The 72,089-nt window shown below is 39.3% G+C and overlaps 2 long non-coding RNA genes across 2 annotated transcripts; one reads left to right on the plus strand and one right to left on the minus strand.

Moving 5' to 3' along the window:
* Positions 1-6,849: 6,849 nt before the first annotated feature.
* On the minus strand, positions 6,850-25,477 carry LOC116451209. Its single transcript, XR_004243127.1, has 3 exons — positions 25,467-25,477; positions 19,054-19,063; positions 6,850-6,931 (listed from the first exon to the last, which is right to left on the minus strand). It is a non-coding gene; the product is annotated as an uncharacterized LOC116451209 (long non-coding RNA).
* LOC116451211 lies at positions 6,851-26,010 on the plus strand. The gene is made up of 4 exons (XR_004243128.1): positions 6,851-6,935; positions 9,747-9,753; positions 15,180-15,189; positions 26,000-26,010. It is a non-coding gene; the product is annotated as an uncharacterized LOC116451211 (long non-coding RNA).
* Positions 26,011-72,089: the final 46,079 nt, after the last annotated feature.

The following is a 72,089-nucleotide window of genomic DNA, read 5'->3' on the forward strand; positions in this document are numbered from 1 at the left end:
ATTTCTGTTTTCAAGCCTCTCCAGAGGAAAACGTAGTTGCAACTTTTAATGTCTTAGAGAATCCTTATTTCCATATGCCTGATTTCTGTGGAGCTGGGGGTCTTATGCAATGAGATAACTGGGATTGCTTCGGATTAGATCAACATTGCCAGTGGAAATGAGTAGAATTTACTCAGATGGAGGCCAGTACAAGGTTGTAAAAGGTGGAAACTATGGGGAGCACCTTGAGAAATAATCACAGAATTATAAAATCACAGGGATGGAATTACAGAGTGGTTGAGTTGGAAGGGACCTTAAAGATCATTTCATCCCCTGCCACGGGCAGGGACACCTTCCACTATCCCAGGCTGCTCCAAGCCCCATCCAACCTGGCCTTGGACATTTCCAGGGATCCAGGGGCAGCCACAGCTTCTCTGGGCACCCTGGGCCTACCACCCTCTCAGGGAAGAATTTCTTCCTAATATTTGGTTAAAACCTATCCTCTTTCAGTCTAAAGCCATTTGACTGGTATAAAATGAGAAAATGATGTTAAAAAGGGTGATTTAAGATCATATTTAAGTCCAGTCTTAGTTTTGGGATGCAGTAAGCAGTTTCAAATAATGGCAAACTTACTCTAACGGTTAGATATAATTACAGATCCCAAAAACCTTGGAGAACAAGGGTTGCTCATTCAGTTCTTCCCTTTAGCCTAAAGGAGCAGCGGAGAATAAATAGATAAATCCCTTAAAAGCAATGAAGAATTTAATGTATGCATGGAAAAGAGTCGGGAAACAATCCTCTAACTTCATTTGGCTGGTGCCTGTAAAACACCACTCAGATATTGTTAGTAGCAAATGATTCAAATTAGTACAAAGTCCTAAGCAAATTTCTGCTGCCTGGAATTATTTCTTTGGGGTTCTTTTGGGGGAAATAAGGTATTATGATCTCTAATGACGTCTTGCATCAATAAACTTAGTGTCAGGCCACTTTTAGGCTCATAAATCATCTATGGGGTTAAAAATGTACCAAGGCACACCTGTGTCTAGCTGTACATATGTATATAAGTGTACATTTTCTTGAGGAGATTTGAGACATGATTATAGCAACATTGCAATGTAAAACTTCCAGGGTTTACTTCTTCCAAAGCTGATCAGACTCATCAGAGCTCCACTGGCAAGTTGGCCAGAGAGCTGCAGCCTTGGCTGAGGGTCCTGTCAGCAGAGCAAGAACAGATGGAGCAGATGTAGCTGCAAAACCACTCCAAGTGTCTCTGCCAAGGTGCTCCTTGAACACAAGGTCTTGGTTCTAGGATGGCCAGGAAGGAGAACTTCTTCCCTTCCTTTCACTGGAGTGGTTTAAGTGATTTGTAAACTGGAGGAGAACAAATTTTTCAGACAGTACCAGGTGCAGTAGGCTTCGGGGAGAGTCAGCAGCAAATGGGAATGAGGGTAAAGAAGCTGGCAGACAAATCTTATTGATTTTAGCCTGCCAGAATGTATTTTGGATGAAGCTGGAGACCTGCTGACTCTGTCCTCTCCTAAAGACTGCTAAAACATTCAGACGAGGAGACCTGCGAAGCAGCAAAGTCAGAAAGCCAAGATTCCTCTCCACAAAGCAATTCTAATTTTAATTCACATTCACATATGCAGAGATTTTCATTTCTTAGAACCTAATAAGGGCCTAAGGTATTGTTGTTCATTTTGGATGCAGATTATTCTTGAAGCCACAGTTAAAATTATATTTTCTTTCCAATATACTGCCTGGGACTACAGTTTTTAATTTTATGTGACTATATATGTTCCATTAATTCAAATGGGAAAAGGACACATGTTTTCCATAGAGAATAGACTTCATTACTCTTGGTAGATTATTTTTCCCTGCTGTCAAGGAACAAGGTGAGTATTCTGGTCCAGATCTTTTATTTACTCTAGTCAACCAAAACACAACATTCTACTTTCTCAGGATTAATATTTTTCCATGACTGAAAAGATTCTGGATCATGAAATTTATAATTCTGTCGTGATTTGAGATTTATTGCAAATCTGGTCCCTGTATCTGAGAACACACAGAAAATTGCTCCCAAACTGGAGATTTTTTGGAGCAATTACACAAATGGGAACTTTTAATTATCCCATTTCTTTCATTCTGAGATATCCCAGTTTGTTATTCAGTTTAATTTCAGAAATTATTGTATTACACTAAAATTGTAAAACAATATGTGCTTCTTTAGCATTTCTTGAGGTTCTATCTACTAGGGCTGGAGTGAGAATGTGAAAGCTATCTAGGTTTTATTAGGTACCATTGTCTTCTGAATAAGTAAACTATTAGATTCCTGTTTATTCATCAGTATAATACATAAGGAATAACCAAGTGAATGACTTAGAACCATTATTTAATTCAAATAATGAGGGAAATTTTTTTCAGGAAGGTCCTGAACTGTGAAATTTTAAACATAATTCAGTCCCAAGTATTGCTACAGAAGTTGATACAGCACTAACATTGACCTCCATAGGAGCAGGGTGCCTGTGATTAATGGGATTAATAGGATTAATTCCTGCCTACTCTAGGGGTCCTAATTTTTTCTTACTTTTGTCCTAAATAATATGCACATTTCCTCTTTCACACTGTGTTTTTATCAGCCTTTGTAACATAACCTTAAATCGTCAGTCGTGTATGCTCCCATTCTGTTGGCAATTTCCCTCAGGTCAGGTGATGGAACATGTGTTTCCTTTTAGGAATAAAAGCTCTTTTGCCAGTTTAGGTGTTGCAGGTGAGAATTGTTTAAGCAGTTTCTGTCTGCGTGTTTCAGGGTGGTAGAGGAAGAGGAAGCCTGAGCTGCATGTTTGTGTCTGTTTTACACCACTAAGAACTGCTGGGTGATAAAAGGAACCTGCACGATATTCTGAAAGTGTTACAGGTATGATTGCACATATGATTCTTTCTTAATAACTGTGGATTTAGACTCAGTTTTAAACTCAGAAAGTGAGTTCTTTCTCACTATGCTACCATAGATTTAAAATTAAGTGCCACTAGTGTTCTCTTTGTAAAAGCTCTGTTTGTTTTTAAAGCTTTCAACAGTTTGTCATCTGAGTAAAATAGTTCAGCTTTCATGCTGATGTACCGAGGTGGTCTCTTGTCAGAAAACATTTTGTGTTGCCAAATGAAACCACTTGTTCTTCAGAACTCACCTCCTCATAGCAGACTCTGAATAGGCAACCAGGGCAGAAATGTTTCTCTTTAAGTCCCGAGTTTATTGCCCTACCTCCAAGGAATACAGAGTTGCCCCCACAATTAATAATTGCAGCATCTTCTTCTAAGAAAGGCCTCTCCTTCTCTGAGATGAAATTGTGCTGCAAATTGCAGTTGCATTATAGCTGAACCAGAAGCTGCTCCTGTTCCACTGCTTTAGTTTCAGTGGTATGTCTTAATCAAACCTCGGCTGCTGAAGCATAAATTAGTTCTAAATTGCATAGTATAAGTTTTGTTATCCTTTAATGAATAAGAAATTATGTACATCTGGGAATTTCAAAACATATTGCACTTTTCAATTTAGGTATAAATTACATGCAAATCTTATTTCTATTGCTGGACCTTTGTTGATGGCTGGGGTGTTTTTCCTAAGTATTGGGAGTGTTGTAATGAAACAAGTATTTCATCCTAGGTTCCACTGTGAACAGCTGTCTCCTCTCCTCTAACTCCCCTAAATAATTCCAAATTATCTGACTGCAGTTAAATCATCTTTCAAACTTGCATTTCTCCTTGGAGATGCCTGTCTAGTGTTTCGTGTCCTACACAGTAAATGGTAGCATTGCTATATTGGATGCACACTAGTACCCAACTCAGGGTATTCTATGATCTGAAAAAAATCATGGGTTTATTCTTTTTCTCTATAAAAGTTATTGCAGAGAATATTTCTGGGGTATACAGAAACCTGTACCTGCCTGAGGAAAAAAAAAAAAATAAATCTGAATGGAAGATAACAAAATGAGTATTTAATAACATCAGAATTGAATGGACAGGAGTTTAAAGCAGCTTTGCAAAGTCAGCGTGACTGCACTGTGATGGTGTGTCAGGTTCTGAAAACCACCTCAGACCAAGATTTGATGAGAATTGATTGTAGCCTTATCACTGTGAGTTTGTTATCAGATAGGAGCTAACTCGTGGCAGGTGTTTGTTTATCTGGGTTAGATAATGCTGCAGAGCCTCTGTCACCTGGCTGCAAAAATGAGAAGATTCCTTCATGGCCAGGAGTGTCAGGGGGGCAGGGGATGTGGCAGAGCTTGTTATAAGAGAAGTTAAAGTTGAATTTTGATGCATTTTGAGGAGGGGGAGAAAAAAAAGTTATTTGGAGCATCCCCATTGTTGGGTTTGGGTTTTTTATGTCTGTGCTTTCAACTTAAATAGGCTTAGTCCCAGTTTGCACACAGTGTGCATCCAATATAGGGATGCTGTTATATATTTCTGTGAATGACTAGCAAGTGAACTTGTGGAAGGGATTAATGTTTGTGCATTAATGTTATGCTGACAGTGGTAAAAACTCGTTAATAGAGTCAGAAAAATGGAAAGAGTTGAGGAAAAAGAGGATAATTAAAATGATAATTTTCCTGTGTATTTTTCTAACTTCTGTCTTAAAGGCTTTCATTCTTGTGTCCTTTTTGTCAGTGTGATCTAATGAGGAGAGGAATGGGAGATTATGAAACATTTTCAGCAGGGTGATGGAAGCCAACTTTCAAATCCAGTTTCTGGCACTGTAGATTGTTAGATTATAGCTGGAATTTGGTGCCCAAATGGCACAAAACCAGCGATTCTCACATGGGTAGTGTTATCTACCAGAATTTAAACAACTTTCTTTCAATAGGTAAAACCTAATTTTGGTAAGAGCTGCTCCTTAACTCCTTACTGATCACCACATTGCCTCAGAAGTCAAAATACAGTTTTATTTCAGGGAAAAATGTTATTTTCCCTTAAATAGTAACGCATTAAAAACTGAACCCATAAAAACCCAAAGATCTATTTAGATTATAAAGCTTCCATTACTTTGTGTTTTAAGAGCATAAATGAAGCCGTAGAGAGCTGTACTTTGTTCTGCGTGAATTGTAATGCTCACAGTTGTTCATTTAATAATCCCAGCCACTAGCCAGGGATGTCTTTAAAAAAAATAAAATCTGAGTATTTTAAGATATCCCAAGTGCTGTGTAAATGTAATTAAAGATAAAAAATTGTAAATTAGTTCTCTAAGAAGATTTATATATATATTTTTTTTTTTGCCTATGTTTATGAAGTATAGAGGCGTAGATTTGGTTAAATTTTATTTACAAATATATAAAAATATAGTGATGTGATTTCTGTAAACGTTTATATTTTCATAAAACACTTAATAAAGTAGAGGCTAAGCTGTTTCATTAATATTTGAGGCTAGAAAACTGATTCCCATCAGCCTACTCATTATTTTTCTGAGAAAACACCTTTTGTAAAATTTAACGATACTTGAACACACATTATTTGTAGAAGCACTGCCTACTCCTTCCTGCTTGCTCCTTCCCCTTCTTTCTCACACACATACAGAAAAAGTACTTTATTAATTAGACTACCACAACACATTTGTCTTCCTGTGTCAATCTCCTTTTCCAATCTCATTATATTCAGGTGCTGTGTGCTACTAGCTACAAACTCCTGACATTTCATTTTGTGTCCAGCCACCACCCATGGAGAGCAAAGGACAGCTTCTCTTGATCAATATCCCCCAAAAATAAAGCAGAAGCAGATTTGGTTAACCATATGTTACCCATAGGTGTTCTCAGGCAGTGTGTAAAGACAAGGTGTCAAGGAATGTGGGTTTGTTATCCTCTGAGAGCAATTGTACACAAATCTGGTGTAAGTGAGCCCATGGAATAAAGTGCTGGGATTCCTACAGAGTATCGGTTTGTGCCCTCTAGGAATACACCAGGAGAGTGTCTCAAACTGCAGTGACTTAGCAGAGCTCATAGGAAATAAAAGCAATGGGGACATTGAGCTGCAGGTTATGGTGGGAGCAACAGCTGAGGGCTCAGCACTGGTGGCCTTTGGAGTGTCCGGTTGATGCAAGAACTGAACTGGAGAAACCAAACTGTGCTGAAAACTGCCATAACCTGGATGGGTAAAACAGCACCCAGGTGGGTGGTGGGATTTTAAAGCAGTGGGGAGATGTCCCAAAGCTCTGTCCAGAGGCTGCAGAGCTGAGACAGAAGAGCTCTGCTTTGTTCACTGGTGTGTTTTCTGGTTTTGTCAGCCACAGTCTTTGTGAGCAAGTCAGGAACTTGGCAGAGGCTTTGGGTGGCGATGGTGCTGCCTCACTGAGCTGGATTATCTTGACAAGTCCTTCCAGCCTTGCTGTGGTGCTTTAACATAAAAACAAAATCAAAAACCCAGTTGTGTCTCCTCTCTTTGACAGCACAGCTCCAGCCACCTCCCTCCTGGGAGCAGAGGGACATCTTGTGCTTGCTTATTTTTCCCTGGTGATTTGCACTTCAGGATGCCCTGGCTTGGTGAGCCAGTGCTTTGTTTGTTGAGCAGAGATGAATGCTGTGGATGCTTTGTTTAGGAAGTTGAATTATTAATTCATCGTACACAGAGTAATATCCCAAACAAAGCCTGGAGCTCAAAGCTCCCTAGTTTTGAGGAGGTTTATAAACAGGTTCTGCTAATCTGAAAAGATTAGCTGCCTTGTTATTAGAGGTAAATAAATACTCAACTTCAGAATTATTCTTTCTCCTTTCTAATCCAGAGGAAGGTTATAATGACCTTTCTGACAAAGTTTTCTTCTGAGTATCTCCTCTATGTCTCTCTCCTGCCAGAGCTCCAGAAGTGTTTGCACAATGCTCTCAGACACATGGTGGAATTCTTGGGTTGTCCTGTGCAGGGCCAGGAGCTGGACTTTGAGGATCCCAGTGGGTCCCTCCCAATTCAGGATGTTCTCTGTGTTGTCCATTCACTTCCCACCAAGTTTGCTTTGTGTGCTTTCCTAGGCGGACTAAGAAAGTCAGGGCCCCAGTAAAGTCTGGATTTCCAGCAGCTGTAACTTGTGCCTCGGAGACACTTTTGGATAGCTCAAGCATCAGCAGGAAAAATCTCCCCTCATATCATCCATAGAGTGAAACATGAAAGTGTTTGCAAAGACTGAATTAGGGAATTTGCCTCTTTCTACAGTCAGCAGGGACTGAGAGTTTCACAGAGACAAAATCTCACCCCCAGTCATCCCAAAGGAGTTGATTCTGTGATAGCAGCAGGATGTCCCTTGAATTCATTGTGCTGGTTTTTTTCTCAGGTTTTCTATAACTAATGAATGTTATTCATTAAAGGAAACTTCCTCTGAGAACAGTAATAAAAGATAAACTGTGCTAGCAAACACAAAGATTTGTTTAGTCCCCAGGATCCTGTGTCCATCCGTGGTGACCAAGGAGGAGTGAGAACTTGTGGTGCATGTCTCACAACTTCTGTTCTTGTGCTTTCATGGTGAGTCAGAGAACTCCAATCCATGTCCTGTCCTGCAAGGTTGCAGGCCTCAGAGTTTGAATCCAGTAGGGTTTCATTTCCCTGTTTATCCATCATGGAAGTCCATGCTGCTACACCTGGATGGCTTTAAAAATCACAACAATTGCATGGGATCTCACCATACCGAGATATTTTCGCTGCTGAGTTTATTGTTTAGTTACTGATTCAAGATTTTGTGTATTTTTAGATCATTAAATCTGAGTAAGGCTTAAATGCAAAACCTAATGGCTGCCTAAATTGGCTGTAGGGTATTTGTGTCAATAAGGGACAAAATTATATCACAGAGCAGTATAAGTAGACTAAGACAGTTCAAATTGTCGATATGATGAAAATTATTCAAAGAAAGCAATTAAAACTCCAATCCATGCCTAAATTGCTATTGGTTGTAAGTCCAGTGAATCCATTTACACATTCTGTTGTAGGATACTACATGATCAGGGTACTGTAGCAGAATGCCTTGTCAATAGAGAATTATAAAAACAAATATATCATCATGTTGAAATAAAATGCAAATCCCAATAAGCATTCTTCCAAGCTGTTAAAAGGCCAGAAGAGATGGGAAGAAAGCTGAGATCTTTTGATTTCAGATGAACTGATCTTATAACCTGCAAGTTTGTGTACATTCCCGTGATGAAGACTAAAGATATAAATTTATATACTGTAGGTTTTGGTTACACCCTGCTGTAAGTAGAAGCATGAAAAAAAAAAAAAAAAAACAGAAGAGAATATTTGTGAGGAAATCTTACAAATATTAAAATTAGCTTAATATTTACTTAGCATTTGAGTTCTAGAGCCTTGCAGCAGGATGCTTATATTGTTTCATATAACTGCAATACTGATATACCTTTATTCATGTCATAAGGCCAAAAAATAATAGACTAAAATTACCATTTCTTACCTGACTTTTTTTTTTTTTTTAAGTGGATTTTGGCCCTGAGAGGCCCCATAGAGCAGAACTCTTTGACTGAGCCCCTGATCACCTCGGAATTTATTTATTTATTTTTCCTAATGAAAGTTTAGTAGTGTTCATGTTTTGATCACATCCATTAAAACACAGAGTATGAAAGGCTTGTACCTGCAGGAATTTCAAGCAGCATCCAAATAAATGATCTATGAATTTTGCATATCCCAATAAAGCTTGTATTAACATTTCTTTAAATTGGGGTGTTATAAGACGCTGGAAAATCCAGGACACGGGCTCTATGTGTAAGAACATGCACTTCTCATCAACTCCTCAGCTGTTTGAAAACTGTGTGCATCACTTTGGGTCTTATTATGTCAAGTTAAGAGTGGAGGAGAAAAATTCCAGCCCTGTGAAAATGGAGAGGGTGTTTTCAAACCAGAGACCAAAACGTGGGAATGTGTGTACTGTGAGCCTCTGGGGAAGGAGCTGCTGCTGATAAATTAGCAAAGCATATTTAGGAAACACAGATGCCTAATATTTTTGTTTGAACAGTAATGTGTTTTCTGAATCATTGCATTAATTTTAGAGTCTTGATTAAGATACTTCTACAGTAATGGAACAGATTATTTTCATTTTATGCCAAATAACTGATTATGCTTCCTTGTAATTTATGTGTTGTGAGGTAAAAACTCTTTTGGTATCTGAGAGCAGTCTAGATTATTTAGCCTGACTTGTTTGATTGTTTTTAGGTTGCATGGATCTGGAAATATGAGTAGAACTTTAGGCAATATTAAGGAACAGGAGCAGCAATAAACCTCAACCATGCCATTTGTCCACTGCACCAAGGAATTTTTGCTCTATTCTTCCTGCACTTCTGCACATCACTGGCAGAAAAATATAGAAAATTTACCCAGTCATGAAAAAAGAAAATTTTCTCTATGAAAGTAACAATAACAAAAAGTTGGACTTTGCTGGTTATTCTATTAAGAGAGAAAATGTAATCCTTCAAAACAGGGGTGGCTGTGGAAATTCAATATTTTTGAGTGGCTAATGCTTTCAGTTAATGGTGTTAACTTGAACTCTGACCTTTGTTAGAATGTTGTGTTTTAGCTTTCCTTCAAAAATTTGGTTCCCCCTCTGTTCTGGTTGCTCCTGCACTGTGACCAGTCTACATCGGGCTGCAAGAGGAGTTTCTGTTCAGAGTCACTGTGTTTAAATAAGGAATAATTCTGTACCTCTTAATTTGTTGGTTTATTATTATGTATGGGGAATATGCTGGCCATGGGGATTTATATTTATATTTGTTTGCCCAGCTGGTCATTCCAGAAATCAGGATTTCTGTCTTGCCTAGGTTGTGCCTGGATAACATTGGAGCAGTTTTGCAGGAGAGGGTTAAAACATTCCAGCCTGTCTGCTAGGAAAAAGAAGGAAGATATTTGGAATATTCCACTGAGTTGCATTTGGAATAATAATTGGGTGTATATTCCCTTATTTGTTTGAGATGCAAGAGTTTTGCATTCGAGTAGAATTATAGGAGAAAGCTAATTAACCTTTATAAACATAATTCATTAGGCTTGCAAGGCACAACAAACACTTAAGAAAAAACAAGCCTCTGGTAGCATGCGAAGGCTGGCACCTTCCTTTTTTGTGATCTGCAGAAGAAGACCAGCTTTAAAAGGTGTCCTTACAGCTGTGGCAACAGAATGAGTCCAAGCTTTATTTTGATTATGTCTGCCCATTTTTCATTATTTCTGTATAGGCTTTCTGAATCTTGATTTTCGGCTCTGAATTTGATTTTCCTCCAGTATGAAAGAGTTGATTTATTTCAGAACAAATTTATTTTCTGTTCACCTGGTTTGCACAATGAAATCTAGGCAAATTGGATTTCACTCATAGATCAGTCACAGAAACAAAATGATGTGCACCTCTCTTCATAATGGGTCATGACATCTATTTCCTCTACACCTTTTTTATGGTTTTCTCCTCATTACCTTGATTTCCTCAGTGAAGTCCAAAAAATAACATCAATAGGTTTTATATTGTGCCATATTCCAGGTTAAAATTGAACTCCACAGATGTGGATGACATAAGCAGGAATGTGGAACAGCATTTTGACTTCTGTGAATGAAGTCTCATTTTGGAGAACAGTTCCTTCTGTGTCTTTGTGATCCCGGTTCCTTCCCTGATCATCCTTCTGACTCATAAAATAATGGAGGCAGGGGTCCAGAGGATGCAGATGTTTTACCCGTTGTATGAATCTTGAAAGGAATTAATGCAGACTGAATCATCTGCAAGACTGAAATGCCAATTTTCTATTTCTTTAATGTGTTATTTCTCCTGGAATAATTTTTCTTGGCATTTAACTTTGCATCTGATGTTGCTGGAATTGAGTTTTTCTTTGTTTGCATCCCTTAACATGAATGTAAATATGTCATCCTGCAGGTTTAGCACAAAATGAGTGCATGTTTTCTGGGCATTTAGTGCTATTGGAGCTTTGTGTGCCAGGTGAGAAGCCTTTTTAAAAGCATTGAGAGCAATAAAAATAAAGAAAGGCTTTTTCAGAGTATTTATTTTATTTATTAATGAAAATAACAAGTCTCTTCTGTAGCTTTGTGTTTTGGCCTTTAACTTTTCATTAATTTCCTCTGTGAAACAAGCTTGTTCAAAGAATTAGTTCAAAACAGCCTGAAATTGCATTTAAAATTAATATCTTTTTACGTTTGATGTTTAGTGTACCACTGCTATCAAAACCTTGACCTGTGCCAGGGGCGTTATCAGACTGGCAGCTGTGTGATAATGAGGGGGGGTTTGGTGGGTGTACAAACAGTTTGGAGAGACAGTAACAAGATTACATTGCTGCCCTCTGGAGCCCTCCAGCCCAGTAAATATTTAGCTGGCAGTAGATGGCAAACTGAAGATTAAGAGAATTTGCTGCCCTAAATCTCCTGGTGAGTGCAGCCCCACAGTTCTGGTGGTGATCGGGAGCTGACCCAGCCAGAAATAGGAGGAGTTGTCATTGTTTGTCTGCCCAGTGATCTGTCTGGGGCTCAGATGAAAAATAATCCCAGCCTGTCCAAAAGGCCTTTTTGCCTCTTACTGAGCATGCACAACCACATTTAGGGGTTTACTCTTGCCAGCTGATTTTTATCATACAAGAGACTGCGGTGGCTGCTTGCCCTAAGGGGGCTTCCCTCAGAAGAGAGGCTTTGCTAAGCCCAATCAGCCAGGTTTGCATTCTCTCCTCTGTCTGCCATGCACAAAAACTTCTGTGTGACTGCATCACTTTGCCTCCCCTCCTGAATTTTTTTTTTATGAACTTCACTCCCCTGCTCCCACTTGAGAAATTTTACTTTTTCTTAAGTCAGAAGAAGGTATGCAGGCATGTGTGGCTCACACCCAGGATCCTTTCCAGTAGCACTGGGCTGGATTCCAAGGGGTGCCAGGGGGACTGTGGAAGGAGCCAGCAAACCTTTATAACTGAGGTTTGTGAGTGTTGTGTAGTGTCTGATACCCAAACCAGCAGCTGCCATCCCCTGCAGCAGAGCGTGGGGTCCCAAAGGTACCAGCTGGGAGAAAATGTGTGTCTGGCCACCATTCTGTGCCTGAGCTCTGCCTTCCCCCTTTTAGTTAATAGGAGATAAGCAAAAACTCTTCCTTGGGCTCTACATGATGACTTCTATGTTTTATCCCTAAGATATAAGGAAATAATCTAATTTTACAGATTAAAAATCACAGACAACCTGTGCAGCTGTACTGTTCCCCAGTGGTCAAAGCAGAAGGACAGTCCTCTTTTATGGCCATAAATAATTCAGCCTGGATTTAGTCTGGCCCACGCAATGTGTGATGGATTGGAGGGCACTTCTCTCCTATGCACCCTACAATCTCTTTTACATTGCGATAACTTTAAAAATTATGTTTGTTTTAATTTTGTATTCGTATAGGCTGTATTCTGGTTCAGCTTCTTAGAAATTGAGTACAGCCTCTTCAATTTCAGAGGGTATGGGGAGTTCTCAAAGCACTAAGCTGGTCTGATGTTGCACATTAGATTTTGGGGGGAGGGTGAGTGGGTAGATTGAAAAAAAAAAAAGTTGTCTTCTTTTTTTTCTTTTTTTCTATTTCTTTTTTTTGTTATTTTTCCATGTCACACTCTTTACTTCTAGATGCCCATGAACAAATAAAAGGAATTAAATCAAAGGCACAAGATGCCAAATTCATTTTAATCAGAGTTCACTGGAAGCCCGAAGGTGACAAACTTCAGGAAGTGTTAGGGAATATGTGCAAGCAAAAGGAAACTTGTGACTTCAGTAAAGAAATCTCAGCCATATGCCCTCTGAGGAATCTATAACAGCTTCTCCAAGGATTTATACCATCACATTTTTCCAGCAGGGCCGTGCCATGCACATGGAAGGGTATTTCTGCTTGTGCTCTGCCTGTGACCAGAGCGTGCAGTGTGCTGGGATCACAAGCAGCCCTCAAAGCAGATTTTTCCAGAGTGACCATTGTGTGGTTGTTGTGCTGGCACTGCAGCTGGTTCCAGCTGGGCATGGAGCAAGTGGAAATCCCATCCTGTAGTTCTGCTGGTGCTGGATTGCATGGAAAGAGAGGGATTTGGCATGTGCAGCTGTCAGCTCACCACATGGGCAACTTTCGTGCCCTGGTGCACATTGGATGAAGGTTAATATCAAAACTCTGAGCTGAATAGCAAAGCGTAGGTCTGGTGGAAAACCTATGAGCTTGTTGGTGTTTGATAAGGCTGATGTGGATGGAACAATGCTGAAAGCCTGCACTGGGGTGAGGGCTGAGGGTCATGGATGGTCCCTGTGAACAGCAAAGCCAGCCTGTGCCTGTCCCCCTGTGCCACCTGATAGAGGCAATCACTGAAATCACCCAGAAACACTTAGAGGAAAATAGCTGCAAACAAGAAACTGAGCACTCATGTCAAAGGAGTTTGTGTGTTACTAGGCATTCATCATAAAATGTATCTTATATTTTAAAAGGCTTGTTTGGTAAGCAAGAACATCAGGGCTACTCATAGATGATGTGTAATAACGGGGTTATACTCAGCCCCAAATGCTTTTATCTACTTCAGACCCAGCTCTGACTAAATGAAAGCCTTCACTTGCCTACTTTGCCTTCCATTTGAAAAACAGAATGTATCTATAATAAAAAAAAAAAGTCTCTATAACCTCTTATATCTAACCAAGGCTTTCAACAGATCAAATGTATTTCCCAAAATAAAGATAAAACAGAATGTTAGTTTGTGAATCATTCTGTATTTCAACCACTTAATGTACTTCAAACACACATACACAATCAGGACAAGAAAGCTGGCTCAGAAATTATAAGCAAATTGCAGCTCTTCAAGACATCCTATAAATTTTTTTCCCCAGCTGCATTTAAATAATAAGAGCTCTTCCTTGTTTTGGACATCCTTGTTTTCATATCTGTTTTGAAACCATTTATGCTAAATAAGGAATTGAATAGACAGATAATTAGCAGATTGCAAAGCAGTGTCTTAACTTTCCTGGTACTCCTTAGCTGCAGAAGAGTCTTTGCAAAGATCTTTTCTGCATAAAACCAGTTCACCAAGTTGGGCATGTGCCATCTAGTGATCCACACAGGAACTGGAACTTAAAATTAGATGTACACTCATGATATCCACTGAGTGAGTACTTCTGAAATAAGACATTTGGGCCATTAACATATATGTGCAACTTGAAACTTGAGATTTTGAGTTGTGAAATGAAATTTCTGTTAATTTTTCCTTCATTAATTATGAGCTGTGCAAAGACTTTTCAGGCAAATGTAATTTTTGGTGATTTATGAGCTTTCTGTAATGTAAGGGTCATGGAAAATTCTTAAAAGCTCAGTGGTCATTGTCTGTACTTGCACAAAATTTTGCCTGTTCCTCTCAAAGTGCTGATTGTGTTCTTTCGAAGGCAGTTCAAATTTTATGAGAGTAAAAGCAATAAAACAAGTAGTTTATGGAAAAAAAAAAGAGTAGGTTTTGACTGATGAAAACTCCTTAAACTCATTGAACCCCAATTATAAATCTGTGTTTCTTCTCTCAGACAACTTTTGGAAGTAGATTTTGGTAGTTTTGGTGCCAGGCACTGTGGGTCAATGTGCTCTGTGGTGCCAGAAATGGACATTACACAGCCAAGAAGGAAGGTGAGCCTGCTTTGGCTTTGCACCTTTTACTCCTGTGGCTTTCGGATCTCCTGGGTTCTTCTCTGCTGTCCTGCAAAATTGCTGTTCCTGTAATTAAGTTAGTTCTCAGCAATCCCTAAGGCCATTGTGGCAGTAGGAGAAACCTTTTCACTTTGAGTTTTTCTCCACTGCCCATCGCCAGCAACTCCTGCAACAACTTTTCACAGTGAAAAGATTTGTCTTGAAGGAAATTTCCAGGGGCAAATAAAGCTGGATCAATTCAAGGCTTTCCTTGGGCATTAGGTGGCACACCTGTAGCAACAGTACCTGTGCTCAGGAAAGATCATTTTAACTTGGCCAATACCTTGGCATTGAGAAGTTATTTTTAATTTTTATTTTAAAATATTTGAACATATATACTTGAAATATATACTCAGGTAGGACTATTCAGCTCGGAGACTTTCTGTAGCCTTGTGGTATAAAAGTAATTTACATGGAGAAGCTGTACAGCCTTTTTCTTCTGTACACTGTGAAATATTTAATTATACAACTGTGAATTCAGTGTGAGAAGTGTGAAAGGAGAGAATCATTACTTACTGCAGGAGGGTTTTATTAGGCAGGCTGCAGTTATGCTGCTGGACAAAGTGCAGTAGGTCCCTATTAACTATTTAACAGCTATCTACAACAGCAGACACCTTATAAATTAATAGATAGACTCAAAACACAAAGTGGCTGTAGAGGAAAAGCTCAGCAAAGGGTGTAGATGAGCATCCAATCCAGCAGCTACAGTTTAATGTTGGATATCACAGTTCTGGGTTTTTATAAGCAGCACAGAACCACGTTTCTGTGGGAAATGCTGGGGATGATGTGCTTCTAAGGTCCGTTTAGTAGCTCATTTCACTAAATGATGAGTTTCTATTACAAAACTCAGACGTAAATTATTCAAATGAAGAATCCATCGCTATTCTGCAGGGAAAGGTGCTGCTGCAGTGTGAGTGGATGCTGTAAGTGGCTGATGGATTTGGGGTGACCTGATTGAAAACACCTGTGCTGCAGCTGGCAGTGCTAAGGAAGAGATGACAGCCAGTGATTCCTGCCTGTTATTTAAGGTTAAAAGTGGAGACATTAAATTGTCAATAATTAATTACAGCTTTATTGAGGAGTTAATTATGATAGCCTTTCTGGGTTCAGGAGGCTGCATGTATCTTCCATACTGAGGTTTAGTAATTGAGATGCAGTTTAGCATTCCTGTCCTGACACAAAGCAGAGGGGAAGAAACTGCTTTATAAACAGATATGCTGATACCTTCTTGCATTAGAATAAATATCCTGCTCCGTTCCAGTGACTGTTTCCTCAGGGAAAGGAGTACTTTCATCAGGAAAAGTTGAAGTAGAGCAAAATACATTTCTGTCAGCACTAGCTGGAGTGGTTCTCAGTGCAAGAAAAAGATTAAAAGAATATGAATATTTGAGAAAACTGAGGAAATACTGAAATTTGGCCGTTTTGTATGGGTGACATCTCCAAAATATATCTGATCCCTTGTGAGAAAAGGACTGCCTGAGGGGAAAGTGGACCCAAGACACCCTATATTCTGAGAATTATTCTTCTACAATCCAAATACTCAATCACTTCTGCAAGGATGCTGCAGCATTAGGAAGGTCATGATTTAAAACATTAAAGCAAATTGCTGATTGTACATCTCCCATTTGAAGTAGAAAATAGTACAAAGATGCTACAGGGCCATGTGCTGGCTTGCCTGGAAGAGTTTAATTTGCATTTCTGTTCTTGAGCCACCAGAACCCACAGAGGTGATGGCACAGCCTGGCATCACTCATTGCCTACCATGAGTTGTACAGATTTCCAGTGTGGGGTTTCTCCCTAACTTTGTTACCAAGCTGGCATATCCATGACCTTATCACTCCACCAGCCCATCAATCACAACATTACCTGAGTTTCAAAAATCACGTAAATTAAAATCCCCTGTAGACTGCTGAAAAGGGTAAATATGCAAAGGCAAGGAAAGTTTGGAAGTTTTTCCTTTGGCTTAGTTTCACTGATTTTTCATACATTTTGATAAGGCACTTGACTATTTCTGAATTTAGAAGATGCTCTTAATATTTTGATTTCATGGAAATGATTGTGAGTGGCTAAGTCATAGAGATTGCTACTTTAGACTCCCACTTGAGCTCACTTATGTCCATAGAAAGACCTCTAATGACTCTATCATTCTGCCTAGGGTTTTCTTTTCCCTTTTCAGTTCAACTCTCAAGCTAGAATGTTCTAGCTATGACTCTTTTTAAAGCAGAATTTATTTATATAACATTTTAACTTGAAAGCAAATGTGCCCTTTTAAAGGATGTCACCATCATCCTGCCTTAGGAGACTGAACATCTGAGCCCTGAGAAAAGAAGCTATTGGACATAATTCATCAGGTGTTGGAATTTATTCTACAAAATAGAACAATCCTGGAAAATTTTTTCCTTTCTGAATGACAAAGGAAGCCCAAATAGACATTTGTCCATTCCAGTAGAATTCCAACAGAAAACTTGGTAAGTTAAATAAAAAGCTCTGTTTCAGAAGGAAAGCTAAAGTTCTGTTATAGTCAGTTTTCCTAAGGGAAAATCTGTCCTCTAAACACACTGAAGCACCTGCACTTGCTTGGAGACTAAAGCTGGTTTAGAGGTGCTAGACTAATTTAGCAGGGAAATGTAGCTAATTTTGTTTGTAGTGAAGCGTAAAATTAGATGAGACTAAGTACAAGCAAAGCCTGTTTGTTCCCTGTATCTTTTTGCCTTGATACTTCTTCCAACCTCTGAACAAAAGCACTTGGCTTTAGTAAAACCGATGAGTTTTATGACCACAGGATTCCAAAGAGGACAAAAATTCCCCTGGGATTGGCAAGGGAAAGCAGCAGCTTTCAATGCTGACCTAAAAACACAGTGATTTTGCTGATCTGCCCCCAAAACAAGGACTTGGGAGAAAGAAGTCACCAGACATTGGTCATGGGTGGACAGGAGGCAGGCGAGCCAAGAGCTCTGAAATAGCTCTGGGGCTGTTGTGAGGAACACTCTGAGAAATGTTTGCTGGCAGAAAGTTTGGGTGTGGAGTTTTAGTGAGTGTGTCACTTGCAGGTGGAGGTCATGCTGTCTAGACAGGAGGAAAATTCCAGCTGTCTATTCCTCTGCTCCTTATTATTTGAGTTTGATGTTTTAAGCTGATCATGAGATGCACGAAAGACGGAGTTGAGTCTGGCCAGATAGACACGGGGCAAAATCAGAGAATTAGATCAGCAGATCATAATTGTTGAGATTAAAGTTGAAATTATATTTATGAAGAAGATCATTGGAGACAAGATTTAGAGCAAAGGAATCAGGGAGCTGAGCCTGGAGCCAGCAGAGCCCCAACAAATGCAGTCATTCTGAGGGCCCTGAGGGTTCAATTAACCTTGACAGCCTGGAGTCTCTTAAAAGGAGCAGAGCTTACGAATGAAATGCAATGAAAAATTACTACTTTTAAACTATTGGCAGTTTAAAACCTTGTCTCGACAGCAAAACCTCCTCAACAGACACCTCTAAAATGCTGTGCGCTAAATGTGCTGTAAATTTATTCTTGTGGCAGGTTTATTTCTTCATTAAATATTAATGTTAGATGGGGTTTAGCATATGCATGACGTTGCTGTAAATTGAGTTAGAAATTTATCAGGTTAAGTCATGTTTGAGTCTTAAGGTCTCATTCTTGAATGTTCAGTCATGCAGCAAAGAGGAGGGGACCTACAAATAACAGTCCTCAAAGACAAATGTAATAAATTTGAAGAGGCTGCTCTATTTTTCAGTCAAATCATGTCGGTATCTCTTTGGGGACATTATTTTTTTATATATGTTTTTTTCAGTCTTCCCAGTTTCTATATGTTGTGCCTGATTGGGTAAAATTTTCTCACCATTTTATGGGAGATGATTTGTAAAAATTCTTACAGCTGAGTGATTTAGTACACAAAAAGAGAATCTAAATTTTTAGGACTGTCTCTCTTCTGGTCGGTGGTGAGGAAGGAGCTCTTAGCAAGTTGTTCATAAATAACTGTTTTCTTTTATGTTAAATGGAGAATTTTCCAGCATCTTGACAAATTAACTCTTTGGCTTTCTATGATATATAGAGAGAATTACCAAATATTGACCAGATAAGTGGTTCTCTGCCACTGAGAAGAGGTTTCCTTGCCATTGGATCTATTTCTGTGCCATACAGCTGCCATCAAATTGATGGTCCTGAGCCGCTTATATTTAATGATTGGAGGGAGAAATGGATCGAGGTCTGGGATAAGAAACAGGAGAAAGAGTGCAGGGCCAATTTTCAGACAGAGATCCCAGTAAACCTTTGGAATATACGAAAATCTCCTCTATGGATATGGATATTTGCCAGTAACAAGTGCCATGACCTCATGAGCCACAGCACAATTTATGTTTTCATTTGGGAAGGGGAGGGGGACATTCCCAAACCTGTGATTTGCTACTTGACCAGCTCTGGCTGACATTCTACTGAACAGACTTTGCAGCTGGGAAATGCCCTAAGGGATGTTTGCAGAGGGAAAGGATTTTGTAACATCTTCTAGAAATCCCATCTGTGTCTGATAATATTCTGGAACAACTTCAGTGGCGATCTTGAGATCCATATGGATCTTATTAAAGTCCTCTTGCTTGCTGTGGGACACTCTGGGACCCGAAGTGAGTTGTAAAAGATCATTAGCTAAACTCAATGTGATTAATTAAACCTTCAGATTTCTAGGTTTGTGTTTTAATGTATCTTTTTAATTAAAAGGGGAAAAAAAAGGTTATTTGGGTTCTCATAATTTTTTAAAGAAACGTGATCTTCATAAGTGGCAACGTTTTTTTTTCACTTTTTCCTGATATCCGGAGAAGAGGCAACTAGAACAAAATAATAAGGCATTTGTGTTTATTAATTTTGTTTTACATTTGCTTTAACAGAGCTTCTGCTTCTTATTTTCATTAAATATGGGGGTTGCTACTTATCAAATATAATTGCTGGCATTGCAGGAAGAAAAGCTCTGCCAGGGTTAGGTTTTTACCAAGGCGATTTCTACCTGCCTAGGATTTAGAAAATCAGTAATGTTAAGGATGAACCAAAGGACAAATGGGAGGAAATGGCTGTAGAGATAAAGGTTTTGTTTGAAATTATTATTTGTTGAAAGCTGTACACTTTGACTGCCTTAAAGTTGTTAGAATATAATTATTTGTATATAGAATAGAATTGAATGCAGTAACTCGCATTCTACTGCCATGCAAAATGTTCCTGTTATCTCCTAATCTCCCGGACTCAGCCTCTTCCCTGCTAGATCCCCCCAGTCTGTCAGAGTCCTGTGTGAGAGGAGAAGGAATGCAGGAATTATTATTGTGATGCTCACTGCAGCGATTCCTTTTCTGAAACCTCCAAACTCATTTTCTGATGAGTAACTTGATTTGTGGCATTTACAGTTACATGGAGGCTGAAAAGCTGAATGTGTGTCTTGACTTGTCTCTCTTGGGTTTTTTGTGTCATGGGAGATGTCAGAGCATTTATCAGCCAGCAGCTTTTAAGGGAAAAGGGACAAATGTTGTTAGACACTGGGCAATTTAAATGCATTGTTCCTTTTCTGGGTGTGCAGTTACCCCCACACAATGTGATTTCCACCCAAACACAGCCTTAATCTGCAGCTAGGAGGTGGAAGAGGGAGCAGCAATTACAGCCCCCATTTGCCAGAGTTCCTGGTGGAAATGGCACAGAGGATACCTCTTCCCACAGTTTATTAAAGCTTCTGTGCCTGTTTAGTCTACATTTAAATTTATACTGTTTAGCAACTATAAAATTCACCATTTGTTGCTGAACCAGAGGATGTCCACTGGAAAGGCTTCTAATTTTTAATTCCAACAATTTATGGGGTAAAGGCTCTAAGTCTGGATGTGTTGCACCAGTAAGAGCAGGAGAATGGCCCCAGTATTCTGCCTCTGACAGTGACCAGGGTATAAAGAGTATCTATGATACATCCCACAGAACCTTCACAGCTTAAACCTGTCTGAAGTTAGGCAATTCCTAAACCAAATGGGAATATTTTTGTATGTATGTACCCCAGGGGTTTTGTGTGATCCCCCCAGGCACTGTTCACCTCCTTGGTATTTAGATGTCTTAGCTCCTGTGTGAATCATGATAAATAACAGGTTCTGCTTTTGATGTTGGAAGATTTTCAGTCCTCAATTATTGAAAATCTTAATACTTTATCATCTGAAAAATGCTGCATTGCTCTTCCTTTTGTTATATAAAGCCAAGAAAAGCTTATTTGATTCTTGAGAAGATTAGGAGGATAGACAAAATCACAGATAGCAACAATTTTCCCAGACATAGAGCAGGGAGGAGGCACTTAGATGAGTCTTTTTTTTTTTTTTTTTTTGCAGAATGTTTGAAAAAGAGGAAGCAAGACTATGAGAAGAGTGAAATAATCACTGTTTTCATAACCTCTGTTGTAATTACACTCTGTATGTGGCTTGTGTAGAGTCCAAGTACCACCTGCATTTATACCTCATGTCTGGTGCATCACTCGCTCCACACCCTGTTTTTCACAAGTAGCCAGAGAACAATGGATATTGGAGCAATATAACAGGCCAGAAATGTCAAATTTGAAGAAAAGGAAGTAAGAAACAGATTACTAATAAAAAAAAAATCTTTCAGGTACTTAACATTTTGATAGTCTCCTCACAATGAGCATCCCAATTCTGTGAAGCAATCGTTTTCCAACTCATCTGAATCACAAGTGCTAACAATGGAAAACAAACATAATGATGATCTAAAATGTGCATCTGAGGAGGCCTTGCATGCCTTATTTGCTCCTAATTCCTGTTGAGAAGATACTTATTATTAGGATATCATGTCAATCATGTTTCTCCATTTACTCTAAACTGTTAGCATTAAATTGGCCCCATGCAGGAGGTGGGTGAGTGTGACACAAACCAAACCCACAGTCCTGGCTGGCATGAAAGCAAAGACAAAGATTTGTCTATGTGAATTCCTCCAAATAGACCCAGCATTTAAAAACCTCTGTCATTTCTCATGAGTGCTTTCCTTACAGCACGACTGACAAGAAGGGACACTGGGTGTCTTTCTGACAAGCTGATACTGAAGTCATGGCATTTATGATCTGCACATGCTCTGATTTCAGTCACTTTCTGCTTCTGGTGCCAGCAATGAGAGAGGGAAACTGGGCATAGTCCTACAAAGGAAACTCATAGAAATGTGTGTCTATTTTTTCTCACTTAAGTAGGAGTTTGAACACATCACAGAGAATCTGGGCCAGACACTGCGATTCCATAAACCATTGTTTAAATTTGCATCAGTAGAACACACTTGATTTTCCTGGTTTACACTTAGAGGAAATGACTGATAGGAAGACCTAACTTGATACGTGTACTAAATTCTTGGTGGCATAAGAAGGAATGTCCTGGTAGGCAGCGTGTCTTTGAGGGGGAGGGCACCAGAGGCTGATACTCTGTTTTGTACCAGTGATTTGCCATTCATTTAAGCTGTGACTACTTGATTTATCTCTATCTATTGCTGTGTTGCCATCTCATTTTTTTTGTGTCTTGCCTATCAAGCACAGCCTTTCAGCAGAAGTGTTGTTATTGGTACGTACCTGTTGGAAGGCAGCAGGTGACAAATGGAGCTCTGAGCTCACTTACACTCGCTGTTATTGTGCAGCCAAAACCATTACAAGAGGAAGGCACTGGATGAATGTTAGAGAATAGCATTTGCCACACACAATAGCTGTTATTCATCTCTTTCTCTCCTCAGTCTCTTCCTCCTGATGGAGGCACAGTGAATAAGTGTTTTCTGATTGAGTTTTTCCTCATCATGGTTATCTTTGCCATCCCTATGAAGTCGATTCACTTTCAGAAAGTCCTCTGCACCTCTCAGTGTCTGTCTGAGCAGCGTTGCTCCATTTGAAGACTATACTTAGAACTAGTTCATTGTATGAAACAGTCATGATAGTAATTCGTTCAGGGGAAATTGCTTTTCCAAAGGTGGAGAAGTTAATTAAGTGTGTAACAGGAGGAAGCTAAACCTTACTAATTAGCGAGAAGGGTAACGATTATGGGAGAGAACAGATGACACTTGGCTGAAGATGAACTCAAGAAATTGCTTTAGCCAAAAGCAAGTTAGAAGAGTGAATAGAAGATGAGCTTCAAGAAAGCAAAGACTGTCACTGTGTCCTGATAAATTGTACCTCATTTATAGTGTGTCTGCCAGGTATTAATCAATAATTTGTCAGGGTGATCCTTCACTGGGAGGCACAGACCCTGCTTTGTGTGATGGAGAATTTCATCAAATCCTTTAGGTGCTCCCCAGGAGGATGTGCTGAATAAAAGGGTGGCAGCTCTTACAGAAAACTGCAAGGCTGTTTATGGGGAATGTGGAGAGGAAACTGCAGCTCCATTGCTCTGCTCTCCACTTCTGGGCTGGTTCTCCTGGGTGTCCATCACTCTCTCCCTGTTTATTCACACCAGTCAGGAAGATTGTTTGAAGTGTTGGGTTTTGGTTTGGTCCAGAGTAAATTTTTTTCTTGTGGTGTGTGTAAAGAACCAGTCATCGCTCACACATCACTTTTAATAGGGTTGTTCTAGTTAGTATTTTTTGCTTATTGTAGCAGTAATGTAAATATTGGATGGGAAAATACTTTATTCAGTTGCCAGATTTCCAATGAAGTGATGTGCTCTACCTACAGCAAACTCAAACCAATCTCCAAGATTTTTAATATGTTCCAATAACAACTATTTTATAAAAATAATAACAATATGTTTGTTTTACTTCAGTATGATAAATGTTTTTCTGCATTTTCTTTCTGTCCTTTGCCCAAAGGAGCTCTATTGCAAAGCTCTGTCGCAAGGTCTGCATCCATACTGCATCCCAGTGCCTATTTGTATAACCAGATGAGACAATTATAATGTTGACCTACATTGTTATAATGATAAATCAAATTCAGACTGCTCACAAATAATATTTTATCTTGTCAGTGTGTAGCACCAAGGCTGTGCTGCAAGAAACTTGTGGCCTGATAGTTTTAGCCATGTGTCTTAAGCCTTCTCTAAGGCCAGAGCTCAAAATCCAGTGTACTGTAGGCAAATACCATCACATGTTTATGACCTTTTCTGGTTTCCTTCTGTAGCTAAGGACAAATAAGTGCAGTTCACCTTTGGTTTCAATATTTTTTGTTTCCTTTGAAGCAATAGGTCTGGCCTTTCATCAATCTAGTTACTGGTACCTGCATACTGCAACCAGTTCTTTGGTCTTTTATTTGGAATTAATTGATTGTCAGTGTTCTGGAATGAAACAAAATAGAGGGGAATGAGTCAAAATAGAAAGGAGAAAAGCTTGTTTTCTTTATTCAGTGTTTAGATTCTGATGGGAGACAGTAATATTACAGCACAAAAAAAGCAGATAAAATGTTTCAAACCATTAAATTTCAATCTTCTTTGTTCAGCAGGTGTTTTTAGCAAGTGCTCCTTTAAGGCATTGTCTGGTCTGGATTTAGTAAATTCTTCATCTCTTCTAGATAAATAGTTTTCTAAGAGAGTTAGCAATAAATGCTGAAGATGGCTCAGCCTTGCATAAGAGAAAGAACACCCTTAGAGTCCTCAGCATTTCAATTCCATCGCTGAGGTGGAAAAACTTTTAGGGCAAAGTTTTAATTTAAATCTAAACCAGGTTTTTTTTTTTTTTTTTTTTTTTTTTTTATTAGGAGAATTCCTAATGGAAGGTGTTGTAAAAAAAATGGAAAAAGTAATCAGAGTATATTAATCATTTAAACTTCTTTGGAGTCTGGGGCACTATAACTTTAATTAGTGATGCCAAATAATATAAAATAGGTCTTCTGTTGGGTAGGCATAAAGGATGAGGAAACTTCTGCATTCTGCCAAACATTACATATTGTCCACATGATGCTTACTATGCCAAAGCAAGGAGCTCAACGTGGCATATTTGGTGCCAACAAATAAGTTATTATAAAAAATGAGAATTGAAAGAGATTTTTAAGCAGAGCAGGTTATGTAAGTTTTTGTTTTTCACTGAGTGTTCATGACAATTTGCATTTATTCACATTAGCTTGTGTGGGCTGCTATTTATTTGCACTTCTCTAGTGCCTAAGAGTTCTCTGACTGTATAGACCATTTATTTTGTGCTAGATGGTTTATAAATGATGATTGTATATAGAGGCAAGGACTGAGTGTATATTAGTGTGCATTTACACGTTTATCTGGCACATATCTGCCGTTGGTGAAGACTTGTGTGGATCTGAAGTAGGTGGGTAATGGGATCATTTGTGTTACTCCAGTCCTGCACTTTGCTTTAGAAAGTTCCTCAGACAGTTTTGCCTGAAGTGTTAAACAATAAACACGTTTGATAAAAGGGTTTGATGAGATAAAAAGTGCTTTAGATACAAAACACTGTTGGTAAAAGTCCATGGGAGACCACCTCTAATTAGCCTTATCAGATTTAGGAAAGGAGCCCATGGCAAGAGGTGCAAATATAGAAAGGATCCTAGAAAGAGTCACCTGGAGAAATGGACAGAGGTGTCTTTTGTCTTAAGGAAAACTTGAGATTGATTGAGGTTCATCTGTGTTCCAGATGGAGGGGAAACAGAAGCAAAATTCCAGATATGCTTGAAATGAAAGTCGAAAATATATTCCTTCTGATTTGCCACAAGCCTTTAAAAGCCTTGTCACAAAGCCTGGTGTAGGATAAGAGTTTAAAATATAAAACTGATACCTGTTCCTCTATGCATACATGGAATTAATACTTAGAGAGTTGCACACTATTTTAAAATCCTTTGCATTCATGTCCATCAAGAAAATAGGATCTAAAATGTTTCTACTGCATGATGCAATAAGGAACAGTAAAACTGATTATTTTTGAATTTATTTGGGGGGGAAAAAGGCAGAGGTAGGAATGAGATTAATAAAATAGCCTAAATTCATCTGCAGATAATAGGATTGCACCAGGGATAAATTTGTCCCCATTTGTTTCCCAAGCTTTTTATATCTGAAGCTTGAGGTCAGATCAATAGAGGAAGATACAAGATGCCCATAAGTGAGTTATAGGAGTTTGCAATGCTGAATGAACAATATTTAGATTTTTTAAAATTTTGGGATGGTGTCATAATGTGAAACATCCTCTCAGAGTATTTCATGTCTCTATTTCCACTCTTCTGCCTTATCACAAAACATTTTGAAACTTGTAGTGCTCTATTCAGAATTTGTGTTTTCAAGAGAATTCTTTCAGGGCAGGACCAACGGTTCATGTCTGGCCAGTTCCTGGAACAGTGACCTGGAATGGTGAGGGAAAAGGCCATAAACACTCTTGGCTGCTCTGTCCCATTTCCTGCCTGCTGGAACATCCCCAGAGGAGGCAATGCAGCTTCTTGTGAGCTGCAGGGAGTCAGTCACAGCTCTGACTGATCTTAAATTGTGCCTGTGAATGTTACACACCCCTCTCATTCTCTGCCTTTGTCCTCAGATCCTCCAGGAGGCAGAGGAGGAAGTATTGAGATGACAGAATATAAAATAAACACATCTTTCTTTTGAACTATTCAAAATTTCTCAGTGAGTTTTGGTCTTGGTAATGTTAACTCTCCTGCATTTTAATTCTGTTCAAACAAGTTCTTCCATCCAGCAATGATGAGGCAGAGTTTCACCGTTCATTCATTTAAAAAACCCCAACCAAACAAGCTGGTAAATGTCTAACACTTTGTTTCATGTTTACAACATTTGCTTTTTTCTCTGGTTGCATTTATGCAAAAATTAATTTGCCAACATTGCTAAAAGTAGTTCCTAATACTCTGGGGACTTGCTTGATCTCAGGAGGTTTTCTGCTTGTAATTTGAAGGCTTCAGAGTCACCTTTGAAGTGAAACTGAGTATTTGGTTGTTTTGTTTAGGATGGGTTATTTCATTTCATCAAGTGTTGCAATCTACAACTATTTGTCTGCAGAGAAAAGAATTTTGTTTATTTTTCTTTTTCTTCCCCCTCTCCTAAACATATTCAGGAACTTTATTCTGGGCTAATGGAACATCTTTGTCTAACGTGTCAGATCTTTAGCAGTGCTGGAGGAACCTGAGTTAATGGAAGGGATGGATTTGTTCTCATGGCACCTTTTCCTTTCAAACTCTGATATCCTCAGAGTGGTTGGAGCTGTTCGGCAGAGCCTCTCAGAGGATTCCTTCCAGCAACTCCCTGATTAAACACACTCCTGCCACCCCCAGAAATGGGGTGGAGTAGTTATGAAGAGCCCAACAAAGGGGCAGGTACTTTTCCTGGAAAACAGATACAAATATCCTCAAACACAAGATTTCCTCCATCATTCACGTGGTTTTTCCGGCTGCCTTCTGAGACCTTTAGGAAAGGTAATCACAGCAGCTCTTTCAACTATTTTGAAAGCATCTGGCCATTTTTTTTTACATGAGAATATGACTGAACAAATATTTTGTCTCCCAAACCCTTGCCAACCTTTCTATGAGAAGAAGGCAGCTTTCAGGTGTGAAGTTCATTAATTAGACAGAGTAATGTGGGTAAATTTACCCCAGTCCTGGCTTCTGTTCATGAGGCCACAAGGTTCAGAAGTTCAAAGCTGTGTCTTGCTGGAGCTTCTTCTGTTCCATAAGCCTGTACATCTCATTTACAAGTGTTATGTTTGCCTACTGAAAAGAAAGCAATGGTAAATAAGAGAGAAAAATGGAAAAAGAATGACCTTTTCAAGGGGGAGATGTAAAAGACATGCTCAGAGCTTTTGAAGGTTATAGACATTGCTTTCAGTAAAGCTGTAGGACATAATGGAAGCTTTCTTCACTGCATCACACAAGTTCTCTATGCTGGCCAGATAAATCCCTCTTTACTTGAAGCATTAGAGACATGCTGCTGTAACTACAAAACTCAGAAGTTTGAATTAAAAGGTATGTCCTATAACTGTAGCTGTTTTCATGTTGGTTTTTTAAAATACCGTTTATCAGCAGAGAACTTGACAGCCCGTCATTTTTATTTGAAAAAGTATTTTTACATTTAAATAATCAGTACAATCACTGATGTTGTAATGACTTAAAAGCAGCCATATTTCCTTAGGAAATTTGTCTAGAAAATAAAGCATTGATGCTTTAGACACAGAGAAACAGATTAAATAACATGTCTGGGTTCTTCAGTTGTTGGTATTTATATCCTCGGGGAGAAATCTGGAGTCCTTTGGCAACTGGCCAGTGAAAAGTCATGCTACAGAACGATAGTCAAAACATCCAGTGCAGGGAAAGGTATTTGAAGACACCTGTGTCCACTTAGTATCTGGAGATCAGAACTTTTTCCTGAGAAAATGCAGTAATATAATTTCTGTGAAATGATTCGGTGAGGTTTAGTGCTGTCCTCTGAGCTGCAGCCACAAAGGACAGTGAAAAAGGTGTCACTGCCCACTCTTCTTTAGTGACCAGGACCTGCAAACCCCGTGATAATCCTTACTCTGCCTGCAGGGGCTGACATTTTCTACTGGCAGCTTCTAAAATTATCCCACAAAAACTGTGTTCAAGGATTCACTGCACAGGAGAGTTAAAAATCCCAGGCCAGTTTTGCTGCTTCCTGCTCTGTCCTGCAGCCTGAAGGCAAAGAAACTCCCTTAATAGGAGTCCTGGCTCCTCCCTTCAGACTTTGGATTAGCTGGATTATGTAGATTGCAGAAAAATACCACAGAGCTTGGTAGGTGAGGAGTTGGATATTATATCTTATTGCACACTTTATGCTTTCAAATACACTTCTTCCAAAATGGTTGAGTGGTTTGGAAGAATTTTACCTCCCATAGCTAATCCTCAGACTCCGAGCACATTTGATTCCTTCGACTCTTTTAAAATCCATTGTGATACTCCCATTGTCTTCTTGCAGCTCAGACTGAGGTCCTGGTTGAACTGATGTGATGCTGTGTCTGAAAGGGCATAAAAAAACAGGCAAGGAACAACTTTTCAGCTTACTTTGATGATCCTGTGTCATGTTTAATCAGGGAAGATTGAACCAGTCACCTTGAGATTCTGAGAGCATTGTTCAATACCATTTAAAACATTGATTTTCTGTAACTATGAATCCTCTCAACTAGTCATTAGACAGGAAGAAAGTTACCTGGGGGGTTTTTAATACCAAAAATGTTAGGAAGAGAGAAATCTAGCCTGGAGGAGGCAAGCTGCAAGCTGAGGAGCAGTTTGTCAGAGCTGAAGCAAAGGTATCGCCCAGGACTGGCAGGGCTGATGGTGCTCAATTGATTCTCAGAAAGAGCTAGAACAACTTTCTGACCTTACCTCACCTGACAGCAATACTTTTTAGACGACAAAAAATGGAAAGAGTGGTTAAAGAAAAATAAAAATCTTGGTAGATATGAAGAAGACTTGGATCCATGGATCTCTTTTTGAGAGCTGGCATTTGTTGTGGATGTTTACTGCCAACAGATGTTTCAGCATTAAGGCAACTACCTGAAAACATTGCCCAAGACTATGTGAACTTTTACTTCAGCAAAAAGTTATTTTCCCTAATCTCTCTTGGTGCCTGAAATTGCTGAGCTGAAAAAGAATGGTTGCTACAGGTGTTTACTGTCTTCACCTATCCTGTGGGTAAGAATGATACAGAGCACAGGCAACAGAGCTCTCAGACGGTTTTTAAATTAAAACAGAGACCCAGAAAAGCAGCCATTCATGCAAAAATATCAGCAGCAATGCAAAAGAACCCCATGTGTATTTCTCTTTGCTAATGTAACTTGTATTAGCTGTCTGCTCCTGACAAGCACTATCTGCCTAAATTGCAGCAGCACCAGAACTTGCTGGAACCCTGCTAATCTGAGAAAAGCCCCTAAATGAAATGGTCTGCTGCTAGAATGAGAAATAATTTATAGGGCTATCCACATACATAGAGCTAAGGTATTGGGATTTTATATTGATCTCATCCCTGTGGTGTGAGTGTGGTCTGAATTTGTTGTTCTGAAGTACAGAGTCATTGACAGGAGCTACCACGGGCTGGCAGGTTGTGCTGCACCATGGAAAAAACGATGGTAGTTACTAAAATACTGCAGGGCTGCACAATGAAAGGCTGGGTTTGGAGGCTGTGTTTGGATGTGCTTGAACTTTGTCTTTCACACCAAAGATGCCCAGGTCTGAAACTTGTTTTGCCATTGTTTTAGAGACCAAGGAAAGTGAACAGTTTGAGAAGCAGCAGTTCAGCTTCTATTTGTCCTGTCTGGCTGTGGAAATATGATGCTGTGTGGACCTTTCTGTGAGACTGGGCTGGAAGAACAGTTCTGGTGAATACCCTCACACAACCATGGACTCCTAGGATGCTTTGGGTTGGAAGGGACCTTAAAAACCACCTTGTTCCAATGCCTGCCATGGGCAGGGACATCTCCCACCAGCCCAGGCTTCTCAAAGCTCCTTCCAGCCTGGCCTTGAACCTGTGGGTATTTTGTGGGTGTCTCAGCAGGGATTTCCTAAGCAGAATTAGCATAAACTGTGTACTAACGGATTTGAACATTTCTGTCTCTGCAGCCAATGCTAAAATATTTCATATTACTGCACTATAGAAATGTAGCAAACAGAACCAGTTTATCAGTGTTTCTTATGTAACACTTGTCTTTTTTTTTTTTTTTTTTTTTTTTTTCCCCCTGTCCTGCTTACTCCCCTGTAAAATCTACAGACCTTAGTAAAGATTGTGCATCATAATTGAGTTCTGGATCGTTGCAAATGGCATAAATTAACCTCAAGCAATTAATTTGTTAAAGTTTCCAAATAATTATTTCACTTATCCAACATGGTTCTGGTGGCTTTACATTTATCTTTGAGAAGATGCTTTTGTGCTGCATCTTATGTTTTAGTGTGGCAGAACATATTTGGCAAAAAAAAAGGATTGAAAAGTAATTTTAATTACTTTAGTTAATTTAGACAACTTTGGCAATACAAACAGGTTTTTGAGGTATATTGAGATATGACAGTGGACAAGCAAGTGTGGATATTGTCTAATTGCCCCTCTCTGATTAAGAAGCTTGAAAAGGAACTTTACAGAAGCTATTGGTGGTGCAGGGTCTTTGCTTGTTGTGTGCACTGATTCCTCTGGCACGGGTGGGAGATGTTTATTTCAACATCACTTTATCTGACAATAACCCTCCCTACGTACCTGCTTGAGAACATGCTAGAAAACTCTCTGCAGCAACTATAACTGACCTCAGCAGTGACTAATTGCTTCATTAGGAAAAAAAAAACGGAGTACAAAAAATAAGTGTGAAAGAGTGCTGCAATTAAAATTGACAGCCTTTAAAAAAAAATTCTGTTGCAGTCTGATGGGAACTTTGGCATTGGAAAAAAGGGGCAAGTTGAAAAATGGAAATAGTCTATTTAGAAAATATTAGAATGAAAGGCACTGCATGTTCTTTCCATCAAAATGAACAGCTTGGTGACAGTTGCATGATTTCATATAAACATTTCAGTTTTGTCACAGCCTTAGCTTAAACAGACATATTACAAGAAAATTGTACTCCACTATAAGATGTCAATCTGATTTATTTTTCCCCTTGTCACAGCAGGCCTTCGATTTTTATTTACTTTGGACAGGGATCAATTTTTTTTTTTTTTCCCCCTTGTCTTTTTTACCTACTTTGATATATCTCACCTTGGTTGCTGTTTGAGAGTTGCTTTGCTGGAACAGCAACTCAATAGCTCATTTTGAGCAGCTGGGAATGAAGGGCCACTCATTTTTCACCTGTAAATGTATCTTAGAGAGCACATGATTAATTTATCATTAACTTTGATCAGCTGCTCGCAGAGGTACGGATATGCAGAAACCCAGAAGAGGCTCCACAAATTTCTCCATGAAGCACAAGTTTATTTGTCTTTTCTTCTGGAATGCTTTTGAGGCAACCATAAAGCATGTCTTCTTATTTTGAATAATGTTCATGGAACACAGCTGAAGTTTAGGTGATGAAATCCACATGTCTGGCATCTGGCTCAGTGCTTATTTTCTTGTGGTTTGCCCCCTTGTATCCATGAATAATATCAACATATCTCTTGTTCTCTACCAAATAAACCTTGATCTAATCTATAAAAAAGGTATTAACCATGTATGATTCAAAAGTTGCTTGTATCTTAACAAAAATCAGAAATCCATCAGTTGCTAATACTTTGAAATATTTATTGTGAAATGAAATATTCATTGGAACTTAGAAGTATGCACACAGCGTGAGCTTTCCATTTCTCCTGTGTTATTCCTGGTTATTTTTTCAAATGACCCACATGGAATGCCTGTGGCTGTTCAATTCATGCATTGTTTTTGTGCCCTGACACCTCGTTGGGTGATTCTGGTCTCATCATCAGGGTAGCCTGTAGTGAATCAGGGTGTCCAGACTGCATTGCTGGATGGAAGGTGGGTGTGGGGAGAATGTGTGGATCAGGTAACACTTCAACCCTTCTTTCCCAATACACATCTACTTTTTGTTTGTTGCATAAAGCTGGCTAAAGGTTCCATAATCATATTAAATAACTCTTGTGGTTCAGGGTTGCTACAGAAATAAGCTCATTCTCAAAGTAAACTTATTTATGTTAGGGAGAGGTGGCAAACTCTGTCCCAGATAGGATGTAAGACTGGTACTCCTTGAAGATACAAATGGTTGTGTCCCAAATATTAATTGGAGGTAAAATTATATATTATAATAAAATAAACTGTGCACGTTGTTCTGTGAAAGCACAGAAGTTTTAGCCATATCATGCACATATTGCTATGTCATCAGCTGTTCAACTGTTTCAAGTATAAAGGTAATTAATAAACTTAAAGACAGCTAATTCTACCCAAGATTGTTTTTAAAAAATGTGCATTTAGCACTCAGCTGTAGCTGTGGCAGACACTATAGGAGAGTCCCAGAGCTATTCAACTACTTAATAATTTTTATCCGCCAATTGTTTAATTTTTTCATTATTATTTGAATCCGTAGCAAACGACTCTACTGAGTTGCCGTGCTGTATCTGCCACACTGTGAGTCACTGGAAAAGCAAAGAGAATCAGTTTGGTTCTGCTTCATTTCCTGCAGGGTTTGTAAGTCCATTTCCAAGCAGGCTCTAAAATGTTGTGACATTAAGTGGCTCCCAGCTTCCAAGCTGTGCTAAAGACAGAGCTGAACAATCCATGGATTCCAAATGATGGACGTCAGTGCCCAGGCTTAGCATACCCAAATATGAGGGTGCACCTTCAGTTCACCCTCAAATGTGGACAAGGCTGGGGGGAAAGTAGTCCCAGGACTCTGACCTGGAGGAGGAGGCTGCTGGCACAGGAAGAAGCTGTGGTTGCAGACTAGAGAAGCTGTGGCTGCCCCTGGAAGTGTCCAAGGCCAGACTGGACAGGACTTGGAGCAGCCTGGGACAGTGGAAGGTGTCCCTGCCCATGGCAGGGATGGCACTGGATGGGCTTTAAGGTCCTTCCAACCCAAACCCTTCTGTGATTCCCTAGTTTTGCTGGTGATACGAAAGGGCTACGAACCAATCCATTCCTTTAATGCCACGTGTTTGGCCGTCTTTGGAGCCAGGTGTGCATTATGAACAGTCCTTGGTGCAGCTGTGCCCTGTGCTGGCAGGGTGCTCTGACACAGCTCCAACCACGCTCAGATAAGGGTGGCTCCCTCGGGCACTGCTCATCCCTGCCCACGGGGCACAGGAGCAGCAGGAACACCGTGCTTCCTCTGTGCCTGTCTACCCAAAGAGCACCGGCACTTTGGTCACAAACCACACTTCATTACACAGCTCTGCCAGGGCTTTTTAGTGTAGAACTTGCCTGGGGCACAAAGTCTCCCAAAGCTATTTCTGGGCTGCTGCAGTTTACACAGTGTCTTTTGTTCAAGGCTGCACCTAAAACCACAGTGCAGCCCTTGCTTCTAAACAAGCCAACACCTCCTTTCTTTTTTTAACATTTCCACTTTCAGCTCTGACATTAGTACATTTTGTGGCTTCTCGGAATTAATATTTAAGTTTTAATGTTGTTAATAGCTCAGCCTTTAATTTACCTGTGTTGCTAGAAGCAATTAATAATACCTTACTGATTCTCCATGAATAGCATAAAATATTGATGTAAGAGCAGAAGGACTATTTATACTCCTGGAATTATATCCCCTCATTTCACTTGTCTATAACAGACAACTTTAATAAGGCTGTAGGAGGAGAATTATGTTGGCTTCTCATATACTCTCAGCCATCTCTACTAGAGTATTTGGTTTTATTCTGGAACGTTTTATCTTTAGCTATTTGATATGTTTTAGTCACAGAAGATACACTGGGTTTACAAGGAACAATTGGGTAATATTTTTTTTACCCATGTTCTATAGCAGGTGACACGAGATGATCCTAACATCTCTTGTCCTTAACATCCACAGGCAGACAGTGAAGCAGGACAACCGCCTGACTTTCAGTTTGGTGGCCAAGCTGAAATTTCTGTAGGAGAAATGGTTCTAAGTGGTGTTGGAACAGAATTTTGAGGGGGAAATTGTCAAACACTGTAAATCTGGAGATTAAATACAACGTTTTTCCATAGAATAAAGTTCATTTCTGTCAGAGCTTTGCAGGTAAAGACTAATTGAGAATGAGAAGAGGTGGGGCACCCATTCTGCCAGCACTGCTGCTGAATAATAAATGCCCATTTGACAAGCAGTGCTCACAGATCATCCTGCAGAACAGAATGTGACTGTGGTACGAATATTACTCGGGAAGGGAGAAGACAGATCACCCCATCATGCTGAATAAGTTATCAGAGAGGGCAAGCGGAAAGGATTACATCCCGAAGGTTTGTCCCTACTGTTCCATGGCAATGAGAAAACTTGTTTTGTGTGATTCTGAGTTTGAAAAGCCCTAAGAGCCTGTACTTCTGTTCCACAAGTATTTGTCACTAATTCTGATTTCTTCAAATTTCCTTGGTGAATATATTTGCTACTAATACCTTTCCATATGTATATGTACATTCATTTCCCCCATTCCTGTCTAAATTACAACTGGAGTCAAACCCAGTGTTACTCTGTACTACGAATATTTTGGATATGAATCTGGAGCTCAGCTAAAACTGGGGAGCTGAGAAGACACATTTAAGTCATAAAGAGGAAACAAGGCCCTATTGTAATGTCTGTTTGCTAAAATACTGAGGCATAATTACATCTCCCAAACACCAATGAACAAGTGAGAGCTGTTCAAACACTTTATTACAGTCCTCAAAATACTGCTATACTGTGAAATTAATTCAAATAAAAATATCCAAAGGAATAAGAAATAGGACTATGGAGCAGTCCTAATTCATATTCTTTCATGCCAGTCTTGCATAAGAACTCTGAAAAGCCAACAGTACATTTTGAAGTATATTTCAAAATTTCATAATCTCAGTGGCAGGTCTGTGAGAAAGGGTGGTCAGCAGGGGTGGAACCAACCTGAGGCTTGTGCTTTCCTCTTCTGCACCTTCTCTAGGAAACCATTTTGCGTGTGAAATTGGAAAGTGAATTATTCTCCTCATCCCTCAGTCCTCTGTGTGGGAATGGGGTTAAGAGAGTTCTTGTGTCTCACAGAGAAGTTAAATTATAAATGACTTTATAAGGTGCTGAGATTCTCCAGTAAATGTGTGTGAAGTGTGAAATACGCCCAGGCAGGGAGAGTTAATGTTATTTTAATAATATCAAATCAGGAACCTTCCCTATCAGAGCAGGCTGAAGGTGCATATAATAATGGTACTGATGTGTCATTGATTGCTACTGCTGTAATTATCTAGTACTTACATTGCCAACACTCTTAAAAGAGTTTGATTTTGCCAGAAGAACAGTTCTATTGAATTATGGCAGGCTGGGTTGCTCATGATTTTTGTAAACATTAAACATTTTGTAACATTAAATGTTTCTTTGCTCTTTGAGCTTAAGGACAATGGAAAAGAACACCATTTTTATACGAATATATATATATATATATACACACATATAAAATATTGTGACATTTGAAGCAATAGAGAAAGGTTTCTCAATAAAACCTTTCTAAGGAGCTCCAGGGATCCAGGAATTACATGTTATCCTATTGAATGGTGCAGGTCTTACATACATTGTTCAAAATGGAATTTCCTTCCTCTACCTCCCTCAGGAGCAGATGGCTTCAGTGTTTTCTTTGTTTTCTTGTGGATTTATGATTATTTCACTCACTTGCCAAGACTTGTGTAAAGATTGGAACTTGACCTTTTCTTTTAATCAGGCTTTTTTTTGTTGTTTAAAAGGCAGGAACGTACCAAACTAAACGTGACCTCGGAAAAACACTCATTTTTTAACAGAGAATTATAGAGTTTATTCTCCTATGAATTCTACAAACCAAAAATTGCATGCTACAGTGCCCAGCTCCCAGCATCCATGGGCTAAAATCAGGAAGCCAGGCAGAAGTGGGAGGAGGGCACGCAGAAGAAACTGTGAAAGTGTAAATGGCAGAGAGAAGCACGATTCCCTTGGCAAGTGATTTCCATATCTCACCCGATATCTTTCATTCTTCAGTCCCCTGTTTCAGGGAGTTAATAGGACAAAGCCCTGTGAACAACAGAACTCCAGTGGGAGGGGAGGGTGGCACATCCCACGGATGTGGGAGTTTTATCCCTTGCTTTTGTTGTATCAAAGCTTTAGTTTTTGCTCTCAGGGTGGCAAATCTGTTCCCTCTGCAGTGGTGTTTCAGCAGTGTCTGAGGAGGGTGGAGGGCTGGGGATGATCCCTCCTGAAGGCACCTTGGGTGGGTTTGACATCTGAAGAGTTGGGATCCCCTTCTCCTTATAAATTCATCAGAGGAAAACTCAGTGCAACAACATTTGGAAGCCACCACAAACATTTGTGTGAAAAACAAGGCCTGATGTTAGAAAAATTGCTGCCCTCTGACATCCATCTGGTCTTTTCCTTCTCACACACGTGGCAACCTCGTACCACTCTAAAATTCCCTACAAAATATTATATATGATACTTGAGTCAAGTACCAGGGGACACTTGGTGGTTCCAAAGCCCAGTAAATTAATTCACCTTGTCATGCCTCTTGGGCAGAAATGCAAGAAGTGATATTTAAGTAGATTTGAAAATAGCAGCAGTATTTTTCTTCCTATTGTTGCCTAACACTGTGTGTCAGATGTGATAAAGAGAGGAACATGTTGTCTGTTTGGGAGTGTGGCAGTATCTTTGAACAAATCCAGATAGCTTCCGAGCTGACAAATAAAACAGACAAGTGTCAAACCTTAATACACATTAGACCAGCAGGCGAATGTCATCTTCTGCTCATTTCCACATCACAGGTTTTGCTCTGTGCTTAGTTATTAGGAAAAAACCAGGTATATTTTGGGGGTTTTGACAGAAAAGTTTAGAACAGATGGATGGATTAAATTTGTCAAGGGAAATACTCCCATTTTAATTTGCTGCTGTTCAGCCTTGGAGAAGGGCAAGGTGAATTTATTTTGATTTTTCTATGAGGAAGAAAATGAAAGGCTAAGACAAAGGTTATTTATTAGCTGCATAACTCTTAGCAGTAAAACAAATGCTAAACAAGATAACACCAAAAAGGTGCTATGTCTTGAGAATAACCCAAAGGAAAAATCCACATTTTTAAAGGTTTGAAAATATATAACAACATCTATTGAAAGTAATGTGGCTACTTTATAGCCTAGTTAGAAAGGCAACACCATAATATTTATAAAACAAATAAAAATGCTTATAAAAGTAGTGTATTTATAGTCACAAAGCAGTGTAGATTTCAACCCAGGAATATTCTTAATTGTGTTTAGTCTTTGATTTTTCCGGATCAGCCAGAGGCTCTGTCAGGTCACCTCTTCCCAAACCTCTATGACAGTTTCCAATTTTCAGCTGCCTTCAGTTCATATTCATGTATATCCAAAGCAAAAAAATAATTAGTTCTTGAAACACAGAGAATAGCTTTGTAACAAAATTCTGGAGTTCTCTTTTAGGTTTATGAGACAGCTTTGTAACGGAGCATGCAAATCACACAAATGTATTCTGCATTTTTTATGAAAAATATTTCTCTTGTCCTGGAAAAACAGACTAAGCTTTCAGTCAAAAATATGAGTGTTTTCTATCAAATTCAGTTCCTCCTTGAAAGGGGGATAGATTTTCACACTGATATGATCACAATTGCACGCTTAAGTTCCAAGCAGATGTTTTCCTGAATTCGTGAATTTTGAAGTAGTCAATTATTTTCCGTGATTGTTTAAAGCAATTTGTTAAAATCACACCAGAACAGGATGGTAACACTTCATCGACCTATTTGCCAACAGAATATGCTTTGCATTTTGCAGCATTGCACACGTGAAGCTTTTAAAAGACTCTGGCTTAGTTTTGATTGTGAAATGGCTTTTTTTCATTAGTACCCACTTATGTAACCTGTGTAATGTAAAATGGATTTCACAAGCAAAATGAAATAAATTAAAGGGAACAGCTCAGAGTTTTATTAGTTCATATACAGTTTGAACAGCATTTGCTTGATAAATCCTCAGCTGCAGATTGAATGTTTGTTTCTTTATGGATTACCATTTAGTTTGAAAGCCTTATAATTTAAATTAAATTTCATGACCCAGTCATCTGTATTCACAAGGAAGATCTGCAAGCCAGACTAAGAATACCAGGCCAGAGTATTTTGTGCTAGGACTGACAAAGAAACCACTTAACAGAGCCACTCTTGCAAAGCACATCCAGAGTGTGCTCAGAGATTTCCCCAAGGTTATCCCTGTTTGCAGGCGTCGGAAAACAACACAGCCCTTTAAAAAAATACACTTATGATTACTTTTATTGCAAAATTAAAGATGATGGATTGGAAAGAGAAGTATTAGGTGTGTTATAGATTACAAGAGACCCCCTCATTTCCCTTGAGCCATTAGGGGGGTGCAGAGAAGCATTCGGTTACATTAAAGCCTAATAAAAGTCATAAAATACGGAACTTTTCATGACTTATTGGAAACCTTTCATTGAGGAAAACACCATAACTGCATATGTAAAACAGATCTCAGAAAGCAAATTAGGTGATTACTTGTGAAACAAACGCCTGTGGGAAGCTCTCTTATCCATTTTTTTCCTATGGATTTGAATTTACTTTCCATCGTGTCCTGTGTTCTTCTCTAATCTCCCCTTGCCACTCCTTGTGCTGTCACTGTGCTCCTGATGGATGCACCTGCATCCTGTACAAGATCTGGAAATGCCCTTGGATTTCAGGAACAGCTGAAGGGCAGAAAGACAAACTGGGCCAGTTTGGGATGACATTAGACATGGCTCTGCTCATGGACAAGGCTTGCCAGAATATTCTCACAAAGGCTGTCCCTAATCTGAAGTGCATGAACAGGAGAACTTGAAGGCTTTGAGGAATTCCTGTTGCCATGAGCATGTCTGGATTAAGGCTGCTCTGTGCTCTTACCCATCCAAATTTGTTGCTGCACATCTCAGTGAGCTGTAACTGCAGGGGGAACAACCAGCCAGAGATTGGTTTGGGCTGATCAGGCTAAGGGGAAAAAATGTGTGAGGAAAACAACTGGAGTTGTTTTTCTTGTGGAAATGTGTCTGCTTGAGGGAGCTCTGGCCAGTAGCACATTTGTGATCAGAGTGGGACATGGATGGAGTCCCTGTGGCCCCAGAGGAGGAGGCCAATGCTCAGACTGTGGCCACATCAGAGGAGCAGGGTCAGGGTTTAGGAGGTCACCGAGGTGTCCCCAAAGAGCCACTTCAGCTTTCAACTGTGTGAGAGAGACCAGCTCTGTGAGTGAAGGCAAAGTCTGGGGGACAAGACAACTTGTAGTGCTCACTTCAAACAGGCAGAGCAGAGATTTAAGTGCACACACTGCAGGTGAATACTCTCACTGCTGAGCCCTGGGGCTGCTTCTAATGAGCTCCCCTCTTTCTGCAACAACAATCTAAGGTTCATTCTGACCACATCTAAAAACTTTCTTTTTGGTCTTATGATGGAATTTTTGTTTTGCAGCCCAAATACTTTTAGTTTAATAGGATTATCTGAATTTGAAAGCAACGGTGAGACTTTGAACCCATCTCTGATACAGTTCCATGGATACCAGAGGACTAACATTTGAAGGGAGCTGGAGCAATGTTTATATTTTCAGTCCAAGAAGAAATCTATATCAGCTTCTCTCTGGGATTTTCATTGCTTGTTTTTTTTGCACTGGAGGGAATAAGCACATTGCTCATCCCTGCAGAGAAACACCCAGTTTGAAATGAGACTGGAGTGTGCTCACCAGGATGTGCAGTAACTGTTAATGGACCTCAAAACCACATCACAATTAATTGGAATAAATTAACTCCAGCATGTATTATTGAGGCATTTCAACACTTGTTGCATCACAGTACAGATATATCCTGAACTGACTACATTCCTGCCCCCTGTAGTGCAAGAGCATTTTGAAGTCCCGGGAAGGATATAGACAGTTACAATGATGATTTGTTACATAAGAATATGGTTCTGAGAAATCACCCTCCAAAATCTGAAATATGAAATTTTACCTGGAAAAGGTCAATGTTCTTTGTGACCCACTGCAGTACACTGCAATACTTGTAAGATTGTATAATGGCACGTGCTCCAAGTGCAATGGGTAAATATAAATGTTGTGTATTTGTTAAGGATGTGGTGAATCCACTTGTGCCTGGGCTTTCAGACTTAAATGTCAGTAGGAAGAGAGACATTCTTTGATGTCGGACCATCAGCAGTGGATGGGTTCATGCAGAGCACCTCTAATATTAAATAGTTCTCCTTTTCTGTTGTGTTATTATGGAGTTTTCCTTCTGTTGCACCATGAGGAAGAATTTTTGAGGCACCTCAGAAGGTTCCCCAGTCTGAATAGAAAATTGCTGCCCAGTGTATTTGGCACTGGTAGATTTGAGAGGAGGTAAAAGGTTTCAAAGGAATGACAGCAGATTGCCTGGCCTGGGTGCTGGAGACACAGCAAAAAGGTGCAAATTCATATAAATTTCCTGCTTATTTTGTTGGTCACTTCTGCAATATAGAGCAGATAGAAGGAAGGTTGGAAGCATAAATTGGTAAGTGACAGCTCTTTAACCACGTTGTGCAGTAAACCAAGCAGGCATTGGTTCTTGGGACTGGTTTGCAATAGATTTCCTCTCTGACTAAAAGCTATTTTCTATTTCAATGTTTTTCCATTACTGACTTCTCAATTTTATTTCCCACAGAACTTCTAGAAAAGATTTTTTTTTTTTTTGAAGTGAGCAATAAAGTACTTAAAGCACCTCAAAATTGTTACTGGCAGGGAAATAGATGAACACCAGGTTGTTTTAGGATACAGAGAATGTGTTTCAATTCCTTCCTTTCCATAAGAGGTTGGATCTTGTGGAGTGCTCTCAGACAGATGGACTGGGGAAGGATATTCTGTTGTTGTGTTGGATTCCTCCCAGCGTACTCTGCCTGTTTTGAAGAACTTTGATGTATTTGTGAGAACACCATGAGAAAGAGCAAGGATGCTTTTACCTTGTGTCTTCCTCAGAGAAAGTTTCAAGGGAAAACTTAAAGGATTGGTTAGCAGAAAAAAAAAAAAAAATTGAGGGGACTGGTAGAGTCTACCTGTAAATTTAAAATTTCACTATTTGCCAGATAGACTATGTTTCTCACCTTTGTCTGTAAAAAGTAAAAGCTAGTTTTTCAGGCAATTATATTGTCATCTTCATTCTCACCTACTGACCTTAGTCCATCTGAGAAACTGAAGAGGGTCTTCCCTTTTAAGGAAAAGTGAGAGCTCATATCAATGTCATATTTTTGCCCTGAACTTTGAAACCCTTGGATTATTTCCATTTGCAACACTTAGCCATCTTCCTACTCTTACAATTGGAAAAATAATTTGAAGACTATATAGGGGTTTATGATTTTAGCCTCATTCTTGCCACAGCGGAACTTAAACTCCTGTTGTGAGAATTTATTCCCCAAGAACCATTTTAGTGAGGTCGCTTCCCTCTTTGTATCCTGGGATAGCAGCTGTAATGTTTTGGTCACATTTTACTGCATGTACGAGTTATATAGCTGTTTAATTATAAAAAAAGGATGAATTAATTTGAGTTTTCGTCTTCAGAGGTGATATTAAAATCTTGCAAGCCTTCTAATGAAATTCTGGTGAAGTAGGTCAGAAACCTTTTTGAAAGCATCTATTCTTGTGCAAGCCCAGTGCTCTTTAGATCTTATCTGCAGTTTCAGTTTCATCCATTAATGTTGTGCATGGTTTTATATTGATTACACACTTCAGAACACTTATGGCTCTGTTTAAGGTCTGTTTGGAGATGAAAAAGGCAAAAATGCAACTGGATACCTTCTCTGTATTTCCATTTCCGAAAGTAACTTGGCTCCAATCTATTGAAATCCAAATTGTGTGAGTAGCTGCTGGTTTGTACAACATCTGAGCTCCCCCAGGATGAGAAATAGAGGAGATTAAATCGTGAGCTGCTTGTATTCTTAATGACAGCACGTGTGTGGCTCTCACCAAAGATCACCAAGATGGAGGAATGGTCACAGAATTTCATAAAGGTCATTTTTAAGTTTGAGTCCCATCTTGTTACTACAGAGTAAGGCTTTCTGTGGTTGGTTGGTTGGTTGGTTGGTTGGTTTTGTATTTAAAGAGAGAAACAGATTTTACCATTAGCCTTTCCATCTTTGGCTGAAAATTTCAATTGAAATTAAGTTGATGTTTCCACCTTGACCACCACTTCTAAATAACTCAGTATTTTTAAACAACTCTATACCAGTTTTTAAAGGCAGAAAATTCTGTTCCTTAGTGAATTTTGATGGGTTGGCTTTTTTTCTAAATTAGAGGGGCTAATTTAGATTTTGGTCACATTTTGGTATTGATTCTTTTTAACAAAGAAAGAAGACTTCCTGTGAGTGCCTCAGGAAGGCAAAGGATTACTTGTCTATTGCAACTGTGCCAGTGTGTAATGTAGTATTTTTAAAGTTAAAATGAGGAGTGCTAATCCCTTCCAGAGATTCCTTAATCTGCTCGAGAGGCAGGGCTTTCCCCTTAGAATTCTCTGAAACATAACTGTGTGGAGCACTGGTTTGAGCCTGTGTTAAATTCTTGTCACATCCTTGCCCAAGGACATCATTTTGAGAGAGTTACTGGAGAGTCAACAGAAATTTAAGTTGGAATTGTACTGAAAAATGTAACTAGTCTGTCCGAGGCAGAGGGCAGGAAGATCTATTCTATCCAAATAATTGCTGAAAGCTGTCAATATGCTGTTTGGCAGAAAAATGTGGTAGTTTTGGTGGTGTTTTTCTATGTAACTTAGTCCAAGGCTTACCAACCCTCAAAATCTGAGAGGTTTCCCCAACACCTAACCCTGGTGCAAATAAAGCTGGTTATGTGTCGTCTTAATAAGGTTGATATATGGGACAATCAGTCACAGACCTGTTACTGGGGGCATTTTAAATTCTGGAAGGTTGTTTTTATGCTTATGTGTTCTTGATCAAAGAGACTGGAGTCCTTTCAACATTTTCATGGTGGCTATATGCTTATGTGTTCTTGATCAAAGAGACTGGAGTCCTTTCAACATTTTCATGGTGGCTATAGCTCAAACTTTTCCATTGTTCTGTTTGTCCTTCTTAAACTTTGGTTTGGTGATAGTGAGGGTTTATCTAAGAATATAAACACCTTTATCTACAGATAAACACAAAATAGTGAACAGATGCTATTTTTTTCCCTGTTAAAACCTTGCCAAGGTGTGTTCAAAGTGCTTAATAGATTATTGTGGTAACTTCCCAGATGAGTTCTGTGGGTTGGATTGCAGTTTCCTGATTCCCTTCTGCCCTCTCACTCGATACCAGGTTCGACCTTCTCCTGTAACCAGATTTCCTTTCCCTGCCCTGAGAGACATCGATCTGCTCTGTACAACCTGGACACCTCCTTCTGTCTGATGGACTTGCTCACTTCTTAAGAACTTGTTTATGGTTGATTCTGAGTGTATTCAGTGACTTGGCTTCATCTGCCTCATTAAAAATCATCCCATGATATTGTTTGGAATAACATCTATGTTCAGCTGAGTCCCAAGTACCACTAATAGTGAGTCTGCAGTAATATTGTGTATCAGAAAAACGTGAATCTGCTTTTTTGGCACGGAGGAGAGCAAGGTTTAACGCTGCCTCATTACAGAAATCCCAGGCTCCATAATGCTTTTGTCAACCTGCTTTATAAAATAGATAGGGCAGTTGCCAGCACAGCAGATCAAAGGATTAAATATTTAATCTTTTAGAGGCTTTGCTCCTTAGGATCTACTATCAAACAATAAAGTCACTTACTTTTGCTTTGAATGGTGAGTTCCTTAATGGTGAATGTCAGGAGATGGAGTCTAGAGAAGAGATGAGAAGGAGCAGCTAGGAATAAAGCAAGGACAGGCTTAATATATGGAAGCTTGACGAAGGTAGCGCACAGAAACAAGGCAGGGGACTGCTTTGCTTCTCTCTGTGATACACAAAAATGAAATTAAAATGCACTTATATGCAAGGGTAAAAACAAAATTCTGTACATTCTCTTGATGTCTGTGCTTTCCTGACAAAACTCAGGTTTGTCATTCCTAATTCCCACTGATTTGGTAATAAAAGCAGGTCCCAAAAGGCTACTTAGTGCCTGTTCTACAGCCTTTGCATTTTTGTGTGTGGATGTTGTGTATGGCTGAACACACAAGAGATGAACATTTTTATTGTTAATGTTTGCATAACAAGCTGGTCAGTCCCCCTGTTCTTCCTGGGGAAGCACACTTGTTTGGACAGAGAGGAAAACAGAGTGAAAGAAAGCAGCACCAGGTATCACAATTCACATCCCAAAATGCTCATGAATCCCTTGATGAAGCCCTTGTGGGACAGGAATCATATCTGGGCAGGAAAGGGCAGGAGGGCCTAAGCAGGGTAAGTGCAATGTGGGGGTTGTTTCGTGTGTCTCATAGTGGGAGATAATACCAAAAAAAGTGAAATAAATTCCTCCTGTCAGGCTAAGAGGGGTAGAAGAGAGATCCCAGTCTCTGGTGAAGGGATCCTGTTTACAACTGGGATGTAATGGATCCATGGACTCACTGCTTCATTCCTCCAGGGAGATAACACCGATAAAAAACACCTGACCCTGTGATGTTCCTGACAGCTAATTTGCCTGAGGAAAGAAGATCTGGTCAGTAAACAGAGCTATTCCTTAGCATTTAGCTAACCAAGTTAATTTATTAAGGGGAGGAGCACGTGTGTGTGGAACACAAAAGCAGAGTTAATTTAATGACATCTCTCCTAGCATCGAGTGTTTCCAGCCTGCACATGGGCAGATGTTATGAGAGTCTACCAAAGCACTGCTGAGAATCAGTTCAGTTCCTGAAAATTTCCATCTCATTAAATTTCTATGTATGCAAAGCAATTTCTTCACCGTAGATAATAATTTTATTAACACAGCTATTAGCACAAGGAACCCAGAGTGTTAAAGGACATTTCCTAAAAATAAGCAAATTTACATATGTTATAATAAACTCGTGACTAACCCTTCTTAAACATTAGAGAAACGAAAAAGATCTCCAAATTACAAAAAATCAAACTGAAATAAAGAAATAAGAGATCCAACTAGAAAAAGCCCAAGCTTATAGATGGCAATAAGATTTTCATGCAACTATTTTGGCAGAAAACTGTAGATAAATGTGGAACAGTAAAGATTGGTGAGAGCAGATTTTAAGCAGACTGGGTGACGTATATATAATAAATACTAGTGAGCAATGATTTCAAAGGGAAAGCTTGAGGGGACAAAATTCCAGAGTTAAAACAGTGAAAGAAAATCAAATGACCCTATTAGTGTCAACGCAGGGAGAGCAGGAAAGTCTTGATCTATTGAATTACTCATATTTATTCTCTGCCCCACCCCTGTCAGGGGTTTCAAATATAGGACCAGCCAAGCAAGCCAGATGTTGTCACTATGACCTAGGACTTGCACACATATTTTTATTTGTGGAGGAATTGCTTTCAAATGTGTGCCTTTACATTTTCAATGCAGGGTGAATGTTTCTTCTACTTTAAAACTCCCGTGAGCCTCTGTTCCCTGCTCCTGCATGTACTGCCAAGTAAAAAAAGTGCAGTTAGCAAATGCATTTCCCATTTAGTCTCACATGCTGAACACTTTGTAGCAGAGCATTTTAAAGCTACAAAACAATGGTCAAGGTGTTGACATCTGTTGTTATTAAAACTGAAGAGCTCCACAAACAAGCAGCACAGAGTAGGGACAGCAAGAGGACACAGAAGCTGAAAAAACAAGCATAATGTGTTTCTTTTCCAATTCTGACCAAAATGCACAATGCCTTTTCTTTTTGTCTGAGAAATTTTAGGAACTAAAAGCCGGTTGCTCAGAAAGTATTCTTTCTGATGTGTGAGAAATACAGGGAAATGACTCTGTGTGTTTGTTTATACCTATATATACACACATATGCACACACACACAAACACAGAGACTCCCAAATATGTATTCACATGGTGCTAACAACCTAGACTAAATAAAAAGCAAGGAAATACAAAATTCAAGCTGTTTGCTTTGCCTTATCTATTTCCATTATGCATGGTAAATATTGCAGATCATATGGTCTATAAAATCACACGCTGTTTGGAGACTCCTTCAGAGCTCTGCCACAACAGGGGACTCTGAGGATAGATGCAGTAGCAGCTCTGAGTTTTCTAGACTGTTTTTATTTGGTTGGACTTTTCATGATATCTGAATTTATTTTTTGCATGTGAAGTTCCTTTATTTCCTGGGGTTTTCAATTTACCAAAAAAAAGCCCCAAACAACAAACACAAACTGAAAACATGTTGAGGGAGGGCAGGCAGCATATGGGAGCCTTGAAGTTTTTCTTTTAGGATGTCTGAGTTTTGAAGGAAATAGAATGCAGCAGTGAATAATAGTGGATGATTAGATAAAGAGGTTTGATATTGCTCTTGCTGGGAACTGCTGCCTGCTCAGAGTCTGGGTCCCACTGTGAGCATTTTACCTCCCTCGAGCCCCAGGTCAGCTCAAGTCCAGGGGCAGCTCGAGGTTTTCCTCACTCAGGCATTTAGGCTTCAACTGATCATCCAAAATTTCACAAGAGAACTGTCTTGTAAAAGGAAAAATAAATTTTAGGAAAGTCAAACATATAAAACTGTTCCCTGAAACTCTGCTTGCGGGTTTGCTGAATAGGTGGACAGCCATGTGTGAGGTAGGAGTAAGACCTTTCTTTTGCTGAGTGTTTATTTAACACTCCCAAACCAGCACCACCAGTCACTTTCTCTGCCCAAGATGAAATTTTTGTCTCTATGCCTAGAGAAATGTTGGTGTACTTGTAGAGGATCTATGCACAGGCTTTTCAAATGATTTTACGGTCAAGTTTTGATTTAAAGCCAGAAGTTATTGTAAATGGTGATGAATTAATGCCAGCATTTATCCACGGGAGAGGAGAACTGTTAAAAAGGTGAGTTCATTTGCTGTGTTAGACATGTTAGCGTTAGCTCTATCTGATAACAGGTCATAATATTTTTAGGCAGAGTTAATAATATTATTATGCAAAAGTAGGAATCTCCTTTGGTTGGTTAATTACCTTCTGCTATTATTTTAATTTTATTATCCTAAATGCAGATTAAAATTAGCACTGAACATTACAGCAAGATATTAGAGGATATTTTCTTGAGGTTCTACGTGAATGGGATGAGTGCCTCTGCACCCATAGCAGAGACCATAATTCTGTGGGCAACCAGATCAACTCTTCTGGCTGCAGCTTGGGGTTAGATAAGAAATCCTGTCCTCAGCTGGTTCCCACAGTCTGCTCTGAGTCCTGGTGATTTTACTGCTTATTTGACCACTCCCTGACTCATCTTAAACTGGCCCAGTTTGCAAAGCCACCTCTGAGGGTAAATTGACATTTTCCCTGTGGTTCATCTGCTCAATCAGGCCGGCACCTGTTGAGATCTGAAATTCAACCTGCAGCACTGAGACTCCATCTCTGCGGCACCAGGAGGGTTCAGCTCATGAGTGCATTCTATTTTAGATGGTGTTGATGGTTGCTAAATAAACCTGAGGTTTTGACTTTGCATTTTGTTCCTACAGATCTGTTCAAAAAGCTGAATTTGATACTTTGTTTGCAGCCTGCAGCTGTGAGTTTGGCCAGAGGACAGTTCATTTTCAGATGAACCCATGCCAGATAGACACCTAACGTGTAAAAAGTTCCTCTCTTCGTGCTTGTTGTTTGTTGAACATTCATTTTTCATAAAATATAAATATTTAGCATGTTACTGTGCTATGTTCAACAGAAGTGAAAAAAAACTATTAAAATTATGCCTACATAATTTTAAAGAAATAAAAGAAAAAAGATATCATAGCCTTAGAGAACAGTGAAATTCAAAAGAGTTCTCAATATATTTGACTAAGGCTGGCAATCTCAAGAGAGGGTTTTTTAATTAAAATAATTCTGTTTTATTTTAATGAATTAATACTAAAGGTTTCCACAATTACATTTAATGTTATGGATCACAGGAGAAGGAGACATCTATTTTCTATGGCTGAATTCAGCTTATCATTACCACACACCTTTTTAAAATTCTTGTGGTTCCTCCTCAATCTATAAGGCTCCCTTCTATTAGTTATAAAAATACAGAAACTCCTATACATAAATTAGGAAATAGTTTCATTTTTTCTGTCTTATGAGAACATTCTCTCCTTTTACTAGTAAAAATATCTGCATATTCAATTTTCTTCTGAACTCTCCAACATTTCTCAGGCGAACCCAACAAAGGGATTTTTCACCGTGTTAGTTTCAGTGACTTCAAAAGCTTTATGTCAAATATGCACTGAGTCCTTTACAAACAGCTAAGCACAGAAAACCTTTATTTCAGGGCTGCTTTGAGGCTGAAAGTAATGAGTTCTGTTCCTCCTGCAGCAGTCCCTGCTGCTGATGAGGTGGTGAGAATGGCACTGGCTGCACACTCAGCTGCTGGAGAGAGGGAGCACTGCCACAGTGCCAGGACAGGAGAGAGTTCTGCAAGAATCTGAAACGGAGCAGAGCTGGTTTTGCAATGTCCTGTGTGCTCTGTTTACATTGCCTTTGCAACCAGCTTCCTGGGGGCTGAGGAATGGCTAGGAAGTATTGGAATTCATTTTCCAGATTTCATCTGGTTCAAGAGCTGAAGTGGCCTTCCTGTAATTTTAGTACTTCAAATATTTCAAGAGCAGCCCTGCTGAGAAGGACTTGGGGGACTTTTTCCCCATCATTATTAATATGTTCTCACTGCTCCTAGAACAGAGAGGAGAGTGCTGCTCATGTATCATGGCTGCTATAATGATGATGACAGACACTTTCAAAAGAAAAGCTATTTTTCCTACTAATACATGGATTTTTCTGGGGTGAACAAATTGTGGCAGCAGTTTCATTCCACCTGGAGCTCCCCTGCAGTCTGTCACATCATTCAAAGGCAACATTATTTGTTTATACTTGGCTAAACAATGCTCCAGGCAAGATCCAAACCTGGGCCAGGTGTGCCCAGCGAGCGTCGATTCCGTCTCGCCCTCCCAGAAGTGCAATTCATGTTTCTTGTTTATGTACAAACCCTCACGGATACTCCACGGTGGAAATTGTTTCCTCTACATCAGAAAGTGCCTCTTTCTGGTCTTTTGGCTGCTGGTTTGGTGCTGTCCCAGTTAAGGAGCTGGCTCCAGCTGCTGGAGGGGCAGCAGGGTGTGGCAGGGAGAGGGGAGCAGGCGGAGCCCTTGATCTTGGTGACTCCTGATGCTCATGAGCACCTTCCTCCTGCCTGAGTGGGCCATCCGAGGGGATTAAACAATCAGCACTGTCACCCTGAGGAACATCAATCCCTGGAGCAGCCACTCAGAACTCGGCTCTGGAGCAGAGCAGGCGGCACTGCCTGTCCCACCTACAGAGGAAACACTAATGAATCCTTGCTCCCTGTGTGGGCTGATGCCTTTCAAGCTTTTGCTTGTTTGTCTCAATTACTGTTTAATCATAAAATGCTTGTTTTCCTTTTGTCTTGAATGAAACTGACACAGCAGTGGATCTTAAGATGGGTTATTGCATATTCCCTGGTTTAGGGGGGAAAATGGATTGACAGGTCCCCTAGCAGAGGTGGGTTTATTGGTATGTTTAGCATCTCCCTTTAACATTTACCCAGTGTGTCTTAAAATTTTAGACTATTTTTAAAAATTCATCAGGCAGAACCCCAAATCTAAAATGTAAATAGATTTTGGACAGGCATGGATCAAACTGCTTTTATCATCAACATACTGGGCAATAGGTTTATAATAATATAAACACATTATTTTTCATATGTTTCTTTATGTACACCATAATAATATAAACACATTATTTTTCATATGTTTCTTTATGTACACTATAATAATATAAACACATTATTTTTTATATGTTTCTTTATGTACACCCACATTGGTGACACCTCCTCCAATATTATTGATTACAAACCACAGACAGTCTTGGACTGACTTGCTGATGTTCTTAGCACTCTTTGCTGATGTTCTTGAGAGCAGAAACTGCAGCTTACTTGTACAGTGAGATAATATAGAAATCACAGTTATATCTTCTCAAAAATACACAATCCAGTTTAATTTAGAAAGAAAAATTAACTCTTTTACTTTGCATTTCCTAGCTGCTCAAAGCTGTAAGTCTCAAACTGCCAATATGAAAATCCATTTTTAAAAGGAGGGAAAATATTTATGGAGAATTAATTAGCTCAGGAAAAGAAAAAGAGGGTTACAATTTATTTACAACTTCATATTGTTTTATACAAATTTCATTTTAAAGAGATTTTTAAAGTACATACAATACACAGTCAGTGAAGGCATGGAATTTTCTCTACTTGTATAGTCTAAACTATGGCATAAAATTAGCAAAGACAGAAGAAAGTCGAGTTTTCATCTTGAAATTATTGTCCCATCTGAGTGTTTTTAGAAAAACACAGAATGAAGATTAAAGGTCCTTGGAGATGTGTTTAAGTTATGGCTGAGCCCCAGGGCTGCTGTACAAACAGCATCCTACCAGAACCTCACATCTACCTTATAAGCTATGTGCACCTCTTAAACTGAGGTGGAATAAGAAAATTTACAGTGCTTTTCATATTTCTGCATGTGGGAAATCATGACTTGGAGGCCTTTATATCCTTTTGGTGCTTCCTGGTGTGGAGGAACCATTAAGGTTTAGGACCTTCCTCTGCAGAAGGTATGGGATAAAATTCCTGAATATTTGTGCTGATACAGCAGTTACTAATTAAAAACCCCAACAAATAAACCCCCTGTATTTTTCTGCATTGAGACTACTGGCATTTAATAGTCTAATTATTAAAATTATAACACATTCTGAACTTTAGAGTGCTCCTGCTTCCCTCAGGCAGAGAAATCATCCCGTGGCTTTGCATCCTCCTTTTTTCTGAGGTATCTGTGCAATTTCTTGATTTTTATTTCGTTTACAAAGAGATTGATTGCAGAACGTGTGACTAAAAATAGACATTTCTGAGAACACTTCTGTCAAAACATTGTGAGAAAGCTGCTACCCAGATAAATCAGTTACTTATACTGACTTTCCCTTTCAAAACTTTCCCTCTTTGCATGTTTAGCTGAAAGACTCAGGAGTGAAGTGGTTTTTATTCAAATAACACAGAGCAAGGCTGGCAGCTCCACAGGCCTTTCCAAGCCACCCAGCTCATGCAGGAAAAAACCCTGTGAAGATTAAACACCTCTAAGGTAAAATCCAAAGCAGCAATTTTTCATCACATTTCAGGAAATTGGTCCCTAAATAGATTAATTATGGAGATTAATAATTTTAGCTCTGTAGGTTAACATCAGTAAATAGACGCAGTAAAAATCCTTATTCTTTAGTTAAAATATGGAGTAATTTAGGATTTAAAGAGGGTTCATTATCAAAGGAACGGTGGATATTTCATTATTCAATTAAGACATTTTGGGTTGTTTGTTTCTGTCAGCAGAAAAAATAAAATCTGGTTTTCTTTGTCTCAAATATATATATATATATACATATACAGGTATACATATACATATATATAATTTTTTTTTTTCCTTTCTGGTCTGTCTGCAAACTAAGAAAAATATTATTTTCCTGACTTTACTCTAGAGTTAAGAGTCTGGTTGTGTTCCTACAGCTGTTCCCTGATCCATTGCCTTTGGCTGACAGTGCCAAATACCGGCCCCAGCTCTCACAGAGATTTTTTTGCAGCGTAGACATCGCTCATTGGAAATTGGATGATAGCATCAAACCAACTCCAGGCCATCAGAAAGGATTTATCAGGCCTAATCACAGGCTCCTTTATGTGGCCGTATCTCCTGTTTCAGTGCTCCCCAACAAGGGAACGGCTCCATCAGTCTGGTCGATACCATAATCCCCTGTAAGGAAATACAGCTGCAGAAAAGAGTCTCTCTGTGTTTAGCAGGTGTTTATTTTCCCCTCTGTGACAGGAGCTCATTAGTAGCTCTGGAGTCAATGAAATTAGAGCACTGTCAGTCCAGCAGAGCTAAATGGGGTTTGTATCCAATGCTGGGACATTAAAAGTCTTTATCCTACAGATCTCCTTCAAAGGCACGACTTCAGCCCCCCCAGCAGAGCTGTTGCATTTGTTTGAGATGTTATCCTGTAGATTCAACGGGTATATTAGAAAAATATTTTATATAAAACTGATGTTAGTGATGCCTGAAAGTTGGCAAAAACAACGTAGAGTTTCTTAATGCCTATTAAGAACTGAGGAGTAAGTTTGGTTTATTTTTGTAGCTTAACAGTCAGGAAAAGAATTGTTTGAAGCTAAGGGTGACATCACTCACGTTGTTGGATAGATCTCCTCATCTCTGTTACTAATTCCTGTTTAAATTGTTTCTACACCAGAGTCTGCTAAGATGTTCTTTCTGCAAAAGACTTTGGAACTACATGTTATACCAGGCTGTTTAAGGTAAAAGAATATTTACCAGTTCTAAATATGTTTTTTCATTCTTTATTCTCACAGTGAACAGGTAAAGCACAGCACGTGCTCATCGTTTTCATGCTAAATCTGTAATTAAATTTTGAAGGTCATCACTAAAACATGGTTAAATTGCTATTTCCATCGAGTGCTGTGCCAGAATTTCGGCTGTGGCTGCAGCTCGAGGCTCAGTTTCTGTGTGCATTGTGCAGTGGCAAGTAGAAAATTAAGGTTGGAATGGAATTGAGAGCTCTGCTAAAACTTCCTTTGACTTTCAAAAGAGCAGTATCAGAACTCCACCACACTTTGTGTATGATTAGGAAGCGCAGTGTCACTGCTAAAGGATAAACTGTTAGACAAAATTCATCAGTTGCACTCGATTACGTGCGTCAGGAAGCTAAAAAAGGCTCCCAAATAGAACGTGTAATTTAGCTATGAATGACAGCCTGTATGCCCCAATACAGCTCAGTATCTGGCTGGAATGATTACTTAATGTGACTTTGTGCTCTGTTCTGAAAGATCCCCTGGACAGAATTTGCAAGTATTTTAAGAAGCTGCTATTGCCAGTGTCAGTACTGAGCAGTGCTGCAGATTGGGTTTGGAATGATTTCAATTCCACATCCTAATACGTTCCTTCAGTGGCTCCCACTTTGGATCAAGTTGGAAATAAAAGTGGAATATTTCTAGCTGCTGCCTTCAGCTCCTTCACTCTGGCCTCTGCTATTCCAGTTACCTCTCTTTTCACGAGAGGGAAAGTGTTAGCAGAGGATCATAGAATCACAGGAGAGTTTGGGTTGGAAGGGACCTTAAAGATCATCTTGATTGGATTGAAAAAAAACCAGAACAAAGTGCATTCACTACATGCTCAAATTCATGTAATTGTGTAAATTGGCACAAAGTGAGCAGAGTTTGCAAAGGGCAGAAAGGGAGTCTCAGATAAAAAGCAGGAGGAAAGAGACTAAGAGAATAAAACCAAGCCTATTTTGTGTATTTTGCTTTTCCAGATGCATATGCATTGTAATTGTCTGTGCCCACATGATATGAATTATTCACTTCTATTATTGTGCCAGACCTGTGGGAACAGACTCATCTGCCATTGGTGCAGACATTGTTACCAACCTACACGTTCTGCTTGACTTAGCCAGAATCTGCAGCTGAGTTTGATTCAGCAATTCCTCTGTCAGAGCTACTAATAAACCTATAGACCATCACTGTATTAAAACAATTCCTGGTTTTGGTAGGCTGCTTCAAAGTGAATCCTGGAAAATCTGACTGTATATATTTACAGAGAAAGAAAGTGGAAAAAGAAAGAAATCTTTCAAAAATCAAAGGAAGTAATTAGCAGTACAGCATGGAGTCACAGAATGGTTTGGGTTGGAAGGACCCTAAAGCCCACCCAGAGCCCCCCCCTGCCATGGGCAGGAACACCTTCCACTGTCCCAGGTTGCTCCAAGCCCTGTCCAGCCTGGCCTTGGACACTGCAGGGATCCAGGGGCAGCCACAGCTGCTCTGGCAGCTTCTGCTCATCCCCTTCCCGGGGAAGAATTTCCTCCTGACATCTCATCTAGACGTGCTCCGTGCCAGTGTGAAGCCATCCCCCCTTGTCCTGTCACTGGAGCTCGTGATGAGCGATAGCGTGGTGGCTGGCCCAGTGATGGTATCGTAATGAGTTCTTTATTGTGCGTATAAATCAACATCATTCCAGGGAGAATTAGCATCAAGTAGAAAGCAGTGACCTTTCAGGCCTTGTTTTATACTTCTAAGAAAATTATGTTTCTTTGTATTGTGTGCATTTCCTTTTTGAAAGTGAAAAGCCTCCTGCTGTTGTGGAGGTGAATCAGTACTGTACCATTTTTGTTAAGGAAAAAGAACCTAATTAGTTTATTTTTATGTAAAAAATCTGTGAAGATACTAGTAGGATTTCTTTGTGGGCAGCAACGATCTTTTAGCTGAACTGCTATTGCAAATATTCACTTTTCTGGAAATGAGAATGTACTTGCACACTCACTATTAGCAAACCAGGACACAGAGCAAACAGTTAAAACCAAAAACACAACAAAGAGAACAGGGTAAAGAAAGCTTTAGAAAAAAACTGTAATTTCTTCAGACTGCAGCATGAAGTTCGTTTAAAAGCATTTAAAATGGTGGTACTACTTTTTTGGACTAGGTAGAGAATGGTCTCTGTGTGTGCGATGCATGTGAGGCAATTTTTGGAATAAAGGGTGCTTTTTTACTTGCAGAAATAGAATTAAAAATGATAAATATTTTTAAATAGGTGATAAAACCATACTACTAAAAACAATTTTAATTTCCTGGGAAACCTCTACCTCTTTTGTAAATGTTAATCAAATCAGTTTGTCTTTGAACTCTGTGAACTAAAAGGTTTACAAAGGTATTGTGTGGAAATTGTAATGTCAGAGATGTTTAATGTTGGGATTTCCCTTGTTTGTATCCTAAGATAAAGTGACTAATATCAGAGCTTGGAGATGTGGGAGTGGAGGCCTGGGGAAGGGAGGTGAGAAAATGAGTAGTTTGGGATTTTAGGATGAGGAGCAGCAGCTGATGGAATTTCACCTCCTAATCTCGTGCTGCTGGGCAGGACACCGAGCTCAAATGTGTGAGCAGTTGGACTTCATGCTCTGCACCTGTGCACTGTGCTGGTAGCCTGGCTCAAAACCATCTCTAGACATCCCAAAAAAGTGCCAGGTCAGCCTGGGAGTCACCAGCTCACGGCAGGATACAGAACCAGGTACTGTCTGGAAGCAGAGTCAGCTATATTCCAATTAAATACGTGTATAATAACTTAGGGTTTAGAGGAAGGGAATTAGCGAGTCCTTAGCGTGCACGTAGACATCCTTTTAGTCAAGACACCTTCTGTGAATTAGCATAAGAATTACGCAGATAAGCTCTTTATCTCACTTCTGTGTAGTTCTTTGAAGTCCTTAGAAGTTTAGGAATTTAGCTAAAGGAAACTGAATAAGCAAGCAGCATTTCATTTGTACAAGAGATTAACTTTGCTTAAATACAGGTCTGGCTTCACATTGCTATCTAGTGACAATCATTCTTCTGTATGCCCATGTAAAATTAATTTTATATCTGAGATGAGTTTTACAATTCAGCGTGTTGCTGTGAGTTGAATCCAAATTAATTTCTTAAGGAATAAGGGTATTGTCATGATGACTCTGGAATGGTGTTCTTGTTCGTGGGGCTCCCAGAGACAAGAAAATAAAAGATTGCAGCAGACAAACTTTAGATGTACTTACTTACAATTAGGTCTGGAGACAGGGAGGGCAGTCAGAGATACCAACCAAGAAAGGAGTGTGGAAACCTAAATTCCACAAGAATTCCAAAAGATCTCAGTCCCAACAGGAGAATGTTGCCACTGTTCCCGTGTCTCTTAAGGTCTTTTTGCCTGTGCCAGAAGGGTTCAGCAAAACCTTCATAAAGGGAAGAGTTGGGTGGGAATGGGATGAATAGGAAGAAGAGTGTCCTGGCTTGGGCTGGGGTAGAGTCAGTCTCGTCTCAGCAGCTGGCATGGCTGTGTTTTGGGTTCAGTATGGGGCTGATGTCAGTAACACTGTGATGTTCTGGTTGTTGCTAAGTTGTGTTTATCCTAAATCAAGAATTTTTCTGTGTCTCATGTTCTGCCAGTGAGGAGCTGCACAGAAAATGTTGTGAGGGAGCACAGCTGGGACAGGTGACCCAACCTGGCCAAAGGGATATTCCATACCATAAAACCACTGCCCAGTGTATAAACTGGGGAGGTTACCCAGAGGGGCCACGTGGGGTTTGGGGACAGGTTCTGGCGTCTGTCAGAGTGTGGGAGCAGTTGTATTCTGCATCACTTGTTTGTTTTGTTTTCCCTTTTTGTTACCCTTATCAATATTTACTATTATTATAATATTTTACTTTGTTTCAGTTACTGAACTGTTCTTATCTCAACCTACAAGTTTTACTTTTGATGGGTCTTCCCCATTCCTCTGGGGTGGAGTGAGGAGGGTAAGTGAGGAGCTCTGTGGTGCCCAGTTGCCACCTGCCTTTAAACCACGACAAAGGTTACCCAGTGCTCACTCTGAACTTGGCTTTGCTTGTTCTGCAGGCAAAGAATCCATCCCAACAGGTAGCAGGTAACTGCCTTAAAAAATCAAAAGCAAAACAAATTTAATACGATCCTGTTCTAGGAACACACATTTTCCACCAAACTAAATTTATCAAAACAGATTATCAAAGTTTTATAATTAAATTCCTAGCAAATAGGAATTAGCATATATTATATGAGTGCTGTGCGTTAATCAAAGAATATTTAGTGAGGCACCCACCTATGCATGCCCAGGAATTACAAAGTTAATGAGAGACAGCAGCACATGTAACTGTAACTAATTAAGCAAGACACAAAAAATTCCGTAGATGTTTGGCTGAATATGTTAGAATTTACTCATTATCATATTTACATGATGAGTTTATCCCAGTATTTAAGTTTGGCAAAGTAAGATATTTAAAGTTAACTTTCGCTCTGCTATACAGGTACACCCTCAATGTAATGCTTTGGTTTTCAAGTCCTGTATTTTAAATTAAAAAAAGTTAAATACCTAAAGGGTTTTGACCCTGGTTAGGCTGAATTAGCCCATGAGGCTGTATATATTTATTGAAGAAGGAAACCTATAGGCAATAAGTGCTTAAAACCCAGGCATCAATAGGCTGCCACAAGGTAGGTGGACTCAAACAAAGGCTCAAAGAAGTACCACAGGAACTAAAGTGTGTTAGAAATTAATAGGCTACACTTAGAAATATTTTAAACAAAAGTTCAGTAATTTCATGTAGCTGCTGTGATTCTACATTGAGCCTTTTCCACTTGTTTATACATAAACATGTGTACTTAAAATTAATTTAAAGGTGCAAGTAGTGATTCCTCTTTGTAGAGGAATGAACAATGATGGTATAAACACCCAAATGGTTTTCTACACCATTCTCCAAGAGAAGAAAAGTGGTTGTTTTAGAGGTATGTCAAATAAAAACGTCTAATATATCTCTGTAATAACAGTCTTGGTTGCAAAGTGTTGTGCACTCATTTAGGTATGAATATGAGGAGTCACCTAAATTCATACCTCTCACAAATAATGTTTGCTCTCTCTTTAGACTGAGTTGTATTGTACCCTCCAACATGAAATCAGCAATAATGTGTAACTCTAGATTATACAGGGTTTTTTTGTATCATGCGTTGCGTAGACATCAAGAGAATGATGTGAAATTATCGACAAGATGTTTATTTGTTTTAAGATAAGGAAGGGCTGCTCTAACTCCATTTTAGAAGACGCATAAAGGGAAGAAAAATAAAATGTATAGAAAATCGTCTGTGATAATAAAACACAAATAGAGCAATTTAGATGAGAAACTAGCACTGTTTGTGTCCTTAATTTATTTTCATGATTTTCTATATCAGAATGTGAAATCTCTGGCTGGTTTTAATTAAACCTCTAAACTGAGGACTGTTTACTTCTTTTTACAAAAAATATTGTTGATTACAAAGCATATGTTGTTTATCTAGACTGCAAGCTCTCGCTGTTCAGATGCATTTGAGTTTCCTTTGTATCCACTTTGAGCTTCTGAGGGCTTGTTGGTTGCTTTTTTCCATTAAAATGTCTGTGGGAAGTGAAACCTATCAGTTGAAATGCATCTTTACTGTTAATCAGCAGAACTCTGGTGAGTGGCAGACTTGTGTGCTGTCACTGAGAAGGACTGAATATCACAATCGCTTCATCCACAGAAAAAAACTGAATTTTAGTGTTGTCAAAGATTTGGGGTGTTGAGGCAATTGGCTTTTTTCAGCTTTGTTTCCTATGGAAACAAAGGTTATGAGATTTCTGCTGTCTCCTCCTTGATGACATTTCTAATCTGTCAGGCAGTTTTAAACTATTTTAAAGTCACTATGTTCCCACTGATTGGCTGAACATATGTCTGCACTGATATCAGAATAGTGCTGTGGAGGAGAAGGCTGCAGTCTGAGCTCAACCTTAGTACAGAATATTACAAAATCCACTTGGCACAGCCATTAGGGTTTGCTTTGGGATCCAACTTTTGGGAGTGTTCACTGCTTTTTGTTTTTGTGTTAAATAATAGTGTTTCTCTGTGGAGTTAAAAAATGAGACTATGAAACAACAAAAAGGTTGTTAGCTTACCTTAGTAGAGTAGAAATTGTGTTCTATTTAGTGTGGTGATGAGCTATTTCAAGTAACAACTATGGTAGGAATATTGATAATGCATAAACTTTATCAAAAGAGGGATTTTTTAATGTCACAAGCATTTCAATTTTTTATTTAATCCATTTCCTTTTCTGTTAGAATCTTTGTGATTAAATGGTTTAATAATTTCTCCTATGGTAGATGTGATTGGGATCTGCTTTGGCCAGCTGGTAGATGTGGGTTTGTATCAAAAATGCAATCAGGGAATAGATTCATTCTTCCACTGTTGAACAGTGGAAGGGACTTGCATATCCATTCTGCAAATGCAGGATTGTACCTTCTGTTTCAAAGAATTAATGCATTTTTTCTTATTTTCTGATCATATCATGCATGTTAGAAAAAAAAAAAAGTGAGTACTTCTCAGGAAAGAAATTACCTTTCTCTGAAAAATCAAAGACTAAAAGTTGACATTTCAAAGATGTTCCTCTTCCATTAGATCGCACAAAGATGTTACAAAGCATCAGTAGAAGAGAGATCTAGGAAAGAGGTCGGAAGTGATTAGGCTGGTAATTAAAGTGTGTTTTATTTGGGGAAGATGTCATTTGCACGCTCTGCTCTTCTGTCTTTCTGTCCTCTGGGTGGTGCCCTGACAGTGGGTTACAAAGGCAAGTCCACAGCTGGAGTTTGAATTTTTAATAAACTGAGGAGAGGAGCTCTGAGATACAAGAGATTGAACTCCACGGTTCTGATTCTAAAGATCTTGTTCATGCTGTAAGATTACAACATTTTATGCATCAAGCCCTGCTGGTCAGGTCTTCCACTGCTGAGGGTCATCACAAGGAACTTGGACTTGAGCATGCCACAGCCTGAGCACATTCATTGTTATTACTGTTATCACTATTTTAAAGTATTGGCAGCAGTTATGTGTTAATATTCAATTTTTAAATCTGATTCTTAATTAAATTGCTTTATCAAGAGGAGAGTCAGGGAGGATGAGGAAGGCAAGACTTAATAGGAAGTTTTAAGTTATACTTTACTGACTGTCAATGCTTTTGGTTTGGAGGGTTTTTTTTTTCCTTCTTTATTTAGAGATCAGGTCTCTAAATCTGATTTTACAAATCTGTCTGATTTGTAAAATGTCTAATTACAGTCTAAAATAAATAGAAAATTCATTCAGACACCAGGGTGTTAATGGTGAGTGATTGGCAGGAGTGATCCCTAAAGAAGTGCATGAAAGTTTCTCATTCAGTTGAAAGTGGAGTTCAGGGAGTGAAGTGTCAAATGCAACCAGAACTAAAGGCTGTATGCATCACTAAGTGTATTTTTTCTGGGGTTTTGTGTTGTTTTTTTTTTTTTTTTACTGTACTTAAATTACAAGTGAAACCTTCTAAATGCTTTTATTTCCATGGCTGTTTCATGTGTAGATCTTTCATCTCTGTGAACAATAAAGTGTTTCACTAGAAATGTCTGAGCAAGCAACTGATTCTTGTGACTTGCTGCTGTATTTTTTAAAGACTTGTGCATGTTAGTGTGTACAGAGAGTTCACTAAACTGTTGAGGAAATCTAGTATGGCTGAAATAGAGTGTAGAAGAGCCAGAAGGGGTTTTCTATGTGGCAGTGTAATGCTGGTGGACGAAAAATGGGTGTGAAAGACTGACAGGGACATTTGAGATTCGTGGCCAGTACTGGGCAGTGGACACCAGGCATGGCCACAGGGTGCTAATGCCACCAAATCATCAACCATCTGAATAACCACTGCTGTAGTCAAGATCTGAAATTCAAGAATTTAGGTTCTCCTCTGTCCACGTGCACTGTTGCCTACAGATGCACAAAGGTTATTCCTTCTCCATTTAATTTGAAATCCATTCTGTATTTTTCCTCTGTGCCTCTGAGTCTTCTGTCAGCACGCAGCAAGGTACAAGTGACTTTCTTTATAATATCTTTGTTCTGAACTTAGAAACGAAGATCAGATCAGACTTTTTTCCCTGTATACCTTTTTCTCGTGCTTTTGGAGGGATGAAGCAAAGGCCTTTCAAAGCAGATTGGCTTCATTCCAGCACCAGACAATGCATTTGATTATGAGGCCCTAAGATCAAGGCAGTTTCTTGAAACCAGCCTCAACTTCAAATAATGCACAGCTGAGGTGTGCAGATGGGTTTGATCTGCATCTTGATGTATATCCTATCTTATGTAGGGGCTTTTTTCCAGTGAAACATTAGGGGACATTTTCTGAAGCTTGCTTTTCCAAGTTGACAATAGAATTAACACCCCCTTTTGTAGTTCCCACTAATCCCCTGTTTCTAGATTAATACTGCTGTTCCACAGGAATTAATAAATTTCTCAGTTTTATAGAGAGACAGCAGGAATGGGCAGTGATGCTCAATTCCTAAAATCCCAATTGTTGAAGGTGTTAGACCAGTTAAAAACACCCTGTTTTTTTTTTTTTTTTTTTTTTTTTTTTTAGTAAGGGTCAAACTTTTTACATCTGTTGCCAATTCTCTCTTTTTTTTTTTTTTTTCTTATGACTTGAGTGGGAGGTGGTGTGATACTTCAAACACCTGATTTCTGGAAGCACTCGATTAAGAATCTCAGCTCTTACATTTTTTACATAAAAGAGGCAATGAGAAAAGAAGTGTACTTATCTTGCTACTGCAGTTTACCTTGCCATTGTGCTACCACAAATTTATATAGTATATCATATTTTGATTTTTGAATATCACTTCTTGCATATTTCCATTCTATTTTAGTGAATTGGAGGCAAGGAGATGAAATAGAAAATGCATCTGAATGAGAAAATGGTCAGAGACTGAGAGGTAAATCGGTGACATAAATTGTTATTTCCTCAAGCTGTTAGATAAGACAGAACCAAGAAAGCAGGCAACAAAAGCAGACCAAAATGGAAATCCGGGAGGTTATTGACATATGATCTAAATTAAAACACCTTGTGTTACTGAAAACAGTTTTTCATTTTTTAAGCATTCAGTTTCTGCCACTTTCAAAAGTTGATAAGTTGTCTACGCTGTCCAAAAGAATTTAACCCTTCAGTGTCTGCCTATTATTCCACATTCTTTTTTAAACAGAGAAACATAGAATCAGTTTTGTGCTTTCAATATCTGTATTGCCTAATTCTGTTCTTTATGAGTCAAAATACTGTTTATTACCCTTTTTTTAAAACTTGGATAATTTTCCTGTGTAATGGTAGTAGCAAAAACTGAAAAATGTTAAAGCAATGGTGTCTGTTCAGGTATTGCAAATAAAGCCCTGTCCCACCTTCCATCCACAGCAGACAGCCCCATTCTCTTGGGATTTAACACAGTGACTCTCAGACTTCAGTGTGTCTGCTTTGGATACAATCTCTGCAGATTAATAAAACTCAATGAAATATTTTCCTTAATTGCACTTCAGGCTCTTTCTTTTAATCATGTTTAATAGATCTAGCAGCAAGTGCTGCTTCCCACTAGTGGTTTTCTCATTAGCACACTATTGGAAATAAAATTTGAAGATGAAGGTTGGCCACTAAAGCAGCAGAGGATTTAAGGTAATGTTTCCTGGGCTTTTACACAGGACATTCCCATAACCCTGGTAATAAAAGCTGTATCAGAGAGTCCCTGAGGCTGGCACAGAGCTCTGCAAGCTGCACAGTCTCCTCTCCCTGCTCAGAGCAGGAGCAAACAGAGCATGTTCCTGGACACTGTCCAGCTGGATTTTGAATATCTTTAAGGAGCCTCCCTGACCTCTTCGGGCAATTTGCTCCACTGCTTGACCACTCTGGTCTTAAAGAAGTTACTTTTCTCTTATGTTTAAATAGAATTGTTTGTATTTCTTGTATTGGAAGAGCTCTCATATGGGAGGTGCTTTAAGCACCTGATCACCTCAGCTGCAGCAGGCAGAGCATTCCCAGCAGCTCAGGGAGGGCATCCTGCCCCTCTGCTCAGCCCTTTGAGGCACATCTGGAGTGCTGTGTCCAGTTCTGGGCTCCCCAGGACAAGGGACATGGAGGTCCTGGAGTGGAACCAGTGCAAGATGATAAAGAAGATGAAGGGGCTGAAACATCTCCCTTATGAGGAAAGGCTGAGGGAGCTGGGAGAGGAAATGAGTACCCGGGTTTGATTCAGTTTTCTCCCAAGTGAAGTTGTAAACAAATGTGGAATTTAAAGGAGGATTAAAATATTTTGATTTATTCCATTCTGCATGTTCAATATCAATAGTTTCATCCCAGAGAGAGTAATCTAAATACAGTAGAGAGATCAGGATTAGATCAGGATCAATATTCAGTTCAGGATAACAATAGCATCCACTTGGATTAACTGTTGTCATCCACTTTTCTATGGTACCATAGAAGTAGTGAATTTTTAACTTTCAGTGTCTGCAGAAAGAGTAAAAAACTCACCACTGTCATTGGGAGGTAAGGATGAACATCAGAGGATGATTATGTCTAATTCATATGTTTATGTGTAAATGTAAGAGTATGCATATACGTATATATAAAATAGATTAGAAAAATGCATGAGGGGGGTCTCTATCATTCTCCGTCAACACTTACAAGTTTCTTTAAAGAAAATTTAGGACTCCTTTATTAACTGTCCATGTATGTATAAAGAAGAGGCTCTTAGCTGCACTGAATAATCTCCTGATATTATTCATAATGGTAAAATTTTTATCTTTAATGTCGATTTTGAAAATTAGCTTACTTATCAGCCGATATCTCTGGCTTCATCTTGTACCTTTAAAGCAAGAAAAGTCACCAAGGAATTTTGTAAAAGTTGTAGTAGTTCAGAAAGGTAAACTTCAGGCCAGATTCATCTCTTGTTCTCAAGTCTTCCCAGCATTAAAATTGATGAAGAGAAGATTTATCAGGATGAGGAGTATCCAACCATAACGCACAGAAATCCAGAGCTCCATGCATGCCCTCATTTGTCTTTGTCTTCAGTCATTCGTCATTTATGATCATTCCAGCTTTATGCAGCAATGGTCCGAGTTCTGTTTAGAAAGAGCTCTCACTGTTGCATTTGTAGAACCCCATGTGAAATCTCTGAAACTTAATGAGGCTCTGCAGTCTCAAATTCACACTTAAATTTATGCAGGCCAAACCATGCTATCATAGACTGTCTTCATTCCTTATTTCAGTGAAAACATTTTTTTCCTAACCAGGAAAGCAAAATTTAGTCCTCTTTATTTATTTATTTATTTATTTATTTATTCCCCAGAGAACAAAGTACCTGAAAATAACTTGAATTGTCAACTTCAATCTTGTAAATTTTCATAGTACTTTATAAGAGGGTTAATCTGCTGATAAGAATCAATGCAGTTGATCATCTGATTAATTGAACTAAATTGTAATTAGGTGCTAATGAAGATCATTTGTAAGCATATGGAATGCATGTAATTCTTAAGTTTGATTTCTAAAGCTTGACACTTTTCTGTTGCAGTGATTTTTAGTTTTCTCTGCATTCTGTTTTGGGAGGTTTCAGTGCCGTATTTCCTGCTTGGAGAGAAGTACAGTAGAGAGAGTAGAAAGCATCTGGGTTGTTTTGTAAGGAGGTTGAAACACGGTTGAGAACATCTAAAAGTGTGTTTGGAATTTGGTTTTCTCTCTGATGGATGAGGTGGACAGGAAATTATCTGGACCAAGGGTTATGACCATGCACCCTTGAGCTGTCAGCGGCTTCCTTGTTGTATCCCTTAGGAATTTGCACAGGGACCAGTGCTCCTTGACATGAAGATGTTGGATCACAGTCCCCTCTCAGCAACTTTTTTGGTAATATCCCCTCAGAGGGAAAGGGAGGAGAAGGCAGGGTGCTCTCCAGGCTGTACTGGTTGGGTTTGGTCAGTCTTAAGAGGAGAAACCAAAAAGAACATCCATGCCAGCGTAATTTAGGTATTTTGCTCCTTTGTAACATCTGTTTTGAAATAGAGAGAATAGAGAGCAGAGCTTTGTGAGCAGAGAACTACAATAGTCTTTGGGCAACTTGATGTCTGTTAGAAGCAAAAATAATAACCCATACTTAAAAATTGATAAAACCAAATCAAACCAAAAGAGATAAAACACTCAAATCCCATTAGAAGTCAATGGGCTCTGATTTCACTCACACAAACAAGATTTCTTGTGCTTGAAATTAAAGGTAATTGACATTTTTTTCTTGTTTGGCTTCAATTTAAAATAATGATGCAGAGTTAATTCTCTGCTGTCGAATATCTGAGCCTTACACACACAAAAACCACAAAAAAATCTCATTTGCACCAAGATTGCCAGTTAATGATTTTGATCAGAGAATTGCATTGTGGTTTCATTAACTCCAACAAAAACTTTTGGCTCTTGTGCTTATGCCAATTATAATTTGTTTTGAGAAAGGCATGAGTTGCTGTACCTCTTTTGAGGCCATTTCTCATTGGAAAAACAAGCTATTGAGTAGCTCTGTTCAGCATAGGTACTGTTCAACCAAGAGTTAAGCAGAGTTCTGTGCTTTCAATAACTTGAAATTGCTTGAAAATACACATAATTACAGAGGACTGAACCTTTCTTTAGTGTGGGTTAGCATCCTGCTCTGTCAATAAGGCAATGATAATAATAATAACTTGAAAAAGTAGCAAAGCCATTTCGATATCATGATAAACGTTTCAGATAAATTGCTGGCTTATGCACTGACCTTGGTGAGTGCCTTCATGGGAGTGTTGGATGATTATGTCCAACTTGTCAAACAAAACAACAGTTTATGATCTTAAAAAATTAAATTACCTCAGCATAATTTTAAAAAATGGTGGGGGGGAAAAAAGACAATAAATGCAAGTAGCTGTTCAGGTCATGTCTTTATTAATAGCATGTCATTAAGCAAACTAAAAAGCGTGAACTGTGCCATATTTAGAGATTAAGTGGGAGCAGAACCTCATTAGCTGTAACAGGAAATCTTAGTCAGATGATAGTAGGGCTGGGAGCACTTCAGTGAGTACATCTGTAGAGTCCATCCTGATTAAAGGGTCACACAGAAACAAGGCACCTCAAGCACTACAAGATATTGGGTTGGCTCGGTTTTGCAGAGGTACTGGGGAGCTCCAACTCTTCTCCAAAAAGTGGCCTCAAGCAGTTCCAGGGGTGAGAAGAAATAAAACATGGGCAAGGGCAGGCACAACAGCATCGAAAAGCCTTGGTTTTAGCATATTTGAATGGATAATTTTAGCCTAATTTATTTTGAGATATAAGTGCTGGCATCACTGCAACTGGACTAAATCTTTGGACTTAGACTTTGGTTAAAATAAGAATAATTTCTTGGCTTTGCATATCAGGTGTGTTTCTTTTGCTCATATCTAGATTTTAAGAGCAAGGAACAAGATTTTAAACACAACACACCATGAACTGGTGGGAATTTGTGCAATCTCTGCTGTAATTTGGGGGAAATAAATTACTGGTGACTCTGAGCTGTGTCTCCCTTGGTTAGTAAAATATCCAGGGATTACCCAAGTCCTTCCCTTAGCAGGAGTAGATGATTAGGTTTTTGAACAACACCTATGATTAGCAGAGACTAATCTATTTCTAGACGTCTAAAGTTTGTCCATCAACCTCATGGAGTTCAAGCTCTCCATGAAAGCTCTCAGGTTATCAGCCAATTTTTCTCCAGAAGGGAATCCAGTATGAGCCACCATTATCTCTTTAGAGTTCAGAAATACTGCAGTCTGTCTTACAGCTGAAATTTTTATACCTTTAAGTAGTTGATGAGTTTTAGAATCAGTAAAGATGCCCCAATCCTCTGAAATTTAAACTTTTTTTTTAATAACTAAATTCACTGCATCTATATACTGTCCATAAAGATAAATAAAATGTAAATATTTCTCAGCTGAAATGCTGAACTGCTTCAGCTCTCTCCTGGTGCCATATTTTACTTAAGCTGTCTCTGACTGCACATTGTCCTACCTATAAATAAAGTCATTAGGTTGTCCACAGAGCCTTGCAGACATGTCTATAATCAGCAGTGTTATAATCCGAGCACTTTCTGTATTGGGAGTTTGATCTATACAAACACGAATACAATAGTAGAGGGATTTTAAAAGTCAAATAAATGTCACTGGAGTGCAGTAGTAAATGTGTCCAAGGAACGTGCTACCTTAATTGAAAATTCAAATTACTGAGCGTTGCTCCTTTTCAATAAAACATTCAGTGCTGTTGAATGAAAAATCAATAGCTGCTTTATAGTGCATTTTTCTTAAGCAGTAGGCAAGAACTCAATTCCCTTTCAAAGGATTTTTATTCTTCTATCTTTAGTATTTACTTCTCTCCCTCTTTTTTTCTCTCTCCGCAGCAGAAGTGTCTTCAGATTCTTTTGTAAGCCAAAATAGTCTTCACTGGCAAAATAAAACCAGAACATGTGGTATTCAAATTTGGTAGCTATTGTTGTAGTTAAAGTCATTATAAAGTCAGATGCTTGGATACCTCTCTTTTTCCTGAGTGAACACCTAGTTTAGACTGGGTCTACTGAGGTTTCAGGAAATATTCTAGTTCACATTGGGATGGGATAGGATTTAATTTTAAGGCAGGAGCTTTGATATCCTTGAAGGATAGTTTGGGATTTCTCCTTGATATTCTGAGAAAAAAAAAGATAGAATAAATACGTAAAAGCTCAACTGGAAATGGTAAAAATGTGCTGGAGATTTGTAAGGAACATGAAAGGAAATTGTAAATGCCTGTTAAAGCAGAGATCTTTGTGGAATGTGACGTTCCCAGAGAAGATTCTCCATGATGTTTGATAGAGGTCGGGAGTACTCCTGTTGCTTTTGATGTTTGACCTGTGCAGTTGGCAGTCTTCCATCTGGGCAGGCTCTATGTGAAAGGCCCAGTTCCTTGTGTCACGTTCTATTTCCACTGGTTTCTTTGGGAGGGAGCACAGAAATTGTGTTTGTGTTCTGCTGTTGGTGCCTGCCACCTTCCCCCCTCTTTTCCTGTACACCTGGGTGTCAGTGAGGCTTTCCAGCAATTCAGCCTGCAGCTTTGCGCCTCTCTGAGAGGAAACACCACAATTTCTGTGATTCCTGCACTAGCTGTCCCAGCAAACACTCTCATTTCCAGTGTGGAAACTGCTGCAATAATCTGCACCACAGTGATGAGAAACATCTTCAAATTTGCCGTACAACTTGTGGCAAGAAAAGCCCTTGTGTTACAGACTGCTGTGCACAGAGGCTGTGGGGAGTTTGGAGTCAAAATTATATTAATCTTTGAGAATAAGTATGTAGGAGGTCATTAAATTCCAGCATATAAATCACAAATATTGATTGCAGCTGCTCCTTGAATGCATAGTGTCACTACGTATGCCATAGCCTGGAGTTGTGAATATATTGCACATTCCCACAGCTTTTTGAACAAATTCTAAGCATCCGTTGTTTTCCAAGAGAGGAGAGAGCAGTGGCAGTAAGTGTTACTTGGAGCATAAGCTCCCAGGAAAATGTGCCTTGCTAAAAGACCAGGAGCGAGCTTTTATTTAAGTTTGCAGATCCAAATAATTCCTCGGAACATAGATGAAAATTGTGTGTGCCGACATAGACTCGTTCGTTTAAATGGAACTTGTCCTTTCATAGCGTTGCACTGATGTGACTTAGCAACAAGGATCATTAGTCTCTGAGCTAAAAATGAGAACAGGAAAAGAGCCAGTTCAAATATGCATTACAGCAGGAAAACCACTGCTGCTGCGTGTGCTGGAAGTATTACTGCCTTTCCCTGAGATAAAGATTGCTTCTTCAGCTCAGCCTTGTTGTTGTCCCCAGTGCTATAAGCAGCTGCTTGGTTTTTTCCTTTCCTTTCCTATTTGTTTTGTTTTATATTCTACAGCTTTTCAAATTAACAGGTGTTTGTGGAGAAGCATGAACAGGCTCAGAGACCTAAAAATTTCAAAATGCTGTAGAGACCGGGTGTGTGGGCTGTTGCTGAAAGTCTCCCATGTGTAGCAAATCATGAAGAACTTATGGCTGGTCACCCAGAGGCAGAATCTAATCTGTATTTGTGGTAACAGATGTAAATTCTGGAAGCTTTTTCAGTATCTTATACAGTTTGTTTTCAACCAGTTAAAAATGAGAGCTTGATTTTTGACTCATCAGTGAAGTCAAAGAGTGATGGAAGAATCTAGTCTGTTATTTTGCTCACTGCATAAAGTCAGTGTCCTTAAGTGACTTCTGACTTTTTCGGTCAACATATGATGGTTTTCTGTCTGTGCTGAGCATATCCATGAGTGGCAAATAACTTTCAGAGCAAGTTTACCTCTCCCTCCTCATCTCCCTGGCTTCTACACCAGAGATTGCTTCCAGCATGGGGTGTATTGCCCAGGTATATCCTGGTGGAGTAAGCGGCTCTTGGGACACCTCTGTGTCCTGATCCCTTCCTGGTTCACCACTCAGAATCAGGTAATCAGAACAAGTTCCTGTCGCTGGCCTTCCTGCAGCCTTGCTGGGTGTGCTCATGCTCTGACCATCCTGCTTTAGGGTTGTGTTTAAAGCAAAGACAGGCACCAGCTGCACCATCCTGCAGTTCTGGTCTGCCGCCGCCCAGTTTGGGGACCTCTGGCTCCAGCAGAGTCCCTCTGCTTGGTGGGGGGGGGGGGGGGGAAGAGGAATGTGGGATGGGCAGAGGGAAGAGGGAGGGAAATTCTGAACAGTTATTCTTTCTGTTACACGGAGCTGTGGCTGCAGCACCATCTGAGAGCTGCTGTCCCAGCCTCCCACGGGGCAGACACAGCATCTCTCTCCTGTAACGTAGAGTTTGTTTAACATCTTTTAGGAAAATATCCAAGCTCTTACTTCTGTCCTGAACCAGTGTGAAAAAGAGTTATTTGTAAAAGCAGCATGTGAATGGAAGAGTTTCTAGTTGACACAGGCTCCCACCATTTAATGATCTAGATGTTTATTTTTCTGATCTGAATTTTTTTTTTTTCAGTTTTATTTTTTTCCCCAGGAAAATCTATTTTCTTTCACAGGAAAGAAATAACAATAAAAAAATAGAACATAGAAAGCAATCTATCACCAATTGCAATGGGCCAGGAGAGATAAGCAACTGAAAAAAAAAAAAAAACATGACAAAAGGAAGAAATGCACAATAAATGATTGATAACAGTGAGGTAAGGTAACAGTGAAAGATGGGTAAAATCCCAGTTTGATTCTGAGCCGGTCTTGTTAACAGAACAATTCATAGAAGATGATGTGTGGAGGGCTGTGGGATTATAGCTCATCTTTGAACTTGGCTTAACCTTGAAGAATTTAATTTAAGTCAGTGGCTTTGTAAATAAGTTTAGTCAAAGTACCTTTAGTGTTTTTCAAATGTAAGTCAGAGACATATTGCTGCAAAATAGTAAGAGATGCAAAACTAATGGTAATGCCAACTCTTTCTATTGAAAGATGTGTAAATTCTGAGAATTAAGTAGCAAAAGAATGTAAAATAAGCTTAAATTTAACATTCCACTGATTTTACTTTTAAGAGAAAAAAAATGTTGTTTCCCTACATTTATTCTAACTCCCTAAAACTTATATTTATTTATTTTTACTATACTGAGCTATAGGCTTTCATTCTTTGTGATGCCTGCATCAAACAGGATAACTGAGAAGTGTTAAAAAAAATCAAATTGCTCAGAACATGTTTCCCCAGAGTGACATAAATCCTGGCATTTGAATGTTGTATTCTGTTACCTTACCCTAAGCAGGAAAATGAATGGCTCCTGCTAATACATAATCTTATTCCTGAGCAATGCTGAACAGCTTCCTCAAAATTAATTTCAGACAAGACAAATGATGTGGAGGAGCCAAGCCAATCCCCCCATGACCTCCCCTGGAGGCTTTTCCAAACTGCCACTGCTCCTGCTTGTAAAGCAAGTCATGGGAGCCGTCAGGGAGAGAGCCAAGCAGCCGGGGCAGGGAGCCAGATCCCGAGGCTGGAGGCGCTCCAGATTCTGCTCTCTCTGTCAGATGTTTGCTGATCGTCTTCCATGTGTGGGGATGAGGCTTCAGGAAAGAATTCCTGCCATAGCAAAGATCCCCAAATATGGTGGTTTAGATATCGCCTTGCATCAGATGCCTTTCAAATCTCTTGTTCTTGTGAAGTGCTCCCAGAGCTGACTGAGGCTGAGGGACAAAGTAAGAGCCCCATGGTGAGAATTTCCCTGCATGGATTCTGTGGGAGGTGTAAACTCAGAAACTCAGATGTGGCTGAACTGGTTGTTTATATTGTGGTACTTTCTAAGTCTTATGGAACAGCTTCATATCTCTTTACATTCTAATTTTCTGTTCTGTAAGCAATGTGGATAGAAAGGGAGTCTGAGTGGTTTTGTGTCAATGTGATAACCATTGCAGAGGTTCTTTCTCCCCATTCCAATGAATCCCACAATGCGAGCAACAGAGAAAAAGGAACAATACTTAATAAACTTTGCACATTGCAGGGAAAGGAATTAATCTGTAACACCAAAATGTTTCTTCTCTCTGTTAAACAATTACTTTTTTCCCATTCAAGCATATGGGGCAATATAGCTGATTTTAGAGCCTATCCATGGCTTTGTTCTGCCCGATTTCAACATAACCAGAACAAAATGTGCTAAACTGCATTCAGCATTAACATCAGAGGGTGGCCCAGCAGACCACATGCAGCTTTTAATTAGACACATGCAATTCTGTGCGAGCTGGTTGGCTTGCACAGAGTTAAAGGAGAGCAGAGTTTGACCTTCCGACTGCAGAGTGCTAAATGCTGTGGCACTCAAGGCGTTGTAGTACAAACCACGCTGCTCACCTTCCTTTCCAATCCAGCCCGGTGTGGCTCTTGCCAACTGGATCCAATGAGCACCTGGAAAGGTGTGTTAAATAGTAGCCAGATCCCATTCTCTTAATTATGCAGCTTGCACCAGTGTGCTGCACTAAATCATCCTTGCCCAGGGGTGGTGTAATTACTGCTGAATAGCCTAATGCTGAATAACTTAGTATACTAGAGGCAATAATTATTCCCTGAATGTGGCTGTTCCACTTTTCCTGTTTACTCATGTTCTTCAGAAAAATTATCCCCTGACTTCAGTACTCTTCAGGGCACTTCTGGTCCTTGCTTTGAGTATTTTGGTCACAAGCTCAGCCCTTTGAGAGTATGCTAAAAGACTTCTCTAGAAGAATGAAAATGGTAATGGAATAAATATCTTCAGTAGCTCTGTCATGGTCATGCTATTCATTTTAATTTAATCTCTACTGCCAACCTATTTCATTTTGAATTGCTCAAAATTCTTTTTTTCTGATTTGAAAAAAAAAAAAAAAAGCTAAACTTACAAACCCCAATAACCAAAGGTCACTTTTATCTTTAATATTTTAATAACCTGGGA

Source organism: Corvus moneduloides, chromosome 14, assembly GCF_009650955.1.
Source record: "Corvus moneduloides isolate bCorMon1 chromosome 14, bCorMon1.pri, whole genome shotgun sequence".
Lineage (NCBI taxonomy): Eukaryota > Metazoa > Chordata > Aves > Passeriformes > Corvidae > Corvus > Corvus moneduloides.